This window comes from Clupea harengus, chromosome 19 (assembly GCF_900700415.2).
Source record: "Clupea harengus chromosome 19, Ch_v2.0.2, whole genome shotgun sequence".
Lineage (NCBI taxonomy): Eukaryota > Metazoa > Chordata > Actinopteri > Clupeiformes > Clupeidae > Clupea > Clupea harengus.
Genome location: NC_045170.1, coordinates 16,426,615 through 16,497,269, shown reverse-complemented (window position 1 = coordinate 16,497,269; position 70,655 = coordinate 16,426,615). Strand labels below are relative to the sequence as shown.

At 40.6% G+C, this 70,655-nt stretch overlaps 5 protein-coding genes and 2 long non-coding RNA genes across 16 annotated transcripts in view; 5 read left to right on the top strand and 2 right to left on the bottom strand.

The window, feature by feature from the left end:
• LOC116224912 overlaps positions 1-4,204 on the bottom strand; it is a 4,253-nt gene extending 49 nt beyond the window's left edge. The window contains exons 1-3 of the long non-coding RNA XR_004165794.2: positions 3,703-4,204; positions 690-883; positions 1-597 (exon numbers count right to left, since the gene is read on the bottom strand). The exon at positions 1-597 is cut by the window's left edge and continues 49 nt beyond it. This is a non-coding gene — a long non-coding RNA (uncharacterized LOC116224912). The remainder of the gene's footprint in view (positions 598-689; positions 884-3,702) is intronic.
• A 7,330-nt stretch (positions 4,205-11,534) lies between these two features.
• LOC105892201 (dentin sialophosphoprotein-like) lies at positions 11,535-17,110 on the top strand. Of its 3 annotated transcripts, XR_006153004.1 has the most exons (14): positions 11,550-11,796; positions 12,567-12,628; positions 13,001-13,018; positions 13,125-13,163; positions 13,418-13,444; positions 13,705-13,737; positions 14,300-14,326; positions 14,595-14,645; positions 14,736-14,774; positions 14,948-14,980; positions 15,720-16,052; positions 16,399-16,448; positions 16,720-16,758; positions 16,986-17,110. XR_006153004.1 is itself a non-coding variant. In XM_031585667.2 (13 exons), the coding sequence occupies exons 1-12, from the start codon at positions 11,786-11,788 to the stop codon at positions 16,419-16,421; spliced, it is 696 nt and encodes a 231-aa protein (XP_031441527.1). In that variant the 5' UTR covers positions 11,557-11,785; the 3' UTR covers positions 16,422-16,448; positions 16,720-17,110. The 3 variants fall into 3 exon arrangements, 2 of the variants coding, with proteins under 2 accessions (XP_042566613.1, XP_031441527.1); XM_031585667.2 differs by having other exon boundaries at positions 11,557-11,796; positions 16,720-17,110; XM_042710679.1 differs by lacking the exon at positions 13,418-13,444 and having other exon boundaries at positions 11,535-11,796; positions 16,720-17,110.
• A 23,918-nt stretch (positions 17,111-41,028) lies between these two features.
• On the top strand, positions 41,029-50,074 carry stm (starmaker). Of its 7 annotated transcripts, none has more exons than XM_042710672.1 (19): positions 41,029-41,184; positions 41,961-42,022; positions 42,396-42,413; positions 42,583-42,615; positions 42,925-42,975; positions 43,075-43,104; positions 43,286-43,312; positions 44,010-44,057; positions 44,348-44,395; positions 44,534-44,578; positions 45,347-45,388; positions 46,042-47,337; positions 47,684-47,734; positions 48,005-48,043; positions 48,352-48,384; positions 48,609-48,644; positions 48,821-48,874; positions 48,994-49,079; positions 49,251-50,074. In XM_042710672.1, exons 1-18 carry the CDS (start codon positions 41,174-41,176, stop codon positions 49,032-49,034), a joined length of 1,965 nt encoding a protein of 654 aa, XP_042566606.1. In that variant the 5' UTR covers positions 41,029-41,173; the 3' UTR covers positions 49,035-49,079; positions 49,251-50,074. The 7 variants fall into 7 exon arrangements, with proteins under 7 accessions (XP_042566606.1, XP_042566605.1, XP_031441518.1 ...); XM_042710671.1 differs by having other exon boundaries at positions 43,280-43,312; positions 48,824-48,874; XM_031585658.2 differs by having other exon boundaries at positions 43,280-43,312.
• A 4,967-nt stretch (positions 50,075-55,041) lies between these two features.
• LOC116225091 lies at positions 55,042-60,616 on the top strand. Its single transcript, XM_031586695.2, has 15 exons — positions 55,042-55,112; positions 55,976-56,040; positions 56,146-56,214; positions 56,701-56,739; positions 57,303-57,344; positions 57,747-57,791; positions 58,014-58,058; positions 58,168-58,203; positions 58,431-58,481; positions 58,599-58,646; positions 58,805-58,891; positions 59,007-59,036; positions 59,340-59,411; positions 60,068-60,106; positions 60,237-60,616. Exons 1-15 carry the CDS (start codon positions 55,102-55,104, stop codon positions 60,371-60,373), a joined length of 816 nt encoding a protein of 271 aa, XP_031442555.2. The 5' UTR covers positions 55,042-55,101; the 3' UTR covers positions 60,374-60,616.
• A 1,227-nt stretch (positions 60,617-61,843) lies between these two features.
• LOC122133801 lies at positions 61,844-64,001 on the top strand. The gene is made up of 4 exons (XR_006152999.1): positions 61,844-61,892; positions 62,002-62,046; positions 62,384-62,425; positions 62,521-64,001. It is a non-coding gene; the product is annotated as an uncharacterized LOC122133801 (long non-coding RNA).
• Positions 64,002-64,010: 9 nt separating this feature from the next.
• Positions 64,011-69,505, top strand: LOC116224940. Of its 2 annotated transcripts, XM_031585887.2 has the most exons (19): positions 64,011-64,147; positions 64,242-64,301; positions 64,421-64,465; positions 64,551-64,589; positions 64,708-64,746; positions 64,856-64,900; positions 65,214-65,252; positions 65,484-65,537; positions 65,704-65,742; positions 65,838-65,897; positions 66,026-66,067; positions 66,396-66,434; positions 66,531-66,563; positions 66,689-66,733; positions 67,081-67,131; positions 67,254-67,289; positions 67,581-67,616; positions 68,076-68,120; positions 68,816-69,505. In XM_031585887.2, exons 2-19 carry the CDS (start codon positions 64,265-64,267, stop codon positions 68,848-68,850), a joined length of 759 nt encoding a protein of 252 aa, XP_031441747.1. In that variant the 5' UTR covers positions 64,011-64,147; positions 64,242-64,264; the 3' UTR covers positions 68,851-69,505. The 2 variants fall into 2 exon arrangements, with proteins under 2 accessions (XP_031441747.1, XP_031441746.1); XM_031585886.1 differs by lacking the exon at positions 68,816-69,505 and having other exon boundaries at positions 68,076-68,580.
• A 786-nt stretch (positions 69,506-70,291) lies between these two features.
• The window catches only part of hsf1 (heat shock transcription factor 1), a 13,554-nt gene continuing 13,190 nt past the window's right edge, over positions 70,292-70,655 (bottom strand). Inside the window, exon 14 of the mRNA XM_012818310.3 lies at positions 70,292-70,655. This exon is cut by the window's right edge and continues 886 nt beyond it. The gene's annotated coding sequence lies outside the window, so the exon portion shown is untranslated.

Sequence of the window (70,655 nt, the reverse complement as noted above, 5' to 3'; positions counted from 1 at the left end):
CTTTGCCTGGCCTAGCATACGATATAGAAACGAGGAGAGAAGAGTATAACTTACATTACAGTGTTCAAGTTTAAATACCAGTCAGTCATGGGAGGATACAGTTTGGTCAAATTTGGGGGTGTGTTGGAGGTGTGTAAGGGGCCATCACACAACACATCAATGGGCCTAACAACGCCCCCTTCGCCTAGAAGCTAGATCTTGGCTGGGTGTTAGTAGGTGAGACGTTCCTGGGAAATACCCACAAGCCGAACGTTTACAGTACAAAGACTAATGTACTGGGAAATGGACGCCCCTCATTGTTCACTCCATGCCCCAGCCACATTCAAATCAAGGAGCTCTCACACACACTGAAAAGCAAAGCAAAGGAAAAAATACTAGGAAACCCTGTCTTTCAGAAAACTAAAGATGACAACAAACTTGCTCTTTCCATAGAAGATGAAAAATTCTTGAAAATGATGGATGAACACATGTATAAAGATGAGGCCAACAGCTGGGTCGCATCTCTGCCCTTTAAACATCCCAGGAGGTCCCATGAGGCCACACCTCCCGAATAATAAAGAGCAGGCCCTCAGTCGTCTTTCCCCTCTGCGCCACACCCTGGAAAAGAAACCAAAAATGAAAGCCTTTCCCAAAGAAGATCTCAACCTCAATGGAGAAAGACCACACACACAACGCAGCCTCGGACTTACCTGGGATATTGTTACAGACACGTTCAACTTCCAGGTGTCAGACAATGACAAGCCAAACACACGACATGGTTTACTGTGGTGTACTGTAAACAGCCTGTATGACCCGCTTGGGTTTGCAGCTCCGGTGATAACTCATGGAAGGCTCTTGCTCAGAGAACTCTCAGTGGACAGCATTGAGTGGGACTCACCTCTGCCTGAGGATAAGAGGATGAAGTGGGAAACATGGCATCACTCACTTAAGGACCTTGGACAGCTACACATCCCTCGGGCCTATACAACGCCGTCTTTGTTTAAGGCCAAAAGAAAATACCTCTACAAGCGACAATGGATGCAGGTGCAACATATGGCAAACAGATTCTCGAACAGATGGAGAGCAGAATACCTCCAAACACTGCAACCTCGTCGAAAGTGGCAAGACGAACAACGCAACATTCAAGTCAATGACTGTCAAGTTGCCAGAGTTTTAGATTTGTTGCACTTTTCCCCAACTTGAAAAAGGGACTGAATTTTCTACATGGAGATTTAGGTTAACTGGATTCCACTCAAATTGCTGCTGAATAACTGAGTCCCAGGCAGTAGCTATATTTCCACTTCTCCTTTTCTTCTCTTTTTATTTTCAGATTAGCAATTAGCTAATATCAGCAATTAGGTAAAAAACCTTCAAAGATAAACAAAAACATAGAACACACATAGGTAACAATACACAGTAACAGCACACAGGCACTAACATGCGAAAAATGCTTTAAATAATTAACTTGAGTTTGAAATAAACTACTGTAGAAAAAATACAAAAACCACCACAGCACAGTACATCTTCACCAGTATAATGCTCTATCTAGCTAGCATAAGCTATGCAAACAGCTTAACAGTTCACATTCACATTTGATATTTATTAAAAATACACTTTGAAATAATAATAATAATAATAATAATAAAACTTTATTTATATAGCACCTTTCATGCAAAAGAATGCAGCTCAAAGTGCTTTACAGCAAATACATAATATGCACAAAGAAATGACATGCACATAAAAATAGACATCAAAGAAACATAACAAAGATATAGTGCAAAAAAAATTAAATTATAATTATAATTATAGAGATATATTTAATCCAACCCCTTAATATCACCAGTAGAGATTTAAATTAAATTAAAAGTATTTATATATATATATAGTGCGAAGTGGTAGCTAGTTAAAGGCTAATGTGAAGAGGTACGTTTTTAGTTTTCTTTTAAAGATGTTAAGCGAGCTGGCTTCCCTGATGTCTATAGGCAGTATGTTCGGCTTTTGCTGGGAACCTCCAATAAACCAGCATTCGATGATCGCAGTGTTCTTGAGGGCAAGTATTTGACTAGGGAGTTTGCAATGTAACTTGGTCCTAGCCCATTAAGGGCTTTGTATATTAGGAGTAGGACCTTAAAGTCAATTCTAAAAGTTACTGGAAGCCAGTGCAGAGCAGCTAAAACTGGACTACTGTGCTCTCTCCTCTTGGTTCTGGTTAATAGCCGAGCTGCAGAGTTTTGAATGAGCTTAAGTCTCTCAGTTGTTTTTTTGGGGAGGCCAGTAAGGATTGCATTACAATAATCAAGACGGCTTGAAATAAAGGCATGAATCAGTTTTTCAGCATCTTTTTGATTTATAAATGGCAGGACTTTAGCTATGTTTTTAAGGTGGAAAAATTATGTTTTCGTCACCTTGTTAATGTGAGACTTGAAGCTTAAATCTGAATCTAAAATAACACCAAGACTTGTAACCTCCGATTTAATCAAGGGAGTTCATTTCCCCAAATTGTTAAACAGCATTTCTCTTTTTGTTTTAGGGCCGACTAGTAGGATCTCAGTTTTGTCCTCGTTTAACTTTAAGAAATTATTGCTCATCCACTTATTTATCGCCAAAAGACAGGTAGTAATGGAGTTTATTGCTGCAGCATCATTTGGCTCAGCAGAGATGTATAGTTGCGTGTCATCAGCATAACTATGGAAACATACATTGTGTTCTCTAATGATGTCCCCAAGTGGCAGCATGTACAGTGAGAATAATAATGGACCAAGGCAGCTCCCTTGTGCAACCCCAAAGCAGATGCCATGTTTCTTAGACACATGATCTCCAAGCCTGACATAAAACTTTCTCCCTTTGATGTATGTTCTGAACCAGTTTAATACAGAGTCAGAAAGCCCAACTAACTTTTCAAGACGATGAATTAGGATGTCATGATCAATAGTATCAAATGCTGCACTTAGGTCTAAGAGGACCAGGATTGAGACCTTATTTGCATCCAAATTTAGTCTGAGGTCGCTGATTACTTTAGTAAGAGCAGTTTCAGTGCTGTGGCATGTTCTAAAGCCTGATTGAAATTTCTCCAGGATATTGTTTTCTTTGAGAAAGGAGTTTATTTGCACTGAAACTATCTTTTCAAGTACTTTACTAATGAATGGAAGATTGGAAATCGGCCTATAGTTGATCAGTGCATTACCATCTAGGTTGGGTTTTTTTAGTAAGGGTTTTACAACAGCTGTTTTAAAGGCATCTGGGAAGATGCCAGTTTGAAGAGATGTATTTATAATCTTCAGGACATGACTTGAAACACTGTCAAACACCCGCTTAAAAAATGCTGTAGGTACAGGGTCAATACATGAGGTGGAGGAATTGCACTCAGTGACAGTCTTACAAAGATCCACCAATGTGATGCAGGTGAAATTTCCCATGGTTGCATCTTTTTTACAGTGTTTTCTGAGGCCATCTGCGTTTACATCAGAAATGTAGTTAAAAGTTTCTCAACTTAAATGTAACAAATCGAAGTGCAAATACATTCTCTCACAATGCTCAGTATAAACAAAATAGTCATTTGGCATTTACAAATAACTAACATTTTAATGCCCATTCCAAACGGAACCAGTAGCAGACGGTTGCTACAGTAACGACCTATTTTTAGCACAAGCTACGATGCAGGAGCAGCGGCAGATTTTGATGGAGGTAGAATTTGAAACAGGATTGAAAAGTTCCTTCTCTTACCGGCTGCCTCTCCAGACTTTGTAGATATTTCAGGTTTGCACAACACTCCGTTCATACAGCGCGAGCAGGTTATTCTCAGCGTTTGCTGTGGCGTTTCGAACAACTCTTTCGTACCTGCTTAGCTTAATTTGCCCCCTGTTAGCCTCCTTTCTGTCGCGCGTGCATGACGTTGCTGCCTGGCGTGCATGCTGTTGCGTTGATTCAAGGTGAAATTGTCACCTCCCTTCTTCTTTCTGTTTTTTTCCCGTGCATCTTCTTTAAAAACCCAAAGTAAAGTTAAGACTCATATTTGACTTGACAATGAGCTTGTCCTGCTGCGGGATGCCCAAGCAGCTCGCAACACTTGGCCCATGGCAATCATCACTGCTGTCTTTTTTAGACTTGTGACAGAAATGTCTTGTTGTTGGGAAAGGAAGACTAACGTATCCTTTTCTTTAATTCATGTCGATATGACATATTTTACAGATGCCAGACGGGGAGTGTTCTGCCCCTGCCAAGCATAGTACGGTAAGTAGGTTTGGCAGTTTAGTGCCATCTAGTGGCCATTTTAAAATAATTATCTTTTTTCCGTTGGTCATTTGCAGCAGCTACAGCTTCAGCTTCAGCTACAGCTTCGTTTATTGTTTATTGTTTCCACAGTAACAGGAGCCGTCTCCGAAATAATTCACTTTTCCGTTGATAATACTAACAACAATGCCACTCTCTTTATCCGAAAACATTATCTATCCTTGTATTTATGTTAATTCCTCAGAATGCATCGTCTGTAAGTACAAGACGTAAATACTTTCAGTAAATTATAATTTGTAAGATAGATCTTAGTCATTTCTGTTATTCCTCTGATTATCTGTACATCACATTTACTCATTGACATCACATGTCCTCCAAGTGTGTATCCTAACTACACATATAGACAGCCAGCCTAACTCCTTTCATGAACGACGCGAAATCAGGATGTAGCTCCATGTTTACTGATGAAACAGAGTAAAACTGAAAGTAATACAAGAATGTGTTTTATAATTACGTTTCTCTCATGATATAGCAAGGCCTCGCCATCAATATGAATTCTGCTCCAATCTGACTTTGGATCAGAATGATCTAAATTAATTTGTTTACTTGTCCTGATGAAAGTAATGAAGGACAGGTGTTCAAAAACTGAGAAAATACTGGGAAGACTGAGATGAAGATGTTTTGATTCTTTTGATGCTTACTCTTTTAAATAATGATGTGATTAACATTACATGTCAATGCTGCAGCCTACTGTTCAGAGGTGGCATTGCAGGGAGAAAGGTACACAGGTGTGTCGTGCCCATGTGAGCACATTGCTCTTTTCATAACATTTCCAAGTTAAATCCTTGCATTTAAATACATTAGTGATGCAGTGAATGTAGTGAAATAGAAAGGGAAAATAGAATGAAATGACAAAGCACATCAACCCTTGTGAATGCAGATCTGAGTCTTTTGCCTGTGCGGTGTGTCCGATTTGAAAAGAACTGGCAGAAAACAAAAGGAGTGTCTTTGCGTGACTTCAGACACCAATAGCTACAAACAAATTGTAGTGGGCACACAGTTAATGTCAAGGAAAGAGGGATTTGCAGGAGAACACCGAACAAAGAAATGTCTTCTCTACCTAGAAGCATCAATCACAAATCACAAGGGCTTAATTTGGTACTCAGAACCTTTATCACAAAATGTCAGAAAAGGTCCTCTACCTACACATTCAATGCTATACCTTGATACTATAAGTCAATGACCCAGTTAATACTCAAATTAAAACTGATTTACGGGAATGCTTGCTAAAATTACTAGGATTATACACTAGAGGGCGATGTCAGGGACACTAAGTATGCTCCCCTTTGGTTTCTGCTTGAGCTTGGTAAGGAAGAACAATGCACTTCAAAGACCAATGGCGGAACCCTGACTGGGAAGCATACCTGCCAACATTTGAGTAGCAAAATCCGTGAGATTTCGAATCGGCAGTGACGGTGTGTGGCGAGTTTTTAGGGATGGATGGCAGAGGCGGGCAAATGTTGGTTTTAAGGGATGTTGTGCATAAGTATTTATAGACAACGTATTTATTATTTATTATTTGGTCTTCAGTATTTAAATAAATACACAACAACTGTATTTATCAACAAAATCTAATTAATTTAATAATTATTATGTATGTATTCACAATGAATTTATTCACAATCACTTATTTATCAATATAACAACTATTTATTCATGACTTTTTTTATTACAACAAAATCATTCATATGAACATCACAGAAACAGTTGATGTAAGCCTGTGCAGGTCTCAGGACAGTGTTTCCCCTAGGTTTACAGCTTTGGGGGGGGGGGGGGGGGGTGCGCAGTGCGGCGCCACCATGGTGTTCATGTGTTTCTTTTAATGACAGCAGTCAATATAACAACTGAACAATTATTTTAACTGTACATTGAACTAAACATCGGAACATGTCTTTATGACAATTATCCACAAAGTGTGCAGCTTTTGTCACTGCAGTGTATCTTTCTGGGCTTCTGGAAGAAATCTTTTTGAGATATTAGCGGCCTCAAATTCCTGATTTTGCGGGAGCTTTTCCAAAAAGTTGCAATGAAAGTTGTTATTTTTAGGTGTTTGTTGCAATGAAATTGCAGAAACAAGTGAAAGTTGCGATACAAAGTTGCAAATTTTCCTCTTTGTAATTATAATTGAGTTATTTGTTGAAAAATATCTGATTAATAAACAATGAATTCATCAAGAACAAAACGATTGAAAAATGGTCCTCTTAATAACCTCACCAATATGCCAAACAAAAGATTACCAGGACTACAAAAATGTAGCAAAATAGGCTTTACTTATCCACAACAAAGTGCACCTTTTGGCATTACAAAAGGACCATCAGTAAGACTAAATAAAATGTTATGAAGGTCTCAGCCTTCATATGACGAAAAAAAAACAGCCTGTGTCACTATGATCTGTCTCGTCATCTGACGCCCTGCCTGTGTTTTTGCCGTTCTTATTCTATGCTTATCAATCTGTTTTGCTATCCTTGTTTAATCATTTTATCCATATAGGTGTTGATGTTCAATTTCATATAGGCCTATTAATTTCAAGTCATCCATTCTTCAACACTAGCTGCTACCTTATCTTCAAACAGAAAGTAACGTTAAATCTCCATGGCAACAGCTCTTGAGGGTTTGGGAAATAATCGGATTTATTGCTTCCTTCATTATTCACAGCAAAATAAATCATTTTCATTACATTTCATAGGTTTATTACCAGACACTATGTAAAAAGGGCCACGCACAACTTGCGGAAAATGATAAAAATGGAAGCCAGATCTATTTCTGAATTTTCGGTGTGGACATGGGCGTACGTTCTGTTTCCATGTCTGCCTCATTCTCGACCCTAGGAAAAGATCTCCGCCGGATTCATGAATGCCTTGTTTTTTTAAAGCTTAAAAGTGTCCGTAGCTGTGCACTGATTCTTAAGCCCAATTCTGTCCGCTGGTGGGAGCGTGCTCACCTGTGTGTGCGCGCACGCGCACGTGTGTGTGTGTGTGTGTGTGTGTGTGTGTGTGTGTGTGTGTGTGTGTGTGTGTGTGTGTGTGTTTGTGCGCATCGCGGCGGAACTCCGCCATGCGCGATACAGAGAGCAGAGGAGAATTGTAAACGCGCGACCATGTAGAGACAGAAATTACATGCCGTCGTGTAAATAAGATAAATAACATAAGGCTATTTATTTTGTTTAATAAAAGAACAAGCTATAGACCTGTTCTATATGAAAGGTAACCTTAAATGACTTCCGTTGTGATCTGGCGCTTTATAGAAAATAAAATTGAACAAAATTAACTTCACCTTCCAGGGGGGGCGGGGGGTGCCATTGTGTGTGTGACGTGTGTGTGTGTGTGTGTGTGTGTGTGTGTGTGCTTGTCAGTGTATATTTGTGTCTGTGTGAGTAAGAGAGGGGGGGCACAAAGAGTCAGTGAAGTGATACAGAATTGAGGAGAAACTATGAGATTGGAAACCAATCTCAGGTTTTGCCAGGTATACAATCTCATAGAAATCCTACATGGATCTATACAGAATAGCAGTTAAAAGTTATCTACTGTTTTGTAGTATTGTATATGTGGGTGGCTGACTTGGCTGCCCTACGTGTTTTCTTAGATGGGGTATACTTTGAAGGAGGCTTAGTATAGTTTATTTTGCAAGACAAGAGAGAGCACAAAGTTCTGTTTTTCAAACTTGTTCTATTCTCTGTAACAATTTTTTTTAACCATACTGAAACTTCTCGAGGCATTGCTATGTGGAATGCAAAATAATGCCTGATATGTTGACGGACGTCATTCTTACCGCCGTGCCCTATGTTGAAATCAATACGACAAGCTTTGCAAAACTATTGCAATAACGTATTATTTATTCATGACTTTTTTTATTACAACAAAATCATTCATATGAACATCACAGAAACAGTTAATGTTAGCCTTGCACGGGTCTCAGGATATGCATTATAATTTAAAACAATGGCCAGTAGTAGTGTGTGTGTGTGTGTGGATGGATGTGTGTGTGTGTGTGTGTGTGTGTGTGTGTGTGTGTGTGTGTGTGTGTGTGTGTGTGTGTGTGTGTGTGTGTGTGTGTGTGTGTGTGTGTGTGTGTGTGTGTGTGTGTGTGTGTGTGTGTGTGTGTGTGTGTGTGTGTGTGTGCTTGAGTCAGTGTATATTTGTGTCTGTGTGAGTAAGAGGGGGGGGGGGGGCACAAAGAGTCAGTGATACAGAATTGAGGAGAAACTATGAGATTGGAAACAAATCTCAGATTTTGCCAGCTATACATAGACATTCATTTATAGAAATCCTATATGGATCTATACAGAATAGCAGTTAAAAGTGAACTACTGTTTTGTAGTATTGTATTTGTTTGATATGCATGCAAACTCCTCTGTCCAACAAGACTTAAATGTACACACATATTTAACCTTCTTCTGTGGTACACTGGCGTCCCCTTCTGTCATTTTCCCTTTCCCTTTGAGTTTGAGTTCATGATCTGGCAAGTGTAGAACATTGGACAAACATTTTGATTTGATTATTAATGAAATACATTTGGACCTCATAATATACGGGAGATTACCGGGAGAAATGACAAAACGGGAAGGGGGCGGGAAATGCGGGAGAAACCCGGGAAAAACGGAGGACTTGGCAGGTCTGCTGGAAAGCCAAAGGCATTTTCCGTAAATGGCCTCCATCTTAAAACAAGACGTCAAGTGGATTTAAATCTCGGGCCCCCTCATCTGGGAAGTGAACTCTGTTTACCTTGCGTTTCCTTAAATGACCTGACTTTGTGGTCCTCGGTTGTTGTTGTGTTCTCTTAACTTCCACAAAGCTACTTTTCCCTCTACACTTTTCTGGCTTTTGGTTGAAACAAGGCTACTTTATTCATAGGGCCGCTTCTACAGTTGATACTTTGTAGATCTGTGAGAAATGTCTCTGGCTTTCTTCACATAAAAAGTAGTTTCGAAACATTGAGGGTAGTGGGGAGTGCAACACTTGAAAAGTTACTCACTAACTACATTTCCATCATATCACTGAGCCAAGGCAAAAAACAATGAAACCATTAATCAGTGACTGTTAGATAGTTCCGCATGAATGTTCTCCTTTAATATGGACATAATGTGAACAGTCCTCAATCATTTAAATGTCATTAGATAAAAAGATATGGTGACCACTCAAAAGCTGTTCAGTTGGTGTAATTTACACAACCTTTCAGATACTTCCAGATACTTCCTGATTGATGACATGGGCATTGAGAAGGAACACAAAATGACGACAACATTTCGACCAGGGCCATTGTCTTCCTTCAGAGAAGTTCCAAAGTAATTTAAGGAAGAAAAGCGCTACACTAGTGAGATCACACACTGGGTAATATCTTAAAGAAACACAAAAGGAAATTGAAGTTGTTTGAAACAACAACTTGCTTATTAAATTACACCAATTTAAACAATGAATATATCTCTGGCACACATATACACAGTATTGTATGTAGGATTGACATTTGTGTTATATGCTTACAATTTTAGGAATCAAAATAAACAGACTTGCCTCTAACACAAAGTGTTCTGCCTTTAAAGTCATTCAGGTCAGCAAGTTCAGCTTGAACTCTCACAGGTGGTTCTACTACTGCCAAAATGAAACAATACAGAGGATTTCAAACTGGAATTAAACCTGAAGGGCTAACCCTTGATTACCTGTGGTTGTGTTTGACTGTTGGTGCTACTCATTGGAGAAAAGACAACTTCCATACCTAATTCTAGGTATGTTGCCTTTCAACTGGATAATTCATGGGAATTCTTGAAACATAGACACAATCACACAACCACTCACCAAACACAAAACATAACCAAAAAAACAACATTTGGTTTTTAAATCGTTTGTTTTGTAAATAACAACTGCATTTTCAACTATCAGTTGGTGGTCCACTGGTGCTTTGACTTCTCTCTGTCTCTTGTGGCCCATCTTCTTGTCTGCATCACTGCTGTTTAACTGTACTGGCATGGAAAAAAAGTCTACGCCTTAAAGAAAACGCCAGAAAATGCGCCATAATCAATTCTGTGACAACATTGGGAGAGAAGCATTATCCTGTTCCAGCATTCACTCACTGACTTAGCCTGAGCCTACCGTTCCCCGCCGGACTCACAATGGGAATTAGCAAGAGAACGAGTCAACTGCCAATTTGCCCAACGTTTCCAGCCGAGGGGGACAAAACACCTCCATCACCCCCATCTTGAAAAACGCTTTAATCTGATTGACTTTAAGAGGAAGACATACGAAAGGGATTACTGTTGAACCTTCCTGTGGAGTTTTCCATTACTGACAGTAACAAGTCAGTGATTATTAATGTTTCAAAAACAACTTTACTATAAACGGGAAAAAACAAGCATTCAGAATAGTTCCTCAGTTGATGATGCATGATGATGGGTCATGACTTATTTTTGTTAAAGCTTTAAACATTAAGGTGGTTATGAATGGTCCTTTTTCCAACATAATCTACAACCTTGTTGGTCTACTTGTCCAGAGTGAATACATTTGTAGCCAAATCATTTCGTCTGGAGGTCCTTCATTTACAACACTATGTTCCACACCACTCCACTCATCAGCAGTCCAAACATGACTTTCATGGAACATTTAGAACTCAAAAGAACACCCTGGTAACATCGGTTTATGATAGAGAAATTGTTATTGATGATAGAGGACATTGTTTTTGTATTTTAATCTGCTTGCTTATCCTGTTTGCTGAGGCCTACTCTCCTGTCTGCTCATGAAACATATAGGCTGGAGTTTGTTCATGACATTTGGTTGTGACACACTTCCTCTTTTGCAAAAGATAAAGCGCTGGTTTAATTCGGATTTCTGGTCTCTGTCTCATTTATGTTAACATCTTAATATCATTTATCTAACAGTTTAGTACAGCTAAAGACAGTATGGGTGTACACAGTAAGGCACAGAACTGAGGCAGTATTCCATGTGTCATAGGATCATATGCATTGGATGTAGGGCTACTACATATTCACGGACAAGATGACAGTGTCAGAGGTCATGATTCTCGTCAAAAGAAGTCAAGCAAGTAAATTATTACCAATTGACAAGAAGTACCAGGAAATTCAGCACATATGTGCTTAGCTGTTATTCAGCATACTTCACATTTCACAGACTTGGAATATTTCCTGCTTGCTGACTTTTGACTTTTTTGGCTGTCTGGAGTGACGTGCCTTACCCATCGGCCCAACCCATTATCAGTATCAAACCAAACAAAGCACAATGCTATGCAAAAGTCAAGGAACATGTCTATCTTTCTGGCTGTTTGAAAACACAAACAAAGCTTTGCACGGACCCCGACTCTTAACCCGGTTTTAATGAGCGCAACCTTGGAAGTGCCTTTGTAACGCCTCTGTTTGGCAGTCCGGCCCCCCTCAGAGCCGGGGCATGCCGGGGAGGGTGTAAAAGGACTGTGGCTCGTTCCAGTTAGGCCTTAGACCTACAGGAGCGCACACACAAGACACACAAGTGTTGTTCCTCCCTAACCTGTTTGCCTTTTAAAGAATCCTGCCAAAATGTTGTCGCGGTAAGTGTAACACTGTATGGTTACTATAAGGGCTATGTGGTGAGCTGTGTGGGGAGACAGGTTTTTTATTTTTTTTTACTCTCATGGTGTCCCATCTCCCACCTGAGAAGATAGTAGTTGTATTGTGACTGTTTAATACTAGTTATTTTGAAACAATGTAAGATACTGTATGTGGTCTTCCCTGATTAAACAATTTCTTAATTAATATATTTATGACAGTGATAGAATTGCTGTGTATTTGTGGCCTGCACTACTTGAAATCCTATGAAAGATCTTTTTTGATATATTCCATTCCAAAAATCAAGTGTTCATGTCACTAAATATTCTGTAAGTGTAATACACTGCCAAAGTATTTTTTTTCTCACATGTATGGAAAAATGTAATTGCCTAAATGAAGAGTAACATCTTTGAATGAAGAGAATGTAAACTTCCATTTGAGTAAAGTTGTTTAATAAGATTTCAGACCACCATGCCACCATCACAGTCTATCGTACAGTGTGCTAAATAAGAGGCTTGTAAGCTGTATGGCAACAGATATGGTGGATATAACAAGTGATGGTGCAATGTGATATTACCTCAATGGTAATGTTTTCCAAAGTGGCAAAAATAGCTCACAAGAGTATAATGACTGAATAGTTCAAAAAAATACATATAATGGCCTTATGCTAAACATTTAAAATTAATTGATTGACCACATTGCAAATATGTTTATTATTTCATATATCTACAGATACTGTGGTGACATCTCTTTTGTATGTTTTCCTACACAGGACACTTGTTGTTTCCTTGCTTTTTGCTGTAGCTGGTGTTGTTTTATCTGCACCAGTGAAAGGTAAGGAAATATTGTGTATAGTGAACTTGCTTGAGCGCTGATAACACTGTGTGGATAATCCCCACGCTCTCCTTTGAGCGGCCACTTTTTCGAGATGTTACCCTGTGCTCGTTTGCTAGCCTGATGCACAACAATCTCTTGCTTTCAATCACCAGCTCTCGTCACTGCCTCCCCTGCAACGAGCTTGTAATCAGAGCCCAGGTCTCTCTGAAAGACACAAAATAGTTTGGTTCCCTTGTGCATTCCATAGGAGGACCTTTCAGGCAGCATCTCACCAAACATGGCTAACATGTCCTCTCTCTTTCTCTTTTTCTCTCTCTCTCTCTCTCACCCTCTCTCTCTCTCTCCCCCCCCCATGATATTGTCATATAGATGGACAAGACTCAGATGGTAAGGGCAGTTTTGATGAACATATCATTCCTCTTCGTTTTATTACATGCCACCATGCTAATTAAAAAAATCTGCTTACTACTTATGTTGCATGTTCTCTTCACAGAACCAGGCAGTGAGACCGCATCAAGCTCAGAGACCACCGGTGTGTAAAATAGAATCTAAAGTCTAATCATCTGTGTGTCCATGTATAGCCATGTCTCCAGGTCAGGCTGACAACTTCATATTCACTGTACTCTGTGTACATATGATATATCACCAAGGAATTTGCATTTCCCACAATATTTTCTATAGTAGTTTATATTACAGCATCTCTTTGTGTTGTACATGTTACAATGTCTATTTCCACAGATTTCATATACTTATACTTTCTATCTAACTAACTATCTATCCAAACAGAGGATACATCAGAGTCCACCTCAAAAGGTAGTCAAATCTCATGCTGACATCTTATTATGAATTGCCCAGTGTTAAAGTCCTATAGGCCTAAAGAAAGCTTCCTGTTGATCATATAGTGATATGTACTAATTGAGTGCTTTAGAGTCTGCCACCTCAAAGCTATTATCTTTTGGTCTATGAAACAGTTCTCACTGTTTTGTATGATTCGTTTGGACGAAATAATTACTATTCAGATGTTCCTAAACGGTTCCTAAATGACGTCTGATTTCTGTGTTTGTCCTTTCTAGATGAAGACGATGATACTGACACCACATCTGAGGGTAAACACATTGCTAAGCTAACACGTGGATGGGTGGTTGGGTAGCGGGTACTGCAGGTGGGAAGATGAAACACTGCAGGGTCAACCATTCAGAGGTCTGCCCCGGCCAAAGCAGAAACACTATATTTGTGAGAAATGGCAGGCTCAATTTTACCTCAATTACCAAGTCACTGGCAGCACACTTGCTAATAGAATCAACAATGCTGAGGGGTACTAAAAATGTACACATGGAACACGCAGCAATGTCCTCAGAACTAATGAAGTTGCAGAACCAGGCAGTGAGACCGCAGCAAAGCTCAGAGACCATCGGTGTGTAAAATAGAATCTAAAGTCTTATCATCTGTGTGTCCATGTATAGCCATGTCTCCAGGTCAGGCTGACAACTTCATATTCACTGTACTCTGTGTACATATGATATATCACTAAGGAATTTGCATTTCCCACAATATTTTCTATAGTAGTTTATATTACAGCATCTCTTTGTGTTGTACATGTAACAATGTCTATTTCCACATATTTCATATACTTACACTTTCTATCTAACTAACTATCTATCCAAACAGAGGATACATCAGAGTCCCTCTCAAAAGGTAGGCGAATCTCATGCTGACATCTTATTATGAATTGCCCAGTGTTTCAGTCCTATAGGCCTATGTGATGAGTATGGCTCATACTAAAAATGTACACATGCAACACGCAGCAATGTCCTCACAACTAATCAAGTTGCATGTTCTCTAACATCACTTCATGAGTAGATTAACATGACAAATGCTAATTTAGATGTAGGGGTCAATATCTAAGGAGGTAAGTGTGCAGTGCACAGTGAAATAATAATAACATGATACATTGCTTCCTCAGTAAAAAAACGTGATGGTCTGACCCCTAGAAGTCCAGCCCAAAAAGACTCAGGTTAGTCTCAGTCTTTTAAATGAAAGCCATGATAAATTCTGACCCAGTTGTGGTTTCAGTAGATGTGCTGATGGTGTCACACTTTTACAGGAATCACAGATGGGAAAGACTCAGCTGAGGACGTTACAGGTATGACACCTATTTGACTTGTTTAGCACATAGTTCCAGGAAGAAGGAAATGGTGATTTGAGCCCTGAACACACCTAAAACACATAAGTTCCTATGTGGTGTCACAAGAATGAGGAAAAGCTATCATGAGAAACACTTGATGAGAATGTGATGTTTCTCTTTTTTTGGTTTAGGTGCAGACTCAGCTGACACCACAAATCAGCCAGGTCAGTTGGTAATGAGTGTTTTCTCTGTGTGTGTGTGTGTGTGATCATGGATCTAAATATGAACCACAGCAATGAACAGTGTCTTGTTGTTGTAAATACACAAAAAACATTTCACAGTGACAGTTGACTTTTAAGAACTACTGACAAACTTTAGTGTCACATATTTGTTTGGCTCTTAAGTCATATATGTCGGTCTCTGATATACTCATCTGTCAGGCTTTGTAAACAACAAATATGTCATCTAATTTAATATCTCAGTCATGGCCTCAAATGTTGAGGAAAAAACAGTGGTATTAGCCTCTCCTGACACGAGAAGTTAGAAGTGCAACACAGGCCACCCTGAGAATACAAATAACTCATCTAACATCTACCTGTCTCAACACCACCAAAAAACTCAGCCACTGACCATAAAAATAAACACTTTGCAGGGACCTATTATTCCTTCGTTATCACTTTGCTGGGTACAGTCCTGCACAACCAACTGAATTGTATATATGGTCATGTTTCAGTTTTAAAATCTACAACATATCTCTTTTGCCTGTGTTATTCATGTGTGGGTGACATAGACAGTAAGCCCCTTTCACAGTAGGTTCACTCTTTAATATGTAGCACAACGAAAGGTTTACTTCAAAGTTCAAAATGTTTATCTCAACTGCCCAAAAGAAACAGAAAGCAATGTCGGATGAACAGAACTCATTCAACCTAACAAATAACTGAAATGTTTGTGTTGTCCCCAAAGACAAGAGCTCAGAAGAGGAGTCAGACGCTGGGGACAAAGACCAAAAGGCCAAAGACAAAGACGCTGAAATGAAGGGCGAAGACAAAAAAGCCCAAGACAAAGACGCCAAAGCCAAGAGCTCCGGCAGCCAGGAGGCAGGGGCCTCCACCAAAGAAGATGGAGACGAAGACGACATTAAGAGCAGCCAGGAGATGCACGACAGCGCCAGCCAAGACTCCGAGTACGCCACCAAGGAGGAGAGTGAGGAGGAGAAGAGCGCTGAGTCATCGGACGATAAAGAGAGCAAGAACGCCAGCAAGAAAGACAAAGCCAGCATGGAGGACAAATCAGAAGGTGTGTAGTCTTTGTACAGTAAAACTCCACTAAGCTCAAGTTTACCTCAAGTACCAAGTCACTGGCAGCACACTTGTTATTAGAGACCATCGGTGTGTAAAATAGAATCTAAAGTCTAATCATCTGTGTGTCCATGTATAGCCATGTCTCCAGGTCAGGCTGACAACTTCATATTCACTGTACTCTGTGTACATATGATATATCACCAAGGAATTTGCATTTCCCACAATATCTTCTATAGTAGTTTATATTACAGCATCTCTTTGTGTTGTACATGTTACAATGTCTATTTCCACAGATTTCATATACTTACACTTTCTATCTAACTAACTATCTATCCAAACAGAGGATGCAGACAAAGTTGACTAGAGGATACATCAGAGTCCATCTCAAAAGGTAGTCAAATCTTATGCTGACATCTTATTATGAATTGCCCAGTGTTTAAGTCCTATAGGCCTATGTGATGAGTATGGTTTTTGACTTTGAGCATAATTAAAACAAGTGAACAAGTATTTAAATAATTACATTTAAACTGAGTAAATTAAATATTTGGAGTATTACATTTGAGAACAACTGAGTATTACATTTAAACTGTGCGAGTGAATGATGAAGTTATTGTGGTGGTTCTGACATGTAATCACTTACTCTGACATGTTTGTCACCCCAGAGGAAAGCATGGAGAAGAGCACTGAGGCAGATTCCACAAGTAAGGACTGACTGGAAGTTTTAACACCTCCTGTAATTCAGCATGGCAACATCGTGGACATGATGTCTGTCAGGGTTTTTGGACTGCTATACCCTTCATGACCCTGTGGGGTCCTCAGTGTTCCTGTTTTGTCTTTCACATGTGTGTTGGCTTTATTGTTTCATTGAGTTCACCTGTGCCTTGTTTGTTACCCTTTATAAGCCACCTGATTTTCTGTGTGTTTGCAGAGTCTTGAAACTGACACCCTACGGTTAGGTTGAGTAAGTTGCGCTGAGAATCGCTGCCTTTGATGCTAACTGTGTGGAAACTTCTGCCTGACTCAAGTAAAGAAACCTTTTTTGATTGCACCCAAGCAAGTCGTCTGTCTCTGTCTCTGCATCTGAGTCATCACCCTCTCGTAGCACAGTGGTAGGCAATCCGCCTACTACGCTGGAGTCCCGACTGACCCTTATAGTGTCAACACCAAACTAGGTCCCAAAGAAATCTTACTGTTGATCATATAGTGATATGTAATAATTGATTGCTTTAGAGTCTGCCACCTCAAAGCTATGATCTTAATTACTACTATTACTACTACTATTAAATAAAAACTATTCAGATGTTCCTAAAAGCCGTTTAATAAGACGCAAGTCTTTGGAGCTCTCACATCGGACTAGTTAATGTGGTCCTTTTATTTTATTTAGTCGACTAATTTGAGTATTTGTCTTTCGGAAAAGTTTAATTTATATTTATTTAGTATTGTTATTGTTTTTACTGCCTTTGGTCTTATTTGGGTGAAATAAAACCCCATCTTTTCAACATCTTGAACCTCCTGAGTCCTCTTCTGAGACAACATCTTGCTCTAAGCGCAAAAGCTATCCGACCTTTAACATGGCCTAACATTGTTGAGACAGAGCTTGAGTTCCACACTCACTCACAGAGCTTCACCTAAGCCATATCTGATTATCCATTTGAAGGATTGTCTGTTAAATGCACTGAGTTTAAGGGGTGTTACCCTCTATTCAAATAGGCCTGGGAGACAAGGCGCTTTGATTTGACCTGGGGGAAGGGAGTGAGACCACTTGCCACACCTCACTCCTCTCTCAGGTCAACCCATCAAAGTATATTCACCCAGAAATGCTTACATACTAGTTAAATCCAAATAAAAGTAACAATTACAACTAGGTATAGGAAAGATTGAATTATTGGCTGTGGCATATCCTTATTAACTATAAATATCTTAATTCCGGTTCCTTCAGTTCCCCTTTCTAAGACTTTCTGTCTTGGACATAAGATCATAGTACATTTTTTTTCTTGAGTGAGTGGCTTGTTCAGTCTCATGAAAGTGGCAAAATACTCTCACGAGGAAAGGCGAAACAAACCCATATTTGGGACAAAATTCCTTCCCGATGTCATTTTAAAATGACCATCCTGTTCTCAGCCGTGAGATAATCCAGGTATAAACAGCAGTAATAAGTACATGAACATTGTAGCCAGCAGAGAAATGAAATTAAAATAGTGACAACAAAGAACAAACTTAAGGACTCAACTTAACTCTAAGATGAACTAAACAAAATAAAAATGTTATGATTAAACAATAGTCTTATACAGACAGAAGATAACAGATTATGGGAGATACATAACAGTGTTACAACATCTTAAAACATTTCCTTTCTGGTTACTGAGATGTACATGACTTCATGATAATGTGGGTTGACTGTGGATACAGTTAAGTGTGTGTCTGTGAGCGTGTGTGTGTGTGTGTGTGTTTGTGTTGATGCTTCAGTTCTTCGCCTCCTGTGGTCTTCTCTGTGTATTGTGCCTTGCTTTGTTTAAAGGCCAGTGCAGACTGTCTGTGTAAGGGTCCTTGAGAGGGGGTAGGAACGTGTGTTCATCATGTTGACAGACCTTAGTGTGTGGGTGTGTGTGTGTGTGTGTGTGTTTCTGTGAGTGTGTCTTGACGCTTGGCTTGTCTCAGTTGTTTGCCTCCTGTGGTCTTTGCTCCATATGGGGTCATTCAGCCTATGCATCTCTTAGCATATCAGGAGATTGCCGTTTCTTTGAGGTGTCTCCGTCAACACTCCTTGGGAGGAGGTGGTCATTGGTTCAGGTGTTGCCGTGGTCCTGTGGAGTCCAGAGGTGTCGATCATCTTGATTGTTGAGTGTTGGCGTTCGTGATGTTTTGTCCCCCTTTCGACATCCTGGCGAGATGCTGCATGGCGTTTGTTTGAAGTTCAAACTGTTCTGCTGTTCCCTCTGTTGACATTGTGGCGAGGCGCTGAATGGGGCTGTTGTCCTCCAGCTGTTCTCCAAATGCCTGACACTGGCAAGAGGACTCCAAAAAACAAACTGTTTAAATCCTAAGCAGCAGGCTATATCTGTGATCAAAAGAAGCCCAATGGTGTCGCCCATTTCCATAAGACAGGAAGCAAAAATGTTTCTGTTAACGTAATTAATACCTAAGATCCTTTCTGGGTGTGAGAGGCTGCAGACAGCAAGGTCTGCGCCCAGAATAACCATTTGGATGCTAATGAGCGTGGCGCCCTTTGTCATAACAAGAGACTTCTCACCAGACATCTTAATTCACATCAGACAAGAGACATCACATCATCCTGTTATCTGCAAGGTCTGGGAATGTGCATCTACAAGAAAAATGAAAGGCGACAGACCCATAATAACCAAATAAAGAACTGAGAGTGGGGATTTAAAAGAAGCTGAATGTTTGAAAGAAATGGAATGATTAAAAGAAATGAAAAGTTTTTAAATTCCCTTCAATTCAAACAATTTCACCTAAAGACAAAGTCAGTGTTCAAATGTAGGTTAAACAGTCGTGTAAGTTCATTCATACGACGGCTGGCCAGCCCATACACACGCACGCATTAATTTGCTTGCTCAGGAGACAGATGTGTCCATCCCTAAAAGAAAGGAAGCAAGATGTATTAAATTACAGAATTATTCCATAAGGTCCTTTTTCATCTAGATTCCAATGGCCCTTGAATGCCAAACAATTTAAGGCATTCCTTAATTAATTCAGTGCTCCTGGATCATTTGATGAAGACAGAAATTCAGCAGCTAAAACCTGTTTTGAGAAAAAAAAACACATTCTGCAGTTATCATCTCAGCTCCTCCCCCTTTTGATCTAACAGCAGTCTTAACATCTGCTGTGAGATCATTACTGATGATTTTATCTCGGATTAAGAAAAAACCATGTGTAGGCTCAACATGCTTAAAGTCTTCCAGTCCTGTTAACTGGCTAGGGTTGATTCACTTCAGCCTAATGGGCCATCAAGGTCACAGGCGCGGCTGTACCTGAAGTGTGAATTAAGTGGTATGCGTGAGCGCTGTCTGTAACTTTTGTGTGAATAGAAACAGTCTAACATTTAGCAGTCTTACACCTGACTTTATCAAAAGCATTGTAAAATCTGGAGACTCAAAGGAATCTTATGTCTTGAATCATGGCTAGACACATCCAACACTCGACAATTAAATGTAAACAATTTACAAATTAACTTAGAACAATTTCTAAATTCAAATATTTAAACGCTAAAGATCCTTTTCCAAACACCCGTTATGAACAAAAAACACTTCTATTCTCTTGGGATTAAATATCTGAGGGACAAAACTAGATCCGTGACACAAATGTACAACCCCAGCTCAGACTATGTTGCACCAGATGCTCATGAAGACTCTTCTAGAGCCTGAATGGAACTTTTGGTAAGTCCGTGGAGTGTCTTTCAGAACAGGGGAGAATCGTATGTTTTTCCGAAAACATATACACCCAGGACAAAGACTTTGTTCCGTTAAAAATATGCTTACAATTACTCGTAATTGCGCTTTGATTTGACCTGGGGGAAGGGATTGAGACCACTTGTCACACATCACTCCTCTCTCAGGTCAACCCATCAAAGTATATTCACCCAGAAATGCTTACAATTACTCGTAATTGTAACACAACATACAATGATCTTATCTAGGAGTAATAAGTCATGTAGGCCCATTTTATAAAAGTCTTCACTCCTGCTAACTGGAACTCCAATTTCTGGCAGAACACTTGAATATGGAGCTTCAAGGAAGCTCGAATTTGTCTATCTCCACACAGGGGCTTCCTGTTGGAAATTACTGGAATCTATGGCACATATTTCCCAAGATTCGTTAAGCACTAAGATTTAAAAAAAGTACTTACCAGTGTTTTGCCAACCGAGGGGGTGAGGAAACTTAAAGCAAACTTGAATCAGCAAATACTAGAATGTATCTCTCGGTAGGGAACCTCCATCTAATGGTATTTAATTTTATACCCTATATTGGAGATCCAGTCTTAGATTTGTCAGTCATGATTTAGGTTTAATCTTGAACAATGGTGGCCACACATTGTTGAGACAGAGCTTGAGTTTCACACTCACTCACAGAGCTTCACCTAAGCCATATCTGATTATCCATTTGAAGGATTGTCTGTTAAATGCACTGAGTTTAAGGGGTGTTACCCTCTATTCAAATAGGCCTGGGAGACAAGGCGCTTTGATTTGACCTGGGGGAAGGGAGGGAGACCTCTTGCCACACCTCACTCCTCTCTCAGGTCAACTCATCAAAGTATATTCACCCAGAAATGCTTACATACTAGTTAAATCCAAATAAAAGTAACAATTACAACTTGGTAAGAAGGGGAGTGGAGAAGTTCAGTTTGTGGCCCTGTGTGACCTGCCCATGTTTGTGAGTGTCTTTGGGGGGCAAAGAACTGTGGCCCCTTTGTGGACTTCCTGTCGCCCTGATGGAGAGTCAGTCCGTGGAGCCAAAAAACATAAGATGTTTCACCTTCAAATGGTTTCTTGTTTTCCTTTAAAGGTTCCCTGCCTGGCATACAAATAAGGGCTGACCAGCAGGTGAATAAAAGCAGCGTAAGAAGTTCCCTCCGGCTCAGTTTGCTTTGAAAAGAGGGCAATGTGTGTGGTAACAGATGAAACTCATCCAGCAAAGAGAGCCAGCAAAAAAGGTCTTAACATACGGACCACAAAATGAATTTGAGGGAAATGAGAGAAATTAAAGAGAAAAATGAACAATTGAAATATAAAAATAGCAATAAACAGCCAAACATTACTCGGTAAAGTGACAAAAATCACTAAAAACAAAGCACAGCAAAATGGATGAACCATTAGAGCAATGGGAAATAGCATGATTTCATTGAAAGTGAATTAGGTATGTTTCACCTGTTTTCCTTTTATAACAAATGACGTCTGGCTATAAATACTGCAAGATTAGTTTTGTCACATAATACTGACACATTAGGCAATCCACAACAAACAGCAAAAAAATAATAAGAACATCAGAAATATTACTGAGGTTTTAATGATGACAGCAACACACTGAAACACATTCAAAGCAGAAGTTAGCTTAATAAATCACAGGAAAATTCCACTCCCATTTCCCAAAAATTAAGCGTGTGTGAAGTGACCCAACCTGGACTATATGCAGGAAGATAACACATCTTCTTGTAAGCGCTTATGACGAATATCTGACACTCAGACAGTACTGAGCGTGACGGAGCTGATAATTGGAGAATGAGGAAAAACATGTCCTGAATAGGCTTCTTGTAAGTTGACACTTCATTTCCTTCTGGACGGTTCTTATTTTCTCACAAAAAGTTAAACACAGTGCGGATGTCTTGCCAAAACACAGCACATTTGTCCATTTAGCCAGGACATACCGGACATAAACCAACATGAATATACACTAAAAAACACAACAAAGGATGCACATTGCTGTGGGAAAACATGGCAGCGACTGCATATTAGGAACTTGTGGCACTATTGGTCTGTAAAACAAGGAGGTCTGTTCGATTGAAGTAGAATCGTTGCTGGTTCTCTGTGTCCCTCTAGTGGTAGACTCAAGCATCAGCACCCTGACCAGATCACATTTCTCCTGCCGTTTGTTGTCTTATCTGAGAGTTTTACAGACTTCAAGCGCACATTGTGCACCAACAGAGACATTTTAAATATCCACCAATTCAAGCTTCCATTTACTGCGATTAAGGAGGCCAGCTTGCGCCAAGATGACATTCAAAATGTTTGTGCATTGAACAAGGCAGCACAAGATCTGGTTTTCTTAGCCACTAACTGACCTTAGGGAGGTCTTTAAAAAGAAGCTGGAGATAAAAGGAGAATGATCATTATCTTGATGATGCTGGCTTTTCTTTAAAGTCATGCAGCCGATCACTTGACCCTCCATTCCCCACCCCACCCCACCCCACCCCACCCCGGCCCGGCCCAAAAGAAGGAGCTCCTTGAGGGGGCAGTTTCTGAGCGCGTCCTTACAGAGACGCTGGAGCTTAGGCTTGTTGCTCATGTTACAAATCAGCTACACTTGGTGGTCCAAACCCGCGGCCTTGGAGGTGCGGGAGGTGGAGGAGGAGGGAAAAGAAGGAGTGGAGGAGACAGAATATCACACAAAAGCCACCAAACAGCTAGGAACAATGGCAGGTGACCTTGCCAGAAGAAGCGTGACTGACTTCCTTCTGTGTGCAAATGGCCAGCCGTGTGTGTGTGTGTGTGTGTGTGTGTGTTTGTGTGTTCATGTGAGAGGGGCTACACTGGTCAGTGAGGCTCAGCTCACCCCACACGTTGCATAAGCAAACCCCCACTCCTCTTACCCCAGAAGTTACATATACATTTACATTTAGTAGACATTTTTATCCAAAGCGACTTACAAGGATGTATACACATTTTTACATTGATGGCACACTGCACATCAGGAGCAATTAGGGGTTCAGTGTCTTGCTCAAGGACGCTTCGACAGGGAATTGAACTAACAACCTTCTGATTACTAAACGACTTCTCTACCTCCTGTACCAACTGAAGTTAAGAAGGTAAGCAGGGCAGCGGGGTTGTGGGGTGGAGAGGCAGTCGGAAGGATGCTTGTGAAATCTTAAGAAATATTATACTTTGTAACTTAAAGTATAAGAGGCTCTTTAATGTCTGCGCTGATGGAGCGACTGATATCGGTGAGAAAAGTGTTACCTTTAAATGGAAAAGCTAACCCCTCTCAGACTGAAATTCATTCTATTGCAAGCTAAAGTAAACTTATCCAGCGGAAATCGCATTGGACTTGCACGGTCACAGGAGTGTCAAATTGTTTTATACACTGATAATGCTCTCTGAGAGATTTACAGTGTATAATTTTTTCATTAGACTTTTTAAAAATTCAGCTGCCATTTTCCTTTTGGACAGCTACATGCTCAGATTCTATTTCAAGCGTGAGGTCTGGATCTGGACAATACATTTTGACAGCTGGCCTAAAATTAGTCTTAAATCCATCATGGAACAAATGATCCAGGTCACGTGACGTTTCTGTCACGGAAACTGTGGCGTGTGTGGTCGCAAAGTTAAGCATGAAATGATTTCTAAGTGGCAGTGAGAAAAGAAAGAGGAAAAGGGAGGAAGAGAAGTGTACAATGGTATGATGTGAACTAGCTCTGTTAGACCAGACAGCAACGACGGCGTGTATTCTTCAGCAGCACACGTACTTTATTCTCTATATCCAGCCTCGTACATCAGTCATTACTCAATGGTCAAGCGCACCCTAGTGGCCTGACATTCCACTACAAGAAGTTCACGGACAAATTACATAAGGTAAGACAATATTTCCAATCAAGGAATTCGTCCGTGGAAGTGGAAGACATTTCTGATAATGTTTCAAGTTCATCTTATAATGTTTCAAGTACCACAGCTGCCCATATCCGGGACACTGACACCTGCACTGACGACGCACATGATACTGCCATGGTCATCATCACTGCTCAAGCACAGCTGGATGATAATGAGAGCAGTGATGTCAACAATGGGCCTCATTCTCGAACATTTTCTTAAGTGTTTTCTTAAATATCTTCTTACGGACTTTGAAAGACCAGCCCAAGAAAAGATCTCAGTCGGATTCATGAACGCCTGGAAATGTGTTCTTTAACCGCCAAAGTGTCTGTAGCTGTGCACTGATTCTTAAATTGAACATGCGTTCTCATGCACCTGAATTTTCATACAGAAATGCTCCACCAGCTCCTTATAAGGGCTTGCAACTGAAGAGACGTGTGCACAATCCACAGACTCCACAGGCAACGCAAAAGAACTTCAGACGGATCAAAATCATGTCAAAGCGGAAAGCGAGCACCGGTCGAGTAAACGCAGACCTAACTTGCAGAGGTGGAGGTACTGTTGCAGAATGTTGATGTGTCCATTCTATTCCACTATGGCTATATCCACGCGATTGCGTTAAGTGCTTATTTATTTATTCACTTACATTTGCAGTGTTCGTGTAGTGCTTTTATTTATTTTAGGACATCACGATGCCTCATAGAATCATGACTATACATTTGAAACGTAATTGTTAATGATACAAATCTGAGGATATCTGTAGAATTGATGTGAAAGCAATCACCAACGATTTCTCACAGATTCAGCCCTTAAGAAAAATCTGGCCGATTTATGACTGCTATTTAGCGTTCTTAAATTCTGGTCTAAATTAAGAACGAATCCCAGATGAGAAACTTTCATGAAAGCCAGATTTGTCCCGGAAACTTCGTAAGTGGAGTTAAAAATAAATGTCTTCTTAACTCCGTTCGAGAATGAGGCCCAATGTGAGTTACACCAATGGTGATACAGTGATCAGTGAAGACCCAGCATTATGGCGTGACAAATTAACAGATAGAGAGATAATTGAAATGATTAAGACAGGACCTGTACAAATTCGGAACTTTCAGTTGAACTTTCATCTTATCACAATAAATGTCAGTTTCACATAACATGGGTCATTAAGTGTGTGTGTGTGTGTGGGTTTGGAGGGGATTGGTGCTTTTGGTGGTGGTGGTGGTCAAAATGATTCTTTGCCCAGGGCCTCCAATTTGCTAAAACCGCCGCTGCCTATAAGTGCAATACTCCAGAGCAGAGTTCAGTTGCAAGCCAACCCCCTGATTATATTTAATGCCCATCGAATATCTGTCCACACTATGTTTCTAGGGTCTACAATGCAGAACACGCTCGGGTCCTGACTGATTCATTCAGTAAAAAGATGTATCTCAAAGGGGTAAACAAGCTACTACAAGGACAGAGGTATGTCGGACAAACATTCACAACACTCCGGCTCTGTAACGGCACCATCTGCAGCAGCAGTAGCCCGCGCCAAAGCAGAGGCAGCTAAGGCTCGCGCAGCCTATGGGGAGAGAGAGGCTGCAATGAAAATAGACAAAGCAAGATTAGAAGCAAGTCTAGAAGCCCTTACTCTTGAAAAGGAGGCTACCGCCGCTATAGCAGAGGCTGAAACGCTAGAAGCGGCAGAAGAATACGTAAATGATGAAGCCTTAGAACAGCATATGATAAGTCAAGTTGTCTTTAATGGCCCGAGACAGGCGTTCTGTTTAGATAGTCTCTTGTGCGCTCTTCTGAACTATGTGAACGGATTGCCGGCGCCATCACCTAACCCAGAGCCAGTCAGAATGGCTAAAGCTGAGCCACTGATAGGAAGTAGGCCTCCCTCCACTGCAGGAGGATACATCCCTTGGTTTAACATGCATCGTCAGCATCAGGGATAATCTCAGAATCCATACTCACACTTGACGCAAAATCCTAGTCCGCCTATGAAGCCTACACCTGTAAACAGAGAGAGGCCACATCACGTACAGCAACCCGGCGCCCAACTAGGCCCTCCTGGATTTCCTTACTCTCCGTACGGGCGTCCACACCGCAACGTCCACCTGACGACATGATGAACATGGCAAGATATTTAGCATGCAGAGAAATTGTCAGCACAGGCCTAAAGCAATTTGACGATTGTCCAGAGTCATACAGAGCTTGGAGGTCATCATTCTTAAATTCCATTAATGACCTGAACTTGTCCGCAAGCGAAGAATTAGATTTGCTGACAAAATGGCTGGGCAAAGAATCCTCCAATTACGTCAAAAGGCTCAGATCAGTCCACATAGGGAACCCCAATGCGGCCCTGCAGATGGTCTGGGCGCGGCTGGAGGAAGTCTACTGCAGTAGACTCCGCTACTGGTCATGAGAATGACACAAGCAAATCAGATGATGTGGCTAAGCACTGCCCACCCCCTTAAGAAGTGCAGAGGCTTTAGGCTAAAGACCTAAACCTTTCAGAAAACTAAAAATGAAAACAAACTTGAAAATTATGGATGAACACATGATGAGGCCAACAGCTGGGTTGCCCTTTAAACATCCCAGGGGGTCCCATGAGGCCACACCTCCCAAATAATAAAGTTGTCAGTTGTCTTTCCTCAATGTTTCAAAAAACATATGCAACTAAATATTTTACCCTATTACATAAACCAAACAAATCTATACACAACAAACTCTACCCACTCACTCTGTTCCTTTTCTTTCTCTCCTAATCCAGACTATCTTCGCTATGGGACGCTGCTGTAGTCTCTTCACCCGGCCTACCCGTAGAAACCCTCGGCCAATTGCACCCACCGCCACGCACTGCCGTACACTTACTCTACCTCATACCCTATGCTAGCATTTATATTAGTGCTGTCAGTTTAACGCGTTATTAACGGCGTTAACGCAAACCCATTTTAACGCCGTTAATTTTTTTATCGCGAGATTAACGCGAATTTTTTTTTATGATTTTTTTTTTTTTTTTTGATAAACATTCTTTTTGGCCTCGCAAACTGTGTAGTAGGCGAACGTTATGGTTTGAGTGAATGGTGAGCGCGATACGGCGAAATGGATGATAAAAAGCTTCTGAATGGAAAGTTTACTTTTAAAAGTTGTGTTGTGCAAAAGAAGCAGGCTTCACTGTTGTCTGAAAATGTCAACAGGCAGCTGGCTGAAAGCAAAGAAGTAGTAGGCTTACCTTTTATTGGTAACCTAACTGTTACGGTTCAATGTTTCTGAAATAAGAGGCCTGACTGCTATGTTCCCAGCAAACTTGAAAAAAAGAAAATATTAAGCCATGGTTTAACTGCACTATAGGCTGAGTCCTTGTTTACCTGAAATGTGCACTTTATAATTTTATTTTGTACCACCCTGTTTGGCAATATTGGTTTTCAATCAAATAAAACATTTGCATAAAGCAAGCCAATCAACTTTTCCATGTTGATAAGGGCATTCAAATAAAAATAAAATGATGGAAAAAATAAATAAACGAAGGGACATTTAGAATAGATAAAAAATTGCGATTAATCGCGATTAATTTTGAGTTAACTATGACATAAATGCGATTAATCGCGATTAAATATTTTAATCGTTTGACAGCACTAATTTATATACAATATATAATATTGCCACCATCAACATGTTTTTCTGCTCCTACTCCCCTTACCCCTGTAACAGTAAACCTTTGAGCACAGTGTATACCCACTAAACTGGTCTTGTTTGTATCATGTATTTACCACCGGATGTCTGTATATATATTATGTACACCTACCAAATGCAGGATATGTACAACACCAACACCCATCCCCTTCTGCCACCCAACCCTCCCCCCATCCCCCCTTCCTATCTCCACCCGGCCGACCTCAAGCAGATGGGTCCCCCCTTATGTGCCGTGGTTCTGCTTAAGGTTCCTTCCTGACTGACCATGTTGCCAATGTGCTTGCACTAAGGGGGTTCAGGCTCTGTAAAGAAACCAAAAATGAAAGCCTTTCCCAAAGAGGATCATGCTAAAGAAATAAAAGATCTCGACCTCAATGGAGAAAGACCACACACACAACGCAGCCTCGGACTTACCTGGGATATTGTTACAGACACGTTCAACTTCCAGGTGTCAGACAATGACAAGCCAAACACACGACATGGTTTACTGTGGTGTACTGTAAACAGCCTGTATGACCCGCTTGGGTTTGCAGCTCCGGTGATAACTCATGGAATGCTCTTGCTCAGAGAACTCTCAGTGGACAGCATTGAGTGGGACTCACCTCTGCCTGAGGATAAGAGGATGAAGTGGGAAACATGGCATCACTCACTTAAGGACCTTGGACAGCTACACATCCCTCGGGCCTATACAACGCCGTCTTTGTTTAAGGCCAAAAGAAAATACCTCTACAAGCGACAATGGATGCAGGTGCAACATATGGCAAACAGATTCTCGAACAGATGGAGAGCAGAATACCTCCAAACACTGCAACCTCGTCGAAAGTGGCAAGAGGAACAACGCAACATTCAAGTCAATGACTGTCAAGTTGCCAGAGTTTTAGATTTGTTGCACTTTTCCCCAACTTGAAAAAGGGACTGAATTTTCTACATGGAGATTTAGGTTAACTGGATTCCACTCAAATTGCTGCTGAATAACTGAGTCCCAGGCAGTAGCTATATTTCCACTTCTCCTTTTCTTCTCTTTTTATTTTCAGATTAGCAATTAGCTAATATCAGCAATTAGGTAAAAAACCTTCAAAGATAAACAGAAACATAGAACACACATAGGTAACAATACACAGTAACAGCACACAGGCACTAACATGCGAAAAATGCTTTAAATAATTAACTTGAGTTTGAAATAAACTACTGTAGAAAAAATACAAAAACCACCACAGCACAGTACATCTTCACCAGTATAATGCTCTAGCTAGCTAGCATAAGCTATGCAAACAGCTTAACAGTTCACATTCACATTTGATATTTATTAAAAATACACTTTGAAATGTAGTTAAAAGTTTCTCAACTTAAATGTAACAAATCGAAGTGCTGCCTCTCCAGACTTTGTAGATATTTCAGGTTTGCACAACACCGTTCATACAGCGCGAGCAGGTTATTCTCAGCGTTTGCTGTGGCGTTTCGAACAACTTTTTCGTACCTGCTTAGCTTAATTTGCCCCCTGTCAGGTGCAACATATGGCAAACAGATGGAGAGCAGAATGCCTCCAAACACTGCAACCTCGTCGAAAGTGGCAAGAGGAACAACGCAACATTCAAGTCAATGACCTTGTCCTGCTGCGGGATGCCCAAGCAGCTCGCAACACTTGGCCCATGGCAATCATCACAGCTGTCTTTCCTGGTCAGGATGGGAAAGTCCGCAAAGTGGAGTTAAAAGTGACCATAGACGGGACAGTTAAGAACTTTTTTAGACCTGTGACAGAAATGTCTTGCTGTTGGGAAAGGAAGACTAACGTATCCTTTTCTTTAATTCATGTTGATATGACATATTTTACAGATGCCAGGCGGGGAGTGTTCTGCCCATAGACATATATACTTAGACGCCCAATTGTCTGCTTCAGAACGTTGCTGCGACGTGCCAACTCGCCACCATCTTGGGGAGGTGATGACTGGCCTGTAAACAAACGCAAGTGAGCGGTGGAGCTGCGGCTTTTCTGGTTAAAAAGCACCTTAGCGTTAACATTTCTCAACCGATTTCATTGAGTCGTTTATATATTCAAGGGTTTATGATCTACGTGGAGTACCAAACAAAGTTTAGAACTTAAAATCTTGATAGTTAGGCTATAATCGCCATAGACATATACACATATACATCATATATGTCTATCATGCCGCCCTTAGTCACACATCCAAGGTCCAGGTTCTTTAACACTGATGTTCTTTATTGCGCTGACAAACACAGACACCAATACACCGTAGAACTATACAGAAATGAATAAAAGACATACAGCAATCAATCATACGTTCATACACACAAGAACAATCTTAAACGGTATTAAAATAATGCCAGTTAACTTGTTAGAAAAGTATTATCCTGAATTTTTATGCTGTATTATTTAAATAATTTTAAGTAAACTTTCAAAAGAAGAATTTCGGATTACAGACTTTTGTTTCTGAACTTTGGTGTCGAGTAAGAAAGAACTTTGAGGTCCTAAGCTAATGGGCTAAGCTAGGCTGCACCCATATCCAACTTAACTGGCATTACAAGCTGCCTTTGAAAGATCCAAGTAAAAAGACTAGCTCAAGTCAAAAGACTTCGCTCGTGAAGCCAGCGCACCAACGACGCTGAGGCATTCCACTGGGCTAAGCTAGGGCTAAGCTAGTGAAGAGCTAGCGAAGAGCAGTTGTGCTAAGCTAGTTGCTAGCGAAGCAAGAAGACTGAGATGCTGAAAACGGAATCGGAGATCAATTCATAAAAAAAAATTAGATGTACCATCAGTGCCAGCCGTCGGCGGAGTGAAGCTTTCCCAGGAACAGGTCTGACATTTTCTTTTGACTGTATTAGCCTCCTGGCGATGCTAACGCTAACCTGCTAGCGCATCGTCTAAAAGTGAAGATTAGATACCCAGTCAATATTCTGTTCAGAAAGTCATCGATCTTTAATTCAAGAAGTCCTACACATCCAGTAACTCTTTTCACAAGTGTCTGTGAATGTATTAGAAGAGTAAGAAGCTGTGGATAATTCGAGGAATTGTGACAGTTTGTGTGTGAAGATATCTGAAGTTAAATTAAATGGCAGCTAAAAGCGGAGCTACGCGTGTCGAGCACAAGAGGGCGCCAAATCCCATGGGAAAGGCTGTAGAAGAGAAAATTAAAAGGCTGAAATGCGAACGCAAGGGAAAGTTGGCACAGTTAAGCAAACAGAAAAATGACTTGGAACAATTTAAGGAAAATGAACACAATGTTAAATTCATTAAAGACGAAGCATTACTGATGTTTGAACGATACTTAAGAGAGTACGATCGCATTAATGAAGAATTGTGTGAGTTGATAGATGAAGAGGATAACAAAGTGGATCAAGATGCTTTTGTGAACAGATACTCAGAATTCAAGAGGTTTATTGAAAAAGTAAATAATTGGATTGCAAAAGTCATGAAAGACCCTCAGGATGAGGAAGATGATGTTAGTCCACATGATAGTGTATCCAAGGCTAATTCTGTAGTGAGTCGTACTTCAAGCACTAGTTCCGCAAAGTTGAGAAATAAAGCAGAACGTGAAGCGTTGTTGGAAATCAATGAAAAAGAGAGAAGCAATAGAGCAGGAAGAAACTAGCTTGAGGTTAAAGAAGGAACAATTGGAAATTGAAATTGAGCTTGCTGTTTCAGATGCCAAATTAAAGGTGTATGAAGAATTTGAAGATGTTCATGAGTCAGTGGATGATTTCCTTAAGCCAACTACAAGATCTAGAGCTGAACCCCTGATGCGTAGGCAACAAAACCTTGGCAGTGTTGATGATTATGTGCGTTGTGGAGCTGGTATGCACTCTCTTACTTTCAATCCAAAGCCATCTGTTGGTGCTTCAGATAGAAGAGAGCCATCATCAAGGCTTGTCACAGACAGCAATACTCCACGTCCTGAACGTCATTATCACACTGATTCTTCTACAGGCAGCCTGTTTGAAGTTCTACAGCGTCAGAATGAAGTCACTGAGATGCTCATCAAACAGCAGAGTTTGTCTCAATTGCCTCAGCGAGACATACCAACGTTTACAGGAGATCCTCTGACTTACAGATCATTCATAAGGGCCTTCGAGCATGCCATTGACAGTAAGACAGACAGCCATCAAGATCGGTTGTATTACCTCGAACAGTTCACGAGTGGAGAGCCACTTGATCTCAATCGCAGCTGTGAGCACATGAGACCTGACAGAGCTTACGAAGAAGCTAGAACGTTGCTTGATCGTCACTATGGAGATGAACTGACCATCGCCACAGCTTACATCAAGAAAGCAATGGAATGGCCTCAGATAAAACCAGAAGACAGGAAGGGATTGAACACCTTTGCTTTGTTCTTGATTGGATGTTGTAACACAGTGAATGATGTGGATTACATGGACGAAATGAACAATCCCACCAACATGAAGTGCGTCTTGTCCAAACTTCCATTCAAATTGAAAGAAAGATGAATTCATGCGTACGACATCCAAGAAAGAAGAAGAAAAAGAGCCAGATTTCCTGATCTTGTATAGTTTGTCTATCGTCAAGCAAAAGTTGCCAATGACCCATTGTTTGGAGACATCCTGGACTCCATTGCAGATAGTCAGAAGAGCTTCCAGAAGAAACCCAACAGCGCAGAAGGAGAGTCTAGGAAAAGCAGCTTTGCTGTAAACACATCTGCAAGTGAAAAGGATGTCAGTGAAGGCCAGCCTGAGAGGAAAACTCTTTCAGCTAAGTCAGTGAGTGTTTTCCAAAGTCCTTGTCTGTACTGTCAGAAGAACCATGCACTGAACGTGTGCAACAAGATCCGTGAACAGCCTCTGAAAGAAAGAATACAGTTCCTGAAAACAAACAGTCTTTGCTTTGGATGTCTGACAGCAGGTCATATGTCCAAGGACTGTAGGAAGAAGGCCTCATGCTCGGACTGTTCACTCAAACACCCAGCCATCTTGCACGTTGTGAGGGAAAATGCTGCTTCAGAGAGGAGTGTGGCAGAGGATAGCTCACAGGGCACAAGACAAGTAACAAATGCTCTCGTGTCTGCAGGGTGTAGAGGAGATGACCATACTGGGGCCGGGAAAAGTGATGGTATTCTACATTTACATACATTTACATTTAGTCATTTAGCAGACGCTTTTGTCCAAAGCGACGTACAAGGGAGAGAGCATTCTACCCATTGTACCTGTGCAGATAAAACACAGGAACGGCACAGAGATAATAAAGACCTATGCATTTCTAGATCAAGGAAGCACAGCGACTTTCTGCACTGAAGACTTGGCTAAGAAGTTGAACATCCATGGCAGAAAGACAGAGTTACTGCTACGAACCATAGCCCAAGAACAGAAAGTGAGTAGCTATGTACTTACCGATCTGGAGGTGTGTGGCTTAGAGGAACAAGAATACATCCAGCTGCCCAATGTGTATACTCAGCCAGACATACCTGCAAAGAAAGCCAACATACCACAGAAGAAAGATTTGGTGAAGTGGTCTTACCTGAGTCGAGTCCATCTCCCTAAACTAGAAGCGGAAGTTGGTCTTCTCATCGGCGCCAACGCATTCAAAGCCATGGAGCCATGGGAGATCATCAGTAGTCAGAATGACGGACCATACGCCGTGAAGACAGCTCTTGGTTGGGTCGTCAATGGACCAATCAGCAGATGCCAAGAAAACGAATCAGGTGATGGCAGCCAGCAGAGTTTCCTTGTCAATCGAATCTCCGTGATGAACATTGAAGACATGTTGATGAAACACCACAACGCGGATTTCCCAGAAAGTCAGTGTGATGACCGACAAGAACATTCTCATCATGACAAGCAGTTCATGCACACAGCGACAACATCAGCGCAACTCATGGATGGTCACTTTTGCATCAAGCTGCCTTTGAAAGATGACAAGGTGAAGATGCCATGCAACCGTGGTATTGCTGAACAGAGACTTAACTCCTTGAAGAGGAAGTTCAGTAGGACTACAGACTTCTTTCAAGAGTACAAGGCTTTCATGAACAACATACTGGAGAAAGGCTGCTTGAAGTCGGTAGCCACAGAAGACCAAGCCTCTGCTCTCGTGAAGGAGCTGATGACATTGTGTGCCAGTGGTGGTTTCTATTTTACCAAATGGGTCAGCAACAGGCGAGTCTTGCTGGGCTCCATCCCTGACCACAAACAAGCGGCTGAAGTCAAAGATCTAGATTTGGAGCACGATGAATTGCCAGTGGAACGAGCATTAGGTGTGCAATGGTGCACAAGCACTGACAGCTTCAGGTTCAAGATTAACCTGTCGGACAAGCCATGCATAAGACGCGGCATCTTATCTGTTGTCAGTTCGGTGTATGACCCGATGGGCTTTTTGGCACCACTGCTCTTACCTGTCAAGCTCATTTTGAAAGATCCCTGCAAAGAGAAGAAAGGTTGGGATGAAGAAATCCCTGAGAAGCCACGCCGAACATGGAAGAAGTGGCTGACAGACCTAGACAAGCTTTCGGAACTCAGCGTGAACAGATGTTTCAAGCCCACAGCATTTGGGCCCACAAAGGCTGCTCAAATTCACCATTTCTCAGATGCAAGTCAAGATGGATATGGCGTTGTGTCGTATCTCCTGTCAAAGAATGACCAGGGTGAGGAACACGTATCCTTCTTGATGGGAAAGTCCAGAGTCGCTCCACTCAAACAGATCACGATCCCGAGAATGGAGTTGACAGCAGCAATGATTGTAGTCAAGATGGATCGGATGGTGAGAAAAGAACTTGAAGTTCCCCTGATGGAGTCGGCCTTCTGGACAGATAGTACAACAGTGCTAAAGAACATTGAAAACGATGGCCTTCGTTGATGCAACAAGAAGTTTCAAGGTTGGAGATGTCATCCTTGTTGCTGATTCGTCTCTGCCAAGGAACTCCTGGATGTTAGGCAGAATCGTCAAAGTGATGCCAGACTCCAAATAGGCCGCAAGGTGAACCACGAAAAGTCCTTTAGAAATTGAATCCCGCTCCACAGGCGTGCATCTACACAATATTTAGTTCATAAAAAAGAAAGAGTCGTGCTTAGCTACCAAAAAAAAGTTTGTCGCTGACTTTCCAGTCGATTTTTGGTGCGTCTATGTTTTATGCCGAACTAGTTTCTTCAGAGCGTAATAGGCTCTTGGTCGCGAGTGCCGGCACGTTTCGACACGTGATAATGCTACACCAATAAGGTAGCTGCTTTTTGTCAACAGAGTTGCAAGATGGCATCCACCATGCCTTCATCGAGCAGTACGGAAGACGAAGAAAATACACCGGAATGTCTTACTAAATCAAAAAACAAACATTGTTTTATGCATATTACTTCAGTCAAGCACGAAGAGGTACATTATTTCACCACTACACGATGGAATACATACAGGACAAGCCTACAAACGTGGCTCGGCTCTGGAGGTGCAGTACCACAAAGGCTGTTATAATCAGTACACCAGGTTTTTGACGAGGCCTGAAAAACCAGAGAAAGAACAGTAAGTTATTTATTAAATTGCATTTCAAGGAGCTACTAACTTAACATTATATAAGTAAACATTCAATCTGCATTCTGTTGTATGTGCACAAAATCACAACCCTTTTCTTCTCATTTATATGTGTTCTAGGAATGAGCCCACGTTTGATGTCAGCTATAAGTTATTCTGTGAGAGGATCATTCGCCAAAGGCTGCTTGTCAACCAAGAGGTGCAGAGAATGGGCCAGCTGAGGAAGGCCTTCATTGAACTGGTGAAAGCAAATGAAGGTCTTGATGCTTCAAACTACAGGTAACTGCAATGCATTTTTCTCTCAAGTCTTATTATTTTAGCTTCACAGTAACATGGGTAAGTATGAAGTCTACCGTAACCCGTAAATAAAACAAGATTCGTGTAACGTTAAATTTGAGGCAGACATAGTTACCAAGCAACCATCAACGGACATAAACCATAAACCATTTGATACAAACTTACGCTGGTGTGAGACAAACTAACTAATTCGATACAAACAAACTAGTTTCAAATTAAATAGTTAGGGTTTTCAGCTTCCACATCAAAGATCAAGATAATATAGTAGTCTCGTCTGACTAAGTAGGTTTGATATATAGCAAGTTATGTTAAACTTCGGAATTGCAGACAGGCTAGTTGTAGATAAGCTAGCATAGATGAAAGCTGTGCGTTGCTGAATAATCTAACCTCTGGTCTCACCAGGTGTGGAGTTCATGGGATTACAGATGCGTTTTTATGCACATTTCACATTTTTCATGTTCAGCAGCTTTCAATAGATCAGAGACCACACACACCTTTTCCCAAGTCTAACACCACTCATGGTAATGGACGAATGGTCATTTAGATCAATCTGTACCTAAAGTACCTATATCAAATTGCATCCTGCTTGGCCAGAGAGCTAAATGTCCCAAATATAAGTCACTCTTGGAGGGGGAGGAGAGGAGGGGGGCCGTGTCTGTAGGAATGGGGTCAGGTACCCCTCACGTGGGCCCTCTTAGTAACTAAAGTGTGAGTGGACCCAAGCAATCTCATATGTGTAGAACGCCCAACTCCATCCCTCATTCTTAAAACCTTAATCTGCACTTGAGGCATTCATGTGACCCACAAGAAATTCAGCTTAAGCCAGTGGTTGAATTGGTATCAGCTGGACCAGAACACTGACAGAAAATGGAACCCCCACCCCGACCCCAACCACTAAAACTGCCTCATATAGCACCATCAAGTTAGAAACTTGCTCAGGGGTGCCTCCTGAGGGCGACAAGACAGAGAGGACAAGGCCTCAGTATTATGTCATGATATAGCAAGGCCTTGCCACCAATGTGAATTCTGCTCCAATCTGACTTTGGATCAGAATAATCTAAATTAATTTGTTTACTTGTCCTGATGAAAGGACACAGATGATCAAAAACTGAGAAAATACTGGGAAGACTGAGATGAAGATGTTTTGATTCTTTTGATGCTTACTCTTTTAAATAATGATGTGATTAACATTACATGTCAATGCTGCAGCCTACTGTTCAGAGGTGGCATTGCAGGGAGAAAGGTACACAGGTGTGTCGTGCCCATGTGAGCACATTGCTCTTTTCATAACATTTCCAAGTTAAATCCTTGCATTTAAATACATTAGTGATGCAGTGAATGTAGTGAAATAGAAAGGGAAAATAGAATGAAATGACAAAGCACATCAACCCTTGTGAATGCAGATCTGAGTCTTTTGCCTGTGTGGTGTGAGTCAGATTTGAAAAGAACTGGCAGAAAACAAAATGAGTGTCTTTGCGTGACTTCAGACACCAATAGCTACAAACAAATTGTAGTGGGCACACAGTTAATGTCAAGGAAAGAGGGATTTGCAGGAGAAGACCAAACAAAGAACTTTCTTCTCTACCTAGAAGCATTCCTACATCTCCAAACACTGTTGCTATTGACTCCTCACCAATCACAAGGGCTTAATTTGGTACTCAGAACTTTATCATAGTATACTTGCAAAATGTCAGGAAAGGTCCTCTACCTACACATTCAATGCTATCCCTTGATACTATAAGTCAATGACCCAGTTAATACTCAAATTAAAACTGATTTACGGGAATGCTTGCTAAAATTACTAGGATTATACACTAGAGGGCGATGTCAGGGACACTAATTATGCTTCCCTTTGGTCTCTATGCTTGAGCGTGGTAAGGAAGAACAATGCACTTCAAAGACCAATGGCGGAACCCTTGCTGGGAAGCCAAAGGCATTTTCGGTAAATGGCCTCCATCTTAAAACGAGACGTCAAGTGGATTTAAATCTCGGGCCCCTTCTTCTGGGAAGTGAACTCTGTTTACCTCGTGTTTCCTTAAATGACCTGACTGTGGTCCTTGGTTGTTGTTGTGTTCTCTTAACTTCCACAAGGCTACTCTTGCCTCTATCCTTTTCTGCCTTTTGGTTGAAACAAGGCTACTTTATTCATAGGGCCGCTCCTACAGTTGATACTTTGTAGATCTATGAGAAATGTCTCTGGCTTTCTTCACATAAAAAGTAGTTTTGAAACATTGAGGGTAGTGGGGAGTGCAACACTTGAAAAGTTACTCACTAACTACATTTCCATCATATCACTGAGTCAAGGCAAAAAAACATGAAACCATTAATCAGTGACTGTTAGATAGTTCCGCATGAATGTTCTCCTTTAATATGGACATAATGTGAACAGTCCTCAATCATTTAAATGTCATTAGATAAAAAGATATAGTGACCACTCAAAAGACGTTCAGTTGGTGTAATTTACACAACCTGTCAGATACTTACAGATACTTCCTGATTGATGACATGGGCATTGAGAAGGAACACAAAATGACGACAACATTTTGACCAGGGCCATTGTCTTCCTTCAGAGAAGTTCCAAAGTAATTTAAGGAAGAAAAGCGCTACACTAGTGAGATCACACACTGGGTAATATCTTAAAGAAACACAAAAGGAAATTGAAGTTGTTTGAAACAACAACTTGCTTATTAAATTACACCAATTTAAACAATGAATATATCTCTGGCTCACATATACACAGTATTGTATGTAGGATTGACATTTGTGTTATATGCTTACAATTTTAGGAATCAAAATAAACAGACTTGCCTCTAACACAAAGTGTTCTGCCTTTAAAGTCATTCAGGTCAGCAAGTTCAGCTTGAACTCTCACAGGTGGTTCTACTACTGCCAAAATGAAACAATACAGAGGATTTCAAACTGGAATTAAACCTGAAGGGCTAACCCTTGATTACCTGTGGTTGTGTTTGACGGTTGGTGCTACTCATTGGAGAAAAGACAACTTCCATACCTAATTCTATGTATGTTGCCTTTCAACTGGATAATTCATGGGAATTCTTGAAACATAATTGTCAGATTTTAATGGCACAACATACACACAATGACACAACAATCCACCCTCAGGAACACAAAACATAACCAAAAAAAAACAACATTTGGTTTTTAAATCGTTTGTTTTGTAAATAACAATTGCATTTTCAACTATCAGTTGGTGGTCCACTGGTGCTTTGACTTCTCTCTGTCTCTTGTGGCCCATCTCCTTGTCTGCATCACTGCTGTTTAATTGTACTGGCATGGAAAAAAAGTCTACGGCTTAAAGAATTAAGCCTTGAAAAAGAATTGCCCTGCTGGCGAGAGAAAAAAACACTTGAAAATACGCCAGAAAATGCGCTATAATCAATTGTGTGACAACAACGGGAGAGAAGCATTATCCTGTTCCAGCATTCACTCACTGACTCAGCCGGAGCCTACCGCCCAGACCCCCCCCCCACCACCACCCCCACCCCCGGACTCACAATGGGAATTAGCAAGAGAACGAGTCAACTGCCAATTTGCCCAACGTTTCCAGCCGAGGCGGACAAAACACCTCGATCACCCCCAACTTGGAAACGCTTTAATCTGATTGACTTTAAGAGGAAGACATACGAAAGGGATTACTGTTGAACCTTCATGTGGAGTTTTCCATTACTGACAGTAACAAGTCAGTGATTATTAAACATGTTTCAAAAACAACTGTTAATGACTTAAGAATATAATAATCATGTTTCAAAAACAACTGTTAATGACTTAAGAATATAATAATCAAGTGCCTTGTATTAATTACCTTATATAAATCATGTACTTATGTAAGCAGGAACATGGCTTTTCTGTGTTTCTGCGTGTGTATAACTTAGAATATTAGGTGTCTGCATGTCAGAGGTGAGAGGTGACAAGCTTCTTCCGACCTTGCAGAGTCCTGAGGTAACTAGGGTGAATTTTCACCTATCAACTTTACTATAAATGGAAAAAACAAGCATTCAGAATAGTTCCTCAGTTGATGATGCATGATAATGGGTATTTTTTTGAAGCTTTAAGCATTAAGGTGGTTATGAATGGTCTTTTTTCCAACATAATCTACAACCTTGTTGGTCTACTTGTCCAGAGTGAATACATTTGTAGCCAAATAATTTCGTCTGGAGGTCCTTCATTTACGACCTTATGTTCCACACCACTCCACTCATCAGCAGTCCAAACATGACTTTCATGGAACATTTAGAACTCAAAATTGTTATTGTATTTTAATCTGCTTGATTATCCTGTTTGCTGAGGCCTACTCTCTTGCTTTTTGTACTGAAAGTCATGCATACATTCTTCTTTCAAGGACATGTTCTGAGATCACTGCTGTAACTTCTGTAGCGATGAGATGGGAAAATAACGCCCTTTGTCTGCTCATGAAACACATAGGCTGGCTGCGCCCAGCTCATCTTTGGAGTTTGTTCATGACATTTGGTTGTGACACACTTCCTCTTTTGCAAAAGATAAGGCACTGATTTAATTCTGATTGCTGGTCTCTGTCTCATTTATATTAACGTCTTAATTTAATTTATCTAACAGTTTAGTGCAGCTAAAGACAGTATGGGTGGACACAGTAAGGCACAGAACTGAGGCAGTATTACATGTGTCATAGGATCATATGCATTGGATGTAGGGCTACTACATATTCACTGACAAGATGACGGTGTCAGAGGTCATGATTCTCATCAAAAGAAGTCAAGGAAGTAAATTATTACCAATTGACAAGAAGTACCAGGAAATTCAGCACATATGTGCTTAGCGGTTATTCAGCATACTTCACATTTCACAGACTTGGAACATTTCCTGCTTGGTGACTTTTGACTTTTTTGGCTATCTGGAGTGACGTGCCTTACCCATCGGCCCAACCCATTATTAGCATCAACCAAAACAAAACACAATGCTATGCAAAAGTCAAGGAACATGTCTATCTCTCTCTCTCCAAAACAAAATACAGCAACATCACATTTTGTGGGAGGGACAGTGTTTGGGGTATTTGCGGGCTTTTGGGGGTGACTGAAGAGACTGGCCAACACTTACAAAGGCTGTTAGAAAACACAAACAAAGCTTTGCACGGACCCTGACTCTTAACCCTGTTTTAATTAGCGTAACCTTAGAAGTGCCTTTGTAACGCCTCTGTTTGGCAGTCCGGCCCCCCTCAGAGCCGGGGCATGCAGGGGAGGGTATAAAAGCACCGTGGCTCGTTCCAGTTAGGCTTTAGACCTACGGGAGCGCACATACAAGACACACAAGTGTTGTTCCTCCCTAACCTGTTTGCCTTTTAAAGAATCCTGCCAAAATGTTGTCGCGGTAAGTGAAACACTGTATGGTTACTATAAGGGCTATGTGGTGAGCTGTGTGGGGAGACAGGTTTTATTTTTATTTTTTTTACTTCCTCATGGTGTCAGCCACCTGAGAAGATAGTAGTTGTATTGTGACTGTTTAATACTAATTCTTTTGAAACAATTTAAGATATGTGGTCTTCCCTGATTAAACAGTTTCTTAATTAATATATTTATGACAGTGATAGAATTGCTGTGTATTTGTGGCCTGCACTACTTGAAATCCTATGAAAGATCTTTTTTGATATATTCCATTCCAAAAATCAAGTAAATTCAAATACTATAGTGTCACTAAATATTCTGTAAGTGTAATACACTGCCAAAGTATTTTTTTCTCACATGTATGGAAAAATGTAATTGCCTAAATGAAGAGTAACATCTTTGAATGAAGAGAATGTAAACTTCCATTTGAGTAAAATTGTTTAATAAGATTTCAGACCACCATGCCACCATCACAGTCTATCGTACAGTGTGCTAAATAAGAGGCTTGTAAGATGTATGGCAACAGATATGGTTGATATAACAAGTGATGGTGCAATGTGATATTACCTCAATGGTAATGTTTTCCAAAGTAGCTAAAATAGCTCACAAGAGTATAATGATTGAATAGTTCAAAAAAATACATGTAATGGCCTTATGCTAAACATTTAAAATGAATTGATGGACCACATTGCAAATATGTTTATTATTTCATATATCTACAGATACTGTGGTGACATCTCTTTTGTATGTTTTCCTACACAGGACACTTGTTGTTTCCTTGCTTTTTGCTGTAGCTGGTGTTGTTTTATCTGCACCAGTGACAGGTAAGGAAATACTGTGTATAGTGAACTTGCTTGAGCGCTGATAACACTGTGTGGATAATCCCCACGCTCTCTTTTGAGCAGCCACTTTTTCGAGATGCTACCCTGTGCTCGTTTGCTAGCCTGATGCACAACAATCCCCCGCTTTCAATCACCAGCTCTGCTCACTGCCTCCCCTGCAACGAGCTTGTAATCAGAGCCCAGGTCTCTCTGAAAGACACAAAAGAGTTTTGTTCCCTTGTGCATGTAGGATTAGAGAGGTAAGCTAGGCCTCCATAGGAAGACCTTTCAGGCAGCATCTCACCAAACATGGCTAACATGTCTCTCTCTCTCTCTCTCTCTCTCTCTCTCTCTCTGATATTGTCATATACTGTAGATGGACAAGACTCAGATGGTAAGGGCAGTTTTGATGAACATATCATTCCTATTCGTTTTATTACATGCCACCATGCTAATTAAAAAATCTGCTTACTACTTATAAAAGCTACTTGTATCAAACCATTCAAAAAAATTGCCGTCACGTAGCTGTTGAGTGACAATCCCATCCCTTTGTATTGCTTTAGACAGAGCAGCTCCAGTCATAGCATTCATCAATGGTAAGTACCTACGTCATCAGATCTCTGATATAAGATAATACATAGAGTGGACATACAGGCACCTGTAAAACTGGTCAGTCTATAGAACCAGGTAGAGCAATGAGGCTTAAATTAATTCGCCACGTTGATGTATTTCACGAGCTACACAAAGTGTGATACCTTTCCGATATCTTCATCAGGCATACATAACATCACTTCATGAGTAGATTAACATGACAAATACTAATTTAGATGTAGGGGTCAATATCTAAGGAGGTAAGTGTGCAGTGCACAGTGAAATAATAATAACATGATACATTGCTTCCTCAGGAGAAAACCGTGATGATCAGACCCCTACAAGTCCAGCCCAAGGAGTCTCAGGTTAGTCTCAGTCTTTTAAATGAAAGCCATGACAAATTCTGACCCAGTTGTGGTTTCAGTAGACGCACTGATGGTGTCACACTTTTACATGAATCACAGATGGGAAAGACTCAGCTGAGGACGTTACAGGTATGACACCTGTTTGACTTGTTTAGCACATAGTTCCAGGAAGAAGGAAATGGTGATTTGAGCCCTGAACACACCTAAAACACAAATAAGTTCCTATGTGGTGTCACAAGAATGAGGAAAAGCTATCATGAGAAACACTTGATGAGGATGTGATGTTTCTCTTTTTTTGGTTTAGGTGCAGACTCAGCTGACACCACAAATCAGCCAGGTCAGTTGGTAATGAGTGTTTTCTGTGTGTGTGTGTGTGTGTGTGTGTGTGTGTGTGTGTGTGTGTGATCATGGATCTGAATATGAACCACAGCAATGAACAGTGTCTTGTTGTTGTAAATACACAAAACACATTTCACAGTGACAGTTGACTTTTAAGAACTACTGACAAACTTTAGTGTCACATATTTGTTTGGCTCTTATGTCATATATGTCGGTCTCTGATATACTCATCTGTCAGGCTTTTAAACAACAAATATATGTCATCTATTTCAATATCTCAGTCATGGCCTCAAATGGAAAAAACAGTGGTATTAGCCTCTCCTGACACGAGAAGTTAGAAGTGCAACACAGGCCACCCTGAGAATACAAATCAACTCATCTAACCTCTACCTGTCTCAACACCACCAAAAAAACTCAGCCACTGACCATACAAATAAACACTTTGCAGGGACCTGTTATTCCTTCGTTATCACTTTGCTGGGTACAGTCACGCACAACCAACTGAATTGTATATATGGTCATGTTTCAGTTTCAAAATCTTTACAACATATCTCTTTTGCCTGTGTAATTCATGTGTGGGTGACATAGACAGTAAGCCCCTTTCACAGTAGGTTCACTCTTTAAAATGTAGCACATTACTTTGTAATAATTTCTTTACAAGGAACAAAAACACTCACTATTCCCGTGTCTAATAGATGCAGATGCAAGCGTGGAAGACACTACCACTAGTCCCGATTCCCAAGGTGAGACCACAGAAAGGTCAAAGGTTATACACAACACCTGTCAGTATTGACTATATGATCAGGAATTGTCAGTTATGATTGTTATATTTGTCAGATTTTCAGTCGGAACTAGAGTTCAAAATGTTTATCTCAACTGCCCAAAAGAAACAGAAATGAAATAAAGCGATGTCGGATGAACAGAACTCATTCAACCTAACAAATAACTGAAATGTTTGTGCTGTTATGACTGACTGATAATGATTTATAATATGTCAGTACTGTCATGACTGATTTACAATTCATTTTTATAGAGTCATCTGACACCGTGACAGAGAAGAATGACTCTACTGATGCACAAGGTAAGAGCAGATCGACACTGGAAATCAACAATAGAAACCAACACTGAAAGACACACTTTAGGACTGCACCAGATCTGAACACATTTCTGATTTCCAACCTGACATTTCACAAACTGAATATTGTGGAATTAATTTCAGATGGAGATGATACGTCTGAAGAAATGGCAGTGACAGACGACAAAGGTAAATGTCTGCAAAATACAAATAAACAAAACCAAGAATTTAACTTCACTGTAAATTTCTTTGAAAATGTTATGGTGGTACACCAGTTGCTGTTAGGTCAGACTTTACAGGCCAGTCGGCTTTGCTAGTGGAAAATACATTAGTTAGCCTGCCAAACATTAACCAACACCTATTAGAAAGTCAATTCAAGCAGACTCCTTCTGCACCAAGGAAAGATGTCTGTTTTAAATGTTGATCAGTAGAATCGCACAGGAAAACCTGTCAGTGTTGAAACCTAGAACATTTTGAGCGGCTATTGCCTTAACCTGTGCTAGCTGGTCACTGCTAAATGATCCCTTTGTGTTCAGTTGATTCATGTCAGATGTGCAAACACAGAACACATTTCATGTAACCAAATTTGATTTCAGACTTCAGAAAGTTGGTGATCCCATTACATTATTCCTGTCAAAAAAGAGATCTTTTCATGTTTTGCCAAACTGCTTATGTGACTTGATAAGAATTCAGTCATGACATTTCCCCTGCCAGTGTTAATGAGGTCCACTGGAGTGGTGGTTAAGATAGCTGACAAAATTCCAGCCTGTGAGCCCATTTGGAAGATAACAATGTAGCCAGAAGGTCAATTCCTGTCTAAAACCTTTTGGCTTATCCTAGCGCTTTGTCTATCTACTACAGTTACCACTTCACTGGTCAGTTCGATAGCTACGATTAGGTTTCCTGGTAGAATTAATTTCTTCCTTACCTTGTCTTTTTTTTTCTTTTTCTTTTTAGAGACTTCTGAGACTGACACAACCGAGGAGTCAGATAACTCAGGTTAGCATTCATCAAAACGAATGAACAGGCCGTTGAGACCACATTAGGAGCCAGGGCAATCCCAGATAACATTCTCAGAGCCGCCCACCACCATTTGTCGGGGTCACATTCCTCCCCTCAACAATGGGGGAAAAACCTTAAGTTTAGTTTTTGTTCTAAAAATGTTGACATGAAGAATTTACATAAAGGAAAAGTTACAGCTTAAAAAATTAATTAAATACAAAAACAGCCCTGAAACCAAACTTACAGAAGGCACAAGAATGACGAGAAGGACAATTACAATTTTTTTGAACTATAGAAGCAATTTAGTTTTTGACAACAAAAATGACATAGGACATCTGTAAGAGGTATTGGTTCCTGGTCAAAGGTCCTGGACTGGAAATGATCACGTAACTATGCCCGGTTCTGTGGAAATTATGAGACAAATAATAAAAAATGTCCCATCAGTACTGGCATATTTTACCCATCCATCTAATATATCACAATTGCTTTTTTCGTCATTAAACAATACAGTTGTTGTCCACATAGATGCAAATCTTTGGCCGACCAAAAAATTGTCAGAACATTTAAATTCTCCACATTTGATCCAACTTTATTCCAACTCTGCACTCTCTCTATATAACGCACATTCCTAATTAACCCTTTGTCTACAGAAATTGACAAAGACAACAGTGCCGTCGCCGATAAGGATGACAACAGTGAGGAGGCTGATGCCAGCGAGCAGCAGGATTCACCAGACAACGTCGACACCGAAAGCGACGAAGCTTCTCCAGATAAGGCAGACAGCGAGGACAACACTGACGAAAACACGATGGAGAGTGACGAGCAGACAGTCAATGACAAGGTTGATGGTGAAAGTGAAGCGGCCTCAGAGGACAAAGAGAGCGACGAGGCCAGTGACACTAACAAGGCCAAAGACACTGACGAGGCAAAAGACACGGACAAGGAAACACCGGACTCATCAGACGAGGAAGCGAAAGTGGTCGGCAATCCAGACTTTGACAGTGCCGAGGCCAATTTGGGCAAAGGGGTGGTTGATGTCAAAGAAAACAGCACAGAAATAGACAGCACATCCAATTCAGAGGAAGAGGACGTAGTAGAGGAGAAAGAGGACAGTGCAAACTCAGAGGACGACGAAGAAGCCTCCCCCGACAAAGACTCAGCTGACAAAGAGTCGGACGATGAGATGGACACCAGCAGTGAGGAAGACTCTGAGGACAAAGACAAAAAGGCCAAAGACAAAGACGCCGAAGACTGGAGCCCAGAAGAGGAGTTAGAAGCTGAGGACAAAGACAAAAAGGCCAAAGACAAAGACGCCGAAGACAAGAGCTCAGAAGAGGAGTCAGACGCTGAGGACAAAGACAAAAAGGCCAAAGACAAAGACGCCGAAGACAAGAGCTCAGAAGAGGAGTCAGACGCTGAGGACAAAGACAAAAAGGCCAAAGACAAAGACGCCGAAGACAAGAGCTCAGAAGAGGAGTCAGACGCTGAGGACAAAGACAAAAAGGCCAAAGACAAAGACGCCGAAGACAAGAGCTCAGAAGAGGATTCAGACGCTGAGGAGGCAGGAGAGTCCAAAGAGGCGGGAGAAAGCAAGCAGGAGGTGGAGGCTGGAGACGACAGTGACGAGGATGACAAGAGCAAAGCTAAGAACGAGGAGGAGGAAGGGGACGCCGCCGGCAGCCAGGAGGCAGGGGCCTCCACCAAAGAAGAAGGAGATTCCATCAGCGAGGAAGACGACATGAAGAGCATGATGACGCTGGAAGAGGGCATGCCCGCGAGCAGCCAGGACCCCTTCGAGGAGGAGATGCACGACAGCGCCAGCCAAGACTCAGAGTACGCCACCAAGGAGGAGAGTGAGGAGGAGAAGAGCGCTGAGTCATCGGACGACAAAGAGAGCAAGAACGCCAGCAAGAAAGACAAAGACAGCATGGAGGACAATTCAGAAGGTGTGTAGTCTTTGTACAGTAAAACTCCACTAAGCTCAAGTTTACCTCAAGTACCAAGTCACTGGCAGCACACTTGCTAATAGAGACCATCAGTGTGTAAAATAGAATCTAAAGTCTAATCATCTGTGTGTCCATGTATAGCCATATCTCCAGGTCAGGCTGACAACTTCATATTCACTGTACTCTGTGTACATATGATATATCACCAAGGAATTTGCATTTCCCACAATATTTTCTATAGTAGTTTATATTACAGCATCTGTTTGTGTTCTACATGTTACAATGTCTATTTCCACAGATTTCTTATACTTACACTTCTTATCTAACTAACTATATATCCAAACAGAGGATGCAGACAAAGTTGACAAGGAGGATACATCAGAGTCCATCTCAAAAGGTAGTCAAAACTCATGCTGACATCTTATTATGAATTGCCCAGTGTTTAAGTCCTATAGGCCTATGTGATGAGTATGGCTTTTTACTTTGAGCATAATTAGTATTTAAATAATTACATTTAAAGTGAGTAAATGAAATATTTGGAGTATTACATTTGAGAACAACTGAGTATTACATTTAAACTGTGCGAGTGAATGATTTTAACTCTACATGAAGTTATTGTGGTGGTTCTGACATGTAATCACTTACTCTGACATGTTTGTCACCCCAGAGGAAAGCATGGAGAAGAGCACTGAGGCAGATTCCACAAGTAAGGACTGACGGAAGTTTTAAGGAAGTCCTTAAAAAAACACATAAACACCTCCTGTAATTCACCATGGCAACATTGTGCAACATGGTGTCAACACTAAACTAGGTCCCAAAGAAAGCTTACTGTTGATCATATAGTGATATGTACTAATTGGGTGCTTTAGAGCCTGACACCTCAAAGCTATGATCTTTTGGTCTATGAAACAGTTCTCACAGTTCTGTATGATTCGTTTGGACAAAATAATTACTATTCAGATGTTCCTAAAAGGTTCCTAAATGACGTCTGATTTCTGTGTTTGTCCTTTCTAGATGAAGACGATGATACTGACACCACATCTGAGGGTAAACACATTGCTAAGCTAACACGTAGATGAGTGGGTGGGTAGCGGGTACTGCAGGTGGGCAGATGAAACACTGCAGGGTCAACCATTCAGAGGTCTGCCCCGGCCAAAGCAGAAACACTATATTTGTGAGAAATGGCAGGCTCACGTGAGCGCCTGAAAACCCTCTATTGTTCCCTGTATTGGGGGACTTTTTGCTAAAGAAGTGTTTGCTTGTTTCCACAGAGATAATGTCCTCTGAGGCAGATGACAAGACTGCTGGTAAGAAACACTCAACCTACATTAATTCCTGTTTTTACTGTCAATCATTGGGACAACTTACAGTAAAAAAAACAGTCAGTCATTGTCACCTATGGGGATGGTCAAAATAGCAGTGATGCTAGGAAAGGGTCCAGTGGTTTGCTGGAAACCTGACTAACTAACTTCCTTCTTCTTAGCAGTCACTGCTGAAGCACCGGATCAACCAGACAAGCCAGATGATACAACACAAGGTAGCACACCTCTCCAAGCTTCCCCGGAGAACAATCTGCCACAAGGCATCTGAGAAAAATGCTTTCAAATATGTTTCTTACCAGGTGTTCCATTTTCTGTTCCATCGCTTCCTTCTCAGGTGTCCCTGCTGTCCCTGCTAACACCAGTCAGAGTTCCTAGCATTCTGGCTTGTACCAGTAGGTTATGGTGGAGTCTATACAACAGGTATGCACAAAACGTCAACAGGGTACTTTCACTTTAAGTTCTATGTGATCAAATACTTTGAAGCAGAGATGTAATTTAATCAAATGATCAAAAGATTACCAAGGAATGTAGTCAATTTGTGAAGGGCTGAGGGGGACATTTGTATTCATTTTGTGTTTTTCTTCCTAGCAGAATCATCATGAAAAGACACAAAGGAAATCTACTGATGCAGTCACAATAACAAAAAAAAGCATTTTCGGGGCTGGACAAACTATTTCTTATTTCCTCTACCTTCTCACTTCCCCCACTTCCTCCCAAAACAAGTAAAGTTTTCTTTATAGGGTGAGGAGCTATGAATTAAATTATTCAACGTTTTGTTCACAGAATTCACAACTTGAATATTTTCATTTTTTAACAAACACCTATGCAAAGTGATGACTATTGGGACGGTGGTTTTAGGAGCCCCCATGTCCTATGTTTATGCGGCTCATAGCCTTAAAATCCTTGACATTGTGAAACACACAACTGCTACTTTTACTGAAAAGAACATTGGTTTGATATCTGTGCAATTCTGCTTGATTTTCTCTGTCTAAAAAAATACAGTGCTCAAATGTCGTAGGGCTGTGATGCATCTGCATGTTTTGGGACTTTCTCTGCATTCTAGTTATGCTTTTCCACATTGATACAACTCTTTCTTCAGATAACTGCTGCTAAGTCAAAACAAAATTTTCCTGACTCTCAGATAAACGTTTTGCTTGTGTTAAAACAACAGACAAATATCTCGCTGTAACAAAACAATTTCCACAAAAAAAGGAGTGTACAGACATTTTATGAGGCAATTTCGTTATGCACGTCTCTACCTTTTGAGGATTTATGACTAATATTGTAGTGTTTGTGTAAGAGCAATGTCGATGAATTATTGTAATGACAAGAGATGTATAGATATATCAGTAATGTCATTTTAATATGTACACAGGGAGCAAATCGAATAAAGCCTGAGTGGTCAGAAAAAAAAATCAGGGGTCACATTTCCTTTGGTAAGAGGGGAGTGGAGAAGTTCAGTGTGTGGCCCTGTGTGACCTGCCCATGTTTGTGAGTGTCTTTGGGGGGCAAAGAACTGTGGCCCCTTTGTGGACTTCCTGTCGCCCTGATGGAGAGTCAGTTCGTGGAGCCAAAAAACACAAGATGTTTCACCTTCAAATGGTTTCTTGTTTTCCTTAAAAGGTTCCCTGCCTGGCATACAAATAAGGGCTGACCAGCAGGTGAATAAAAGCAGCGTAAGAAGTTCCCTCCGGCTCAGTTTGCTTTGAAAAGAGGGCAATGTGTGTGGTAACAGATGAAACTCATCCAGCAAAGAGAGCCAGCAAAAAAAGGTCTTAACATACGGACCACAAAATAAATTTCCTGGGGGAATTTAGTGGAAATGTTATTTATTCTAACAACAAAAAAATTGAGAAATTAAAGAGAAAAATGAACAATTGAAATATAAAAATAGCAATAAACAGCAAAACATTACTCGGTAAAGTGACAAAAATCACTAAAAACAAAGCACAGCAAAATGGATGAACCATTAGAGCAATGGGAAATAGCATGATTTAATTGAAAGTGAATTAGGTACTTTTCACCTGTTTTCCTTTTATAACAAATGAGGTCTGCCTATAAATACTGCAAGATTAGTTTTGTCACATAATTCTGACACATTAGGCAATCCACAACAAACAGCAACAAAAATAATAAGAACATCAGAAATATTACTGAGGTTTTGATGATGACAGCAACACACTGAAACACATTCAAAGCAGAACTTAGCTTAAAAAATCTCAGGAAAATTCCACTCCCATTTCCGACAAATGAAGCGTTCGTGAAGTGACCCAACCTGGACTATATGCAGGAAGATAACACATCTTCTTGTAAGCACTCATGACGAATACCTGACACTCAGACAGTACTGAGCGTGACATGACATGATAGTGTCTGAGCTGATAATTGGAAAATGAGGAAAAACATGTCCTGAATAGGCTTCTTGTAAGTTGACACTTCATTTCCTTCTGGACGGTTCTTATTTTCTCACAAAAAGGTAAACACAGTGCTGATGTCTTGCCAAAACACAGCACATTTTTCCATTTAGCCAGGACATACCGGACATAAACCAACCTGATTATGCACTAAAAGACACAACAAAGGATGCACATTGCTGTGGCAAAACATGTCAGCGACTGCATATTAGGAACTTGTGGCACTATTGGTCTGTAAAACCAGGAGGTCTGTTCGATTGAAGTAGAATCGTTGCTGGTTCTCTGTGTCCCTCTAGTGGTAGACTCAAGCATCAGCACCCTGGCCAGAACCCATTTCTCCTGCCATTTGTTGTCTTATCTGAGAGTTTTACAGACTTCAAGCGCACATTGTGCACCAACAGAGACATTTTAAATATCCACCAATTCAAGCTTCGATTTACTGCGATTAAGGAGGCCAGCTTGTGCCAAGATGACATTCAAAATGTTTGTGCATTGAACAAGGCAGCACAATATCTGTTTTTCTTAGCGACTAATTGACCTTAGGGAGGTCTTTAAAAAGAAGCTGGAGATAAAAGGAGAATGATCATTATCTTGATGATGCTGGCTTTTCTTTAAAGTCATGCAGCCGATCACTTGACCCTCCATTCCCCACCCCACCCCACCCCGGCTGCCCAAAAGAAGGAGCTCCTTGAGGGGGCAGTTTCTGAGCGCGTCCTTACAGAGACGCTGGAGCTTAGGCTTGTTGCTCATGTTACAAATCAGCTACACTTGGTGGTCCAAACCCGCGGCCTTGGAGGTGCGGGAGGTGGAGGAGGAGGGAAAAGAAGGGGTGGAGGAGGTGGAATATCACACAAAAGCCACCAAACAGCTAGGAAGAATGGCAGGTGACCTTGCCAGAAGAAGCGTGACTGACTTCCTTCTGTGTGCAAATGGCCAGCCGTGTGTGTGTGTGTGTGTGTGTGTGTGTTCATGTGAGAGGGGCTACACTGGTGAGTGAGGCTCAGCTCACCCCACACGTTGCATAAGCAACCCCCCACCCCCCCTACCTACCCCAGAAGTTGAGAAGGTAAGCAGGGCAGCGGGGGTGTGGGGTGGAGAGGCAGTCAGAAGGATGCTTGTGAAATCTTAAGAAATATTATACTTTGTAACTTAAAGTATAAGAGGCTCTTCAATGTCTGCGCTGATGGAGCAACTGATATCGGTGAGAAAAGTGTTACCTTTAAATGGAAAAGCTAACCCCTCTCTGTAGACTGAAAGACTCGCTTTAGCTTGAAATTCATTCTATTGCACGCTAAAGTAAACGTATCCAGCGGAAATCGCATTCGACTTGCACGGTCACAGGAGTGTTAAATTGTTTTATACACTGATAATGCTCTTTGAGAGATTTACAGTGTATAATTTTTTCATTAGACTTTTTAACAATTCAGCTGCCATTTTCCTTTTGGACAGCTACATGCTCAGATTCCATTTCAAACGTGAGGTCTGGATCTGGACAATACATTTTGACAGCTGGCCGAAGTTAAACAAATACTCAAGTCAGCCAATTCACGGTCTGCATATGATTTATATGACACCAGATGCACAAAGGTAGGCTGTGGAGCTGTTGTAAAGAGGGATTTTTTGTATTAATCTGATTAATGACAGGCAATTCAACTGATTGCAGCTTAGGGTGGGCTCCTATAAGTGCAATACTCCAGAGCAGAGTTCAGTTGCAAGCCTGACCCCCTGATTATATTTAATGCCCATCGAAAATCTGTCCACACTATGTTTCTAGGGTCTACAATGCAGAACACGCTCGGGTCCTGACTGATTCATTGCACCGAGATTTGGGGGAGTCAAGCACCAGCTATCCCCTTATTTCAGATGGATCGTGTTTCCAAACAGAATGGCTCCTTCTGGAGGACCAGAGGTAGCTCATGATTCTGAGCACAAAAAGCCCTAACAGGACTCAGGATGGAGCTGAAACTCGAGTCAGCTCAGCAATCTGCATGGTTTGTGTGGAGATATCTGAGACAGCTTCCTCAAACAAATTTAGTAAATCTAACTCATCTTTTGTTGTGTCAGAACATTACATGGTATGTATTTTTCTCATGAAGAAGCAACAGAATTGTTACTAGCTACCTGGTGAACTAATTATTCATGACTTAATACTACCACCACTATACTCACTGCTAATAAACAACCTGGAGTGATATGAAGATTGAACATTTTTAGTGACTGTTGTCACAGTACCTGAACTCTAATGTCTGAAAACAAGTCACAAACTCCTTTTGAGATGAGATCTCAAAAACTGGTGCTGCTGTGGCTCACCTGCAGGGATGAGTTGGATCAAACTAGTACCCTGGTCTCTAATCTCGTCACCCAAGGTTAGATCCAAGGCCAGTGTGGTTTCTCCACACAACAGAGGGCCATTGTCCAAACTCGCGGAGCCATTGGAGTAACGGGGGGAGGTGTCGGACACAGATCTGGCTAAGAGGAATCTTGGCAAATGGTTGCATGGGGGGCTCCATATCGCACAATAACATCGCCTTTTTTCTATATGTCCCACCCTTCAACACAGTGATTTTAATATCACACTGGGAGAGGAGGCTTCCACTTCCAAAGGTCACTCCACATAAGGACTACCAGGGGCTGGTCCATTTGTTTGTGTTGAAAAGGTAAATTACTTATAAATATGAAGTAAAGGAACAGGAGAACATTGCCCTTGGGTCCCATGAATGCATGTTTTGTACAGTTCTGCAATAATTAGCCGCAATGGGTTATTGGCTAGCTATAGAATCTGCAAACTTATCTTCAAAAAAACTGATTGGATAATTGTTTCTGTAAAGATGAACAGGTGAATGACCCACATATCACATAAACAAACATACAATGTAAATTTAACTTTAACATATTTTCTTTTTTAATAGGGGTGGATGCACTTCACTCTCTCACCATACCACTGATGAGGGTGAAAAAAAAAAAAAAAGTTTTGAGTTTCACCAGACAATGAGAGCTTGTTTAATGTTGAAGCTAACGAGCCTTGTTATGAAAGATATCAATCCCTGCTCATCGGGGGAGCATTTTATTAAAGCAATAAGTCCCTGGGCCTGTAGATATTCATTACAGTGTGAAATGGGAGGCTCGCCCTGCCACCGATACCAACTGGCAGTCTCGGCTGGAATGCAATCAGGCCTCGAAGGAGCTAAGGATAAGATAACGCCTGCTTCGCTTCGCTCTGCTCTGCTAACCTGCAACATACAGAGGCAGTCAACTCTGCTTCAAGTTAATATGGTTGGTTCAGAAAGTAATTGGAAAATTAAAATTGGAATTTCATTGAAGGGAAGAATAAATGTTTTGGCCAAGTTGTTTCGTTAGCAGATCAACAGCGTAATCTTCATGATTATTATCCCCAAAAATGCCCTCAAGGAAGTCAGCCTACAAAATTTTGATATGCGTGGTAATCGCCGTCAAGCTCATCTTCATGAGAGGGACATGGGAGAAAAAGTTCCAAAGATCTTAATCTTGCCTTCCTGTCTCCTGGCTGCCGTGGAGTAAGGCCACTGCAGGCAAGAGGAATGTGGTCTATTCAACTTATAAGAAGGCTGGCTATGCCCTCCTCTGGCAGACTCCTTCCATTGTTGATATCAGCCTCAGAGCCACATCAAGAGGTGATGACAGGTGACTGGGTTGCAGACCAGTGCAACAAAGAAACATATCATCTATGAGTAAAAACAGTCCTGAATACACTAGGAGAACATCTTTTGCTCTAGTTTTTCAGCCAATACTGATGGATGAAATCAGAACTATAAGGGGCTACACTTCTAAGCTTGACTGAAGATGCAACACAATTAGAGCAAGATGAGGGTAGTGTGACTTCACTAGAAGGGGCAGGGGTTTGAACTGAGGTCCAGCCCCTTGCAAAGATGGGGGGCTGAGAGGGTATAAAACATATAGTGGAGCTCAGTCAAGCATAAGGAAGTCAAAGCCCCTGTTATCTACCTGCTCTATGTCTGCTTCTGAGTTTCCCACATAGACCTGAACAAAAGATGTTGTCACGGTAAGAAACCAATGTGCCTATTCTAACTAGTCTCTTTTGTTCTGGTTTTAAACAATAAATAAATAAATCACACCTTCTTTGAGAGACCAAATTACATCTGTTTGGAGAAATACCAAAGCCTTTTAAGTAGTATTCTGTTGATGTAGACCAATTTGAATATTGATCATTTCAGATATGTAATATGTATATTCTGTTGATGTAGACCATTTTGGATGTTGGTGATTTCATATATGTAATACTACCTTCACTGAGGGGATGTTGTATATGTTTGATATCTGTTCTTTATAGCATTTTAGTGATAATTAAACTGCACTCAGATGAACAGGTTTCAGGAACATTTGCCCATTCTTCTCAATATGTTCAGTTACCAATGAATATTTTACACACTATTGTTTAGATACAAATATGACCGTTTGACCAAGAAGTTTGTGGCAACTGGCTGTAGTAATAATTGTATTTTAATGATGATGTTCTCCGTCATGATTTAGATTATTAGCGTTTGTGTGTTTGTTATCAAAGCAGTCCAAAATATCAAGATAACAGACTAATTTTCAGTAATTTTCCAATCTGGCTTGCATATAAACAGCTGGGCAATGCATGTAGACATCAATGCATATATTTCATGAAAACGTGCTTCTCAGAAGTCAAACACAAACAACACCTTTGTGTCATTTTATCTCTTGGAGCAACAGGACTTTAATCCTGATTGTTATAATGAAACAGAGAGAAAAAAGGGAGCATGCCTAGCCATTGATTCATATTCTGCATTCAACAGGTTCTGGAAGGGGATGTGTGCCTTCTGTGCTTTTGACAATGCATGTATACTGCTACTAAATACTAATATAACTTCAAATTTTCTGCAGAAATCTTTTAATTGCGTCTGCAGTTGTCTTCTTGGCTACTACGGTTTCAACAGCTCCAGTTGAAGGTATACTGATTCATGGGGACATTTTTTCAAACGTATTGCTAGTGTGTCTATTACGGTACACCAATATAGAAACAGTGTGATGAAACTATACTCGTGTGCCTCCAGAGAAAGAACCTGAGGAGACCGAGGTCGAGACAGATGACGGGGAAGAGGAGGTGTCTGAGGAGGACGCGGGTAGGGAAGGATGGGTCATTGCTCACACCGCCACACCAACAAACACTCCTCTGGCAGGAGTGTGCTAGCAAGAACAAACACATAAAGTGGGGACCAAATTAGACACCGGAAAACCGAGACCCGTGTCTTTTAAACCTAAATTTCTCCACATTCATCTCCACAAGGCAAAAAGATTAACAAGGGAAAGATTTTAAAGGGCTTAAAAAGAAATTAATTATTTAAAGTTTCAAAATAAAACACGACATATCATTCCATAGTGTATCCATTAAATCATGCATTTTAACTGAATAATAATGTGTGATGATTCTGCATATAACAAATTATAAACGCTTTCGATTGTAATAACCATCTGGCATAGCTTTTTATACACCGTTTAAAAACGTATATAACGTCAAGGCGGAGACCAAACAGACTTAAAAAGAGCCATTAAACCAGACAGAAGTGTGAGCAGTTTTATGAAATGTTTCAATTTCCCTTTCTTTTCAGATGATGATGATGACTCCAGGAGTCAGGATTTGAATAAGGGTGAGAAGTTAACAACTTACCACCAATGTGCAAAACATTCCCAATACCGACATTTTACCATAAATCTTGAAGCCTGAAGCCTGAAGCCAATGAAGCACATACTTACCATATTAACTAAGATTCTGAGCCTTTTCCCAGTCAGACTCCTCATTAAAGGCATATTAAAGGGTGTGACTATGATTTAATATAAATACATCTTAAGCCAATCTAGAATTAAGAAGAGTAGAATTAAACCATTTTAATCTAAACCTCCAGAGGAAGATATACAAGATTGCTATGGCTGTCATAATATTTAATTAAATGTCTGTTGTATGTGACATGTGACATATGACAAATACAATTAGGATGTTTTTGTGTTAATGATGCTGCATTCCTAGTGAGAACTCAATATTGTATATGTGTGTCTTTATGTGTGCAATTTACGTGTATATTTGTGTGCATGCCAAATTGTGGATGTCTGTGAACTAACCTAACCTACCGGTAATTTTCCCCAGAAAGAATAGTTTGATTGAATGAGTGGTATTTATCCTGAATCTCAGCAAATATGCTCTTTTTTTCCAAAGGCACTGGAGCGCAGCATGCTACTACAGTATCAAAAGACCAGGGTAAGATGAAGCTAATCCGCTTTTAGCTTAGGGACTGACGGACGGAGAAAAATAAGAGAAGCTCTCTAGTGGTGAGAGAACTCCTGTGAGTGCAGATTAGGAGGTTTTCCATGCAATTCCAAAATAAATCTTTTAGTAGCTAATCTGGATAACGCACAGGAACTTTTGGACACTGCATTGGTCACTGCCGAGTAAAATGTAGATGACAGACCTCTATTCCATTTTGGCTCCATTCATAAACTAAGCTGCTTAGAAGAAGTACGTATGCCCTAATAAAGTTTACATGTCTGCAGTAATGTTAGTCATGAACCAATGGCATGGTTAAAAGGGAATGGGCTGAGCAGAAACTGAGCATGAAACTGGTCTAGACTGAAGGAGTAAAGCACTGTTCTTTTCTTGAAGGTGCAACTCCTCGCCCTGGCATTTTTGTGGGCGAATCTTCAAACGGTGAGAGAAAAGCCTGTTAAAATGTCTAGAAGTGGGGAAAGCCTTCAGTAGACTTTTCCCCAGTCCTATGATGCTTTTTGTCATTAATGAGAGCTGAAGTGGAGTGATGGTCTTTATACAAGCTAAGCCTGGCCATGGATCTTTAATATGGATATATTGTATGTATGTGTGTATGTGAACTGAGGCTCGTTTACGACATACTGTTCTGTTTCCTCTTTGCAGGTCAGAAACAGACGGCAGATGGAGCTGCCCATTTGGGCCAGGACGGTACGTTTCAAAAGATGGAAATTAAACAACATTTGCCACCTTTAGGTTCAGCTAGATTAATGTGCAATAACGTATTGGCAATAAAACCACATATCTTGTCCTCTTGCAGCATTAATCAGTTCTTCTGCAGCTGGAGGAGTTCATGGTAAAAATCCTACTCTTCTCATTCATTACTGGCCGTATCAATATTCTGATACATGTCAACCACTCCAAGAGTCTAAGACTTGACTGTCTTAACAATGGCCATATATTACCAGACTTGTTATCATAATGTTTTAAAGTCATGTGTAGTGCAGAACTGGCATTGACAAGCATGAGAGTTTATTCTGGGTTGAGTCTAAGCATCCGTCCTTCATTGCATGTGTGGAACAGGGGACACCGGGAGTGATCCACACTCCCACTCTTCTGATCCAAGTTCTCATGGTAAAGCCTTAATGTTTTCTTTCTTCTAAATTTTCTGTTTTCTTTCTTCTTCATCTACAGCCATTTTATTTCCTGCCCATAAATGTTTAGTTTTTTTGTATTATTCCTTTCTTTTAGTCTCCACAGTCAATGGAGGAGGTTCAACTTCAGAGACGGATACTGCAGGTAAATACGTTTTTTTCAGCCATTCAAAGTAGGGGTTTGTTGCAAGCCTTTGGTCTCATCTCTAGTGTACAGCAACTGTAATTATCTCTATAATTATCTTAATTACAGCTGAATGTACTGAGTACACAATAGATAAACAACACATTTTTCTAACATAGAAACATTGGAGGTAGACACTCCAGAATTGTATCCTGTGATGTCATCAGGTCCAGGGGATCATGGGAGTTCGGTGTCACAGGTCCATGGTAAAACCTCTCTCTTTCCCACTCAAGAATAGCACTAACTGATTACATATTCATCAAAGATGAAGATTAAATTAGGTTTAACTTAATAGCAATATTTGTTTTGTTTTTGGCACAGCTGATTCTCACCCAAGCACTATGTCCCATGGTAAGAGCAGCATGATCTATTCTAGCCATTCATTTTTCAATTTATAAGATTTTTGTTTTTAATTAATAAGATGTTGAGCACTTGGTGTTATTTCTATATCTCACCTTACAGAACTACATACTAATAACATTATTCCTGTTGTGCACACACTCTGATATATACATCACCTATGCAGCAAATAATAAAAGCAATATCTATATATAAAAGCAGTAGCTCAATTAACAGATTCACCTTATATTTCAAATGATCATGTCATGAGGATTCATACCGTAATGACAGATGCTTGAATTGTCTTGGCTGTAGACTCAGCCAGCTCAGGCAGGGGTGACTCGGTTTCAGTGCATTCCCAGGACCACTCACAGTCTGATCCTGCAGGTAAATTAGCATTATGCTATATAAATCACTTTCTATTTTCATTCTCAGTGTGAGGATGGCTTGGTCACTGCTGTGAATTTGCAGAGCAGGGTAATCATTTCTATCACTGGACCACTAGCAGAGCTTGCCATGCATGGAAGCAAAAAATAATTCAACAGTGTTGGTAGGCCTATCTTATTCCATGATCACTTTGAAAGATGTGGTAACTATAGTTTCTAGTGTATTTCAATCCAAATATTTAATTTATTATCCCCTCTAAAACACACTCATGGCTGCCTTCTGAGGGAGAAAAACACTGCACTATGTAAACAAAAAAAGAAAGCTTAAGTTTTGCGATGGTCTCCTATTGCAAAATGTAGCGTACAGAAGTCTGGAGATCTTATAGCCAATGAAATGGATTGAATGTTCACATTTTTGGGTTCAATACAGTTTTTCAATGATGATTTCTGTGCAAATATTAAATAATGAACATCCAGGAGTTCCACTGTTCATTAAAAACTTCATAAAACTGTTCCATAAAACTGAAGGACAGCATATGGTCAATCAGTTTTTGATCATCAGTGTCCATTTAACATGACTAGACAGGACAGAAATGACATGGGTCAAAAACTGGCTGCCAATGAGTTCTTAAATAGATGTGATATTGCTTCATTCAGGTGATCCCTTCCGTGACAGCTCTCAAATTGAGGCACCAGGTAAGACAGCACAAAACCTACTGGTTAAATCATACCTGCTACAAGTACTGTGCAAATTACTGCATTAAGGTACATAAGTATTCTACTCACATGCAGCCTCACTGTTTCACATCACACTTCATCTCCATAGGGTCTTCATTAGTAGGCTCAGAGGTCCCTGAAACAGAGAATAATGGTGTGTACTTTTCTTTTTTATCTTTTTCTTCTTCTTTCTTCTGCCATTGGACTCTATTGCAACCCCTAGAACCGTATGGTAAAAATGTTTGAAACTTGGCACACTGAATGTGGACAGTCCTCTGACTCTTTTCACTGAGTTTCATGTCTGCGCTTGAGCACTCTAGCGCCACCAATGGGTCAACGTTAGAAGTGTGTTTATGCACATAATGGTTGAACCATATGCCCGATTTTCAAAAATTAAGTACTGTTGGATTCCTTGTATCAAGTAGAGTTCGGACCAAGCCTCACAAAAGGTATCTTTTGGATTTTTGATTTTCGAAACTGTTTGTCAATTACAGCCAATCGAAATCAGCAGCAAAACCACCAAACATCTCAGCAACTGTTTGATGAACTGATGTATCAGAACCAATCTTGGTTCATGAATTAGGGACCCAGTTTTGAGAAAGCACAATAGAAATACTGTCATTTGACCACTAGAAGGATGTGCAATAAGCAAAAATGAATTAACTTGATGCATTTGCCTTAAACAAATATTTCTTGAGACTGGTAATACTGTAAGAGGTCCCAAGGCCAAGACATGGCAACTTGTCATGTCAACCTAATGGTTATGGCCACCATACTGGACTTTAGCGAAAAGTTTACAAATTCTTCATAGGCCACAAATATTCACCAAATGTGCTACAGGTGATCACAGGCTTCACAAAAGTCATCATGTGGATTTCTGATTTTTGAAACCGTTTGTCCGTTACAGCCAATCATAATTGGCGGCAAAACAGCCAAACAGGAAGTGAGGTCATCTCATCTCAGCAACTGCTCTTGTAAGGGCAAATGTTACACTCAGGATGCTGCGCTCTTCTAGTGAGCGTCGTTTGGCACTGCCGCCTGTGCAAGTACGGCAGTCCAGACTATTCTCATTTGTAGTTCCACGTTGGTGGAATAAACTACCCAGCACTACCAGAGCAGGGGCGTCCCTCTCTACCTAAGAAGCTTTTGAAGACCCAACTCTTCAGAGAGCACTTCCCGTCCTAACTGGCACTTCGACTAGTGCGTAACTTGCAATTACGGCAGTTACATTTCTGCACTTCTTTTTCTTTTTATTTAATTTTGTTATATTTCTTATGTAAAGTAGTATTTATTTATTGTTACACCAGGTTCTATTGCTTGTAGCTTGACTATTCTCTCCCTTGTACGTCGCTTTGGACAAAAGCGTCTGCTAAATGACTAAATGTAAATGTAAATGTAACTGTTTGATGTTTTGACACCAAATTGACAACTGGAGGGCGCTGCAAAAAGTCGGCCAATCTCGGCCAATCTTTAATCAACTGACATGAAACTTACTGTGAGAGCATACAGCCATCACCTTGACATAACGACATTAAGTTTCCATGGCAACTATGACCTGCTGGGCTGCTTGCAACTATATTATTATCAATACATTTCCTTTTCCATTCTTGCTCAGTAACTGCTACATAATCAGTACATCCACACTTATCCTCCAAATAGAGTATGAATTGATGAGAGTGCATTCAAAGTCTCATCCATCATTTTATTGTTCTCCCAGGAAATGGTCACAAACATCTAGTTGGGGGACCAGTTACAGGACAGACAGGTAAGAGAATCTACTGAATATCACGCAGGCCATTTACAATATGAATTCATAAGGTGGAGTTTGGAATTCAATAAGCTGCAGGGTGCGTGTAATTGATTTTCTGGTTCAGGTGTTGACCACTTTATGGAGGGAACAACACAAAGAGACTCTTCAGGTAAGCTGTGCGAGCAGAAACTTTGGTCCCACTTTTTATCAAGTGTTCTTATTACAATATACTTAACCAAGTTAATACTAATAATACTACTTATTGGTACTAATATTATGTAAACCCAATGTAATTATCTATTTTTGGACATTAGCAACCTTGACCCCGAATATAAGCCTGACCATACCAACATTTGCATCCTGTTTTAAGTACTTAAGTCCATAGTACCTAAGGACATTTAATCTAAAGAGGGGCTGAAAATGCATCCATAAATTACAAAATGGCGGGTATGTGCTCATCTTGATGCCTAATAGTTGACAGCAAGCTTGTATTCTCATTTCTGCAGGTGGAGTTGATGCATTTGGAGGTTCTCACGTGGAACTCACAGGTGAGTGAGGATCGATAGCACAGAAGAGAGGAAACAACATCCCATCTGATGGTCCAGCCTCGTCATGCCTTTTTGCGTTTCTCTGTCTCTTTCAGGCATAGTAGACCAATCCAACGCAGACTTCTTCATAGGCTTAATGGGTAAGTGTCCTTTTCCCACAGAAGGGTGTGTATATTCACAAACAAAATAAAACAAATGAAAACAAAACAGAACAAAACAAATATTCCATTTGTGATCTTCATGTAGGCGGAATGGTGGATGCCTATGGCCCAGATGCACACATGGATACTTTAGGTATGCTATCAATCCTCACTGAGTCTCCTTCAGACACTACTTCCAAATGCCTAATCACTGACGCTGTCCCAGCAGATCACATGGGCTTCACTTTTCACTTAGATCCAACAGGTTAGTGCTCACCCTTTCACCCTCTAACTCTTGCATGGATATGAAACTCTTTGCATGGATTGCGATAGGACAGCTATCAGACTGCCCATCAGCCACTAATTGGGTTTGCTTGTCACATATCTTACTCTACGTGTCTAATAATACTTAACCCAGACACTTTATTTGATTCGGGCTGGTGTGAATTCCGTCTCTGCACTATAGTTTAAATATAGTGCTGGGAACCCTTAAACTCTCTTTTCTGCTTCTGTCATATCATGCTAATTATCTGTGCGCGTTGACATAGCATAAAAACCAGCCAGGCAGTCGCAGTTGTTTTTCCTCTCGTAATTCACCCAAGGAAAACTGGTTTAAATCAGGTTTGATTTTTTTTTTTCTCACTGGCGCTCACTTCCAGCTGTCGGGTTGGATCCAGGACAGCCATCCAGTAGCAGCGCAGCTCCAGACGCTCCACCAGGTACCGCTGGCACGGTCCGCTCCGCCAGGCCTCATAAATCTCCCCGCGCCTCTCCCCCGCCGCTCGTCCCATTCGGGCTCAGCTTACTCGGCCACGCCTCGCAAAAAAAGAAGAAAAAAAAAAAACGCGCAGCTCGTAGGCTTGTAATCGTGACAGAGATTTCAGAGCATCTGCCGGATATTTATGGTCCACTTTTTAACACTCCAAGTTATCATTAGGTCCATGTGTGTGGGGCTTTTTTTGTCTCTTTTTCATTGTTTTTGCACAGAGGTCTATAGAGTGCTGGTGTAATGTGTGTCTAGGCCCCATGCGTGTGAACTTGCACCTTGCTTGTGTTAAGTTTTGGAATTTCGTTTCACTCTGTTGACTTTTCTAAGAGGCCTTGAACAGCTTTCCTGCTTCAGATCTACAGAGTATTTGTTACATAGGCCTTTGTGCCATTAGCCATCCTCCTGCTGTCATTACTAAGCGGTTATCTCCTTGTCTCAACAGGCTCCCTGGATCCTTCATCCTTTGATCACCATGGTCCAGATCTATCTAGTACAGACCACACTGCTGTGGACCACACTCGTTTTGATCATGTGAGTGTAGACCATGCAGGTCTAGACTACTGGCCTGATGCCTTGGCCCACACACACGTGGACACAGGTGAGCAGGTGAACTCTGTTTTGGGTACAATCGATGTTCTCACACACATGCATGCATGCATGCATGCATTCAAGCATTTGTCACAAACTAAACATAATCATAAATTCAGGGAGATGTGATCTGGCAAGTGATCTGGAAAATTATTTAATTTCATTTGCATTTAGGTACAGCTGACCACATCCACTCCACTTCAGATTTTCCAGCAGATGCCACAGGTAATATTACAATCACTTACTAACACTGAATGTCACTTTGAATACTGAAGTCTACCACTGCATTGGAGGACCTGTTTTCAATTATCTTTTTCAGATCCAGCACTCCCATTTGACATAATGTCACATGTAGATCACTCTGTTATTGATTATCCAGGTTAGTATACCTACTGTATAGTAGTTGGCATAGAGCATGTGAATTATACTGACAGGTTATATTTTGTAACATGAATATGATCATTAACTTCACCTGCATTTTTATCTGATTGCTTGCAGAAGGTGGGGTTGATACAACCAACACTGACTCTTCACATTCAAATGGTATATCAATGGCAAACAGTCTGAGTAATGCTGAGAATATTAAATCTAATGCCATATTTAAACAGCCATTTTCATTTTGTCACAGGCAATGGTCGTCTCAGACCAGTGACAGAGACGCTCAGAGGTACAACATGTTCTACTTTACCAACCATCAATATTCTCAACTTGGGCTACTTTCTACATACAAATTTAGTTCACTTGGCTCCAACTAGCCTTTAAATATATGTTCTTTATTTATACAGGGGATCATCCTGCGTTTGATATCCACCATGACAGTTCAAGTGAGTCAGTGTTTCAATATGCCAAATGGTGAAGATGTTCCTCCTAACGAAAACTAAACATCAAATGTGTTCTCATCGTCCATATGACAAGCTTTGCCTCTTTCTGCAGGTCCAGCGCAGCAACAGATTACTGCAGCAGACGTTCTAGACACTGGTTAGTATTTATTGTCAGCAGCCCGTCTTCGTCTATTGATTTGTTAGTCATAACTCAAAGTTCACGTCGTGCCTGTTCGCCTAGATGGGCCTACCTTCAATGAAAAGTCTTGGCGAACTTCGCATGTGGAAAATCCATATAATCGTGGCCAGGCCTCTTTTGGCAACCCCTCGGTGTAGAGGCGCGTTGAGATGAAAATCTATCGTATTGTTATAAAAAAGTCTCGACAAGGATAGGAATCCTCCGGAAAAAAGGATTCTGAGCAGTAAACGATCCGTCACTCGTCAAACGGTCATATTTTGTGTTTGTCCAGGTGAGCAGCATGGCATCATTACACCGCTGGACACGACAGGTAGGTGCTTCCTTTTAAAATGGCGCCACATGGGATCATGGGAATTTCACGTTCATACTTTATAATGTTGTTACAGCAGATTCACAGCATGAGACGTCAGTCTGAATTTATAAGTAGGCCTACTTCGCCATGCAACTCAACGAGCCTCCTGTGATCAGAGGAATATTCTGACGGAAAAACAAAGCCTCTTACCACATATTCCATCTTTAACGATGTTCGAATTCCTTTTAGCTGGGACATTTGAGGGGATCGACCACACTTATGGCACGCACACAGACATGGCAGGTCAGTTGATTGTAAAGGGGAAATAGTTTCATGTTATTTTATATATTTGGCAATAGTATTACTAGGCTTAATCGATAATATCTGGAATACTGAGTATTCTTTATGGACACTGATGGAAGTAGCCCAACATATGTTCAGTCACCTACTTATTTTATCGTTTTGAAAGGTGGTCCCACAGATGCAGGTGCTCAAGAGAATGGAGCAGGTAGGTTATTAGCCCGACTAACAAAGTGCACAGCAGGGACTTATGGTAGCCTACTGTAGGCTACACGGTCTAACACAGGTGTGCTCTATAATCAGTTACAGATGCAGCAGGTGGGGAACCTGTGACCCATGTCCAAATTCATGTGGAAGCAACAGGTATGGGAACATTCCCAGTAGAGGAAACAATACATACACTTTTGCTATGTAGTAAACCCATCTGATGAATGTCCTATGGCATTTCACAAAGTGAAATTAATTGGTTAAATCTGTGCTCTGTGCCCTAGCTATGGGTCGCATTTATGGCTCCAGTCCACCGGACACTGTGGGTACGTTACTTTCTGATGACCAATCTCTTTATTTTTAGCTGTGACTTGGACTCTTAATTGTTAGCCAAGGTCAGATTCATTGTAACGCTTTACTGCAGCCAAGCATTACAAGTGTTATCCAAAGAGAGGAGAGAGAGTGTGTGTGTATACAATATATCTCTTCCAACTGTAATTGTGATTTAACTATCTGGAATTTTAGCAACATACATCACTTATTTGAACCCACCAATAAGTCAGAACAAAGCCACCTACTAATCATATGCAGTTATAAACTGAATGTTATTATAAAGGAAAATCTCCTTCAAAACCTTCTGTTTATCTGACACAGGTCATGAAGGAGTGACTGATGCTCAAGCCAGATTCACAGGTATGTGCGATAAATTGACCTAAAGGTGAAATGTGCAGGACTACATCAGTCTAGTCATGTAGGTCTAATGTAAATACGTGTATTTGTGAATTGCAGATTCTTTGACTGGTCCCAGGCATGGCTTTACAGGTACGTTTTTTTAACGGGACACCATTAGATGAGGCTTTTGTCAACACCTGTTCTTTGAAGATAGGAGAAATGTAAACATGTAAGAAAGACATACCTTTAAGCTGATTCTTGCATTTTTGTCTCAGATATGGTGGATTCTCACAGTGTCCTCGCACAGACAGACGCTCCAGGTGGGGTTTTTGTGCACAGGGTTTTACACCTCCTTATGCGAACCTCACAAAGCCTGTCCCTCTTGTAGATAAGAGGAAATCAAAACTAATCAAAGACATATTAAAAGACAGACCTTGCAGTCTGTTTAAGTTCTTTCTGTTCAGACATTTCAGTCGGATACCCTCCTATTGCACCTTGTCAAATAGTTCATCAATGTCATTTTCACTCTCAATTACAGAGTATTTGGACAGTCCCTTAACAAATACCACTATGCCCAATAGAAAAACATCAACAAGCTAAACAACATATAGAGAAACAATATTATAACATGTATCAGACTTATAAGTGTGTGAATATGATGTTTCAGTTACACAGCATCCACATGAAGTCTTAGACCACACAGGTAGCATGGCCTCAGGTAAGTAGGCCTTCGCAACTTGGCCATTTCTTTTGTACTTATTTACTCATACAAGTGTATGTGTGGGTGTGTTTAAATGTGTGACTGTTAATGGCGTATCCTACATGTCTTCTATATCACAGTAACATCAGGTCCACAAGGAACTATTGGGGGCTCAAGTAAGTTTTGCATTTCCTCAGCTTGGACTTGGAATCTTGCACGGTCAAACTTAAATGAATCACATTCACTGAGGTGAACCAAACGTTTTCATCAGCCTCATGACCGAACCCATTATTGCACTTAGCGACTATCCTTGTTATAAATCGGGTGGCTTCCAAAAATATGTGGTTGCATGTGCATTAAGTAATGACAGCATTAAAGTGCACTCCTGGCAGCAAAGCAAAAAAAATGTAAGTGAGGCTAATGTTGATCCAGTCCCTTTGGTCATGCATGGTCTTTGTTTAAAACAGGTCAGCCAGGAGTTACAGAACAGACACAACCAGCTGGTAAGCTTCATGGAAGTTTGCACTTTCATGTTTCACTTTAATAGTTGATCGTCCTTGTTTCCTAAATTAAATATGTGATATGGCTTGAGTTAGTCCGGTGTCCTGATGTATCCCATATAGTTCATCAGTCAGTCTGAGGACTATATTATTCCATGGCTATAAGTTCAGTTTGACACATGTATTGGGGACTAGCTTGGCTATAGGAAGATCAAAGTTTTCATGAAAGCATTACTGTATGTGACACAAACAAATAAAAACACAGAAGCATTTGTTTGAAGCGAAGAGAGAGCATTTCCTGCACAATGAAGAGTTAACAGTATACTGACTTAAACCCAACAGCTCTTGGTGATGACTTCAGTCTAGCAACTTTACAGCCATACTAAATCATTGTGTGCATTTACCTGTGGTGCAGGTGCTCAAGAGCTCTGCTTTTTTCCCTGTTTTGCTTGCTCTTTCCAGTTTCCGCAGGTGAACAGTACAACACATCTGGTCAGGGTCTTGAAGGTGGGTCCCAGCTCACAGCTTTCTCACATCCCAGTAGAAATAAGCTATCAATTTAGCAGTCTCTTTTCATGTCAAGCGTGTTGGCTGTAGATCAATACATTTAGAGGTGTTTAAGGTGCAGTGGTTTTAGTTGTCAAAAAATAAAATGCTCAAAGGCCTATAATACTGATATAATTCTGAGGTAACAGCCCCCCCCCCAATGTATTTGTTTAAATTATGCAAGTAAAATGCCACAGAAGCCCTACAATCTGGAAACAATACTGCCTGTACAGTAGAATTGGGAAACATTGTTTTTATCATGCCCTCAGAAATACATTGCTTTTCTACAGGGATTTTGTTTTATCTTTGATATCAAACATCTAACATAACGCAAACATGAAATATCATATCAACGTGCTGTACCCCTGGCAATTCAATTAGAGGTTAGGGAACTTCCTTCACGGGCTCCGTACTCTCAACAGAGGTAAGCGGAAGATGTATGGAAATGATCCAACGAGCTTCAGTTACACGCATCTGCGTAACTGGGAGCCATCTCAGGTTCCTTGCATCTGAATAGTTTTTCTGACTTTTTTCCCTTTTTAAACATACATTGTTTATGTACACATCCCCAATGTATGCATTGTAGACATAATACAGTACACTGCAGGCTTAGAATGTGCTGTTGTTCCATCTAACCACATTTGTAATTTCTGAAGGTGCAGAAAATGTGGAACTGGAGGATACCTGCTGACTTTCACATCAAGCCCCGTGTCCGATTCCTGCGCTACAGATTCCAGTGTACTGACCAGTCTGCCCGGCAAAGGACCAGTGACCCAGCTCAGTAGCAATAGTCTGTGTGTGTGCGAGTGTGTGTGTGATTTTTTGACTATTTAAACATGAAGATGACATCGTAACTTAAATTTTTACTGTGCATGTTTTTAAGTAGCCTGGAATTTTGTATGTATTCATCTATGGAAAGAGACCAGTGGGTTGTCCTTGATATAAAATCACTGTGGCTTGAAGTTTTGTCATTCCCCTCAAAGATGTACAAAATGCACAAAGCTATTGTCTAATAGCACTGTTCAATAGCTTGTATGTGTCAAAAACATTATTTTAAGTGTCACAATTTGTACATTAATGAATGAATGTCATTTGAGAGTTAATCATACATTAAATGTAACATCTATTTTGAACATCAAACACGTACTGCATTGTGGTAGAAGAAAACAATTTGTTGCTACCAGTGAAAGTGACCGTCATGACTTCAAGAATTTTTCAATTCTCTGCCATTCAAGCATAAATATAATTCTTAACTGTTAATATATACATAATAACTATATGTGCATCAACTAATTAGAACTTCACCTTAAGATCCTGCTTTAATCAGCACAGTACCTTTTTTATGGCAGTATGTAAAAACACATTATCAACCACAAAAACCCTGTACCATATGTATATCTGATAGCATGTGTATTTCAACTGTCTTTCAAAAAACGTTGATGTTTTATTTTGAAACATACCAATACACAGTGTTTTCCATTACATGCGTAGTAAAATAATTTCTTAAAGTCCCCCCAAAGGCTGTGACAAATCAACTACCAAACTAATTATGTAAAGTTACAGGCAAGAAGCTCTGCATAAACATACTTAAATGAGCAAAGCCAACCACTGATTTTCCACAAAGTACTCACAAGCCCTTTAATGACCTCTTGGTGGCGCTAAAAGTATGACCACACAAGTTCCTCTCCACACATAAAAGAGACCAGTTTTTTTTTCTTCCTTTTTGCCACTCCATCTCAGACAAGGACATTCAATTGAATATTTAAATGTTTCTTTTCATGTGAAGCGGGTAATGCAAAGTCAAAGCTTTGCTAATTATAATTAGTAGAGGACTTTAATGGCGAAGTTGTGTTCTTGTCAATCAATATCATCCCTCTACACACGGATAACCACTGAGGAGATATCAAAATATCTTCAGGTCCTGATGTCTTCATCAATTCACATTCATTTTGGTGCCTGTTTTGCTTTTTGCGTAGATATAAATGCCTCACAGCCCCTCTTTTGGCCATGTGCACATTGGTCATATTTTCTAAGGACTAAACTTGCTTTGAGAAAGGCAGACGGATCATTCATCTTATAAAAACTCTTCCTAAAGTAGACCTCTTGAGTCACAGCATATTTCAGCACGGGTATACTCATAGAAAACAAGATTTAATAGTTTGTTTCATTATATTACTCAAAATAAATATGACTGCGGCATATAGAGGATGTGTGAGACAGCCTATGGGCAAAACATGTCTGTAGTTCAACTTGACCAGGAATAACGGTGTCCATAAAAAGTGTAATTTGGATGAATCATGACGGTGATAAAACTGCATAATCTCTATACATTTCTATACATTTAGACATTAGACCCCTCCTCCTGCAATTTTTTTGATAAAACACAAAAAGATTATGAAAAACAAACTGCATTCCGTACAACCTAAAAGGTTAAAATTCAAACTCTATGAACGTGAATTGAGTTGATGGAGCTTCCTATGTTGATAAAAAGGCAAA

Excerpts from the sequence above, each read along its gene's own strand:
- LOC116225091 (XM_031586695.2), top strand. Across the intron at positions 59,037-59,339 it reads CCCAAGCACTATGTCCCATG|ACTCAGCCAGCTCAGGCAGG; the intron begins GTAAGAGCAGCA and ends TCTTGGCTGTAG. Across the intron at positions 59,412-60,067 it reads CTCACAGTCTGATCCTGCAG|GTGATCCCTTCCGTGACAGC; the intron begins GTAAATTAGCAT and ends TGCTTCATTCAG.
- LOC116224940 (XM_031585886.1), top strand. The coding sequence starts at position 64,265 with ATGTCACATGTAGATCACTCTGTTATTGATTATCCAG. Across the intron at positions 65,743-65,837 it reads TGCTCAAGAGAATGGAGCAG|TTACAGATGCAGCAGGTGGG; the intron begins GTAGGTTATTAG and ends CTCTATAATCAG. Across the intron at positions 66,435-66,530 it reads TGCTCAAGCCAGATTCACAG|ATTCTTTGACTGGTCCCAGG; the intron begins GTATGTGCGATA and ends TGTGAATTGCAG.
- LOC105892201 (XM_031585667.2), top strand. Across the intron at positions 13,738-14,299 it reads TACTGACACCACATCTGAGG|AGGATACATCAGAGTCCCTC; the intron begins GTAAACACATTG and ends CTATCCAAACAG. Across the intron at positions 14,981-15,719 it reads TGACACCACAAATCAGCCAG|ACAAGAGCTCAGAAGAGGAG; the intron begins GTCAGTTGGTAA and ends TTGTCCCCAAAG.
- stm (XM_031585658.2), top strand. Across the intron at positions 43,105-43,279 it reads CTCAGCTGAGGACGTTACAG|GTGCAGACTCAGCTGACACC; the intron begins GTATGACACCTG and ends TTTTTGGTTTAG. Across the intron at positions 45,389-46,041 it reads CGAGGAGTCAGATAACTCAG|AAATTGACAAAGACAACAGT; the intron begins GTTAGCATTCAT and ends CTTTGTCTACAG.